General features: G+C 54.3%; 1 protein-coding gene and 1 pseudogene across 3 annotated transcripts; one reads left to right on the top strand and one right to left on the bottom strand.

The window, feature by feature from the left end:
- Positions 1–25060: 25060 nt before the first annotated feature.
- Positions 25061–37477, top strand: LOC135982089 (otoferlin-like; annotated as a pseudogene).
- Positions 37478–39808: 2331 nt separating this feature from the next.
- Positions 39809–63270, bottom strand: LOC135982613 (dynein regulatory complex protein 1-like). Of its 3 annotated transcripts, none has more exons than XR_010600020.1 (17): positions 63013–63269; positions 62173–62260; positions 61257–61369; positions 59672–59855; positions 58546–58683; positions 57541–57627; positions 55172–55294; positions 53729–53868; positions 48010–48144; positions 47401–47636; positions 46566–46711; positions 44654–44743; positions 43186–43272; positions 42607–42803; positions 41887–42102; positions 40972–41074; positions 39809–39996 (listed from the first exon to the last, which is right to left on the bottom strand). XR_010600020.1 is itself a non-coding variant. In XM_065590044.1 (17 exons), the coding sequence occupies exons 1-17, from the start codon at positions 63150–63152 to the stop codon at positions 39940–39942; spliced, it is 2208 nt and encodes a 735-aa protein (XP_065446116.1). In that variant the 5' UTR covers positions 63153–63270; the 3' UTR covers positions 39809–39939. The 3 variants fall into 3 exon arrangements, 2 of the variants coding, with proteins under 2 accessions (XP_065446116.1, XP_065446117.1); XM_065590044.1 differs by having other exon boundaries at positions 41887–42030; positions 63013–63270; XM_065590045.1 differs by having other exon boundaries at positions 41887–42030; positions 59672–60548; positions 63013–63136.
- Positions 63271–69866: the final 6596 nt, after the last annotated feature.

Raw genomic sequence — 69866 nt, 5'->3', positions numbered from 1 at the left:
AAACCTGCACAGCACCTTCAAAAGACGAGCCTGGAAGCTTAAACTGAAAACTTTGGTAGACAACCAAAATTGTGGACTCAACAGAGATACCGGTTTTATGTCTCCTTACAACAGTCTGTAACCCACTAGCTCTCCTTTGTCCTGGGATTGTAGGGTGTTAATTGCCCATCTAATTTGGAATGGTTTCTTGCAACTTAACTCCTTATGCTTAACAATCTGTTCTGAAGCAGCCTAGTTGCATTGTGAGCTCCCTGGAAGAAAACACCACCCATAGCCAAAAGTGATCAGCTCCTATTGTCTAGCCTAAAGAAAACCCTTGAGTCATCAGCGTACCTATAAACAAATCTAGTGTTCTCCCTTGAATAATTGTATTTTCTCTACAAAAATCCCTACTCACCCTCCAGTCAGGGTTCTGATGCTTAGATCCAAACTATGCATCAGTTCCACTGGAACTCCATCTTCTCCTGACTGATCGTGCTGGGGGCTCTGCCTGTCTCCAGCATTCAGGACCCTCAGCTACCACCATCATCTGGGAACCCCGACCAGTTCAAGCCTCATAGAGTGGGTGAGATTCCCCCTCTTTCTCTCTCTCGGTTTTCCTTTCTACCTTAGGTATTAACCTTTAATCATGTATTTTATGTTGGTTTAGCCCTCCTTGTGTAGTTATCACTATTATTCAAGAAATAACTTTTATGGTTAAGTTGGTTGCTTCTTTCTCTCTTGCTGAACTTTACTCTTTTGTGTTTTTAGCTTCCCCCATTCACTCTACAGCAACGCTTCTTTTACCTAAGCTAAAGATCCCTGTGTGAGGTTGTGCAGTCTATATGTGTCATAACTATAAAGGGAGGGGTAACAGCTGTCCTGTGTACAGTACTATAAAATCCCTCCTGGCCAGAGACTCCAAAATCCTTTTCCCTGTAAAGGGTTAAGAAGCTCAGGTAACCTCGCTGGCATCTGACCTAAAGGACCAATAAGGGGACAAGATACTTTCAAATCTTGGGGGGGGGGAGGCTTTTGTTTTGTGTTCTTTGTTTGGGAGTGTGTTCGTTCTCGGGACTGAGAGGGACCAGACATCAATCCAGGTTCTCCACATCTTTCTAAACAAGTCTCTCCTATTTCAAACTTGTAAGTAAATAGCCAGGCAAGGCGTGTTAGTTTTCCTTTGTTTTTATCAACTTGTAAATGTACCTTTTACTAAAGTGTTTATCTTTGTTTGCTGTACTTTGAACCTGAGACTAGAGGGGAGTCCTCTGAGCTCTTTAAGTTTGATTACCCTGTAAGGTTAATTTCCATACTGATTTTACAGAGATGATTTTTACTTTTTTTCTTTAATTAAAAGCCTTCTTTTTAAGAACCTGATTGATTTTTCCTTGTTTTTAAGATCCAAGGGGTTTGGATCTTGATTCACCAGGAGTTGGTGGGAGGAAGGAGGGGGGATGGTTAATTTCTCCTTGTTTTAAGATCCAAGGGGTTTGGATCTGTACTCACCAGGGAATTGGTGAAAGGTTTCTCAGGGCTTCCCAGGAAGGGAATCTAATTGGGAAATGGTGGCAGCGGAACCAGAGCTAAGCTGGTAGTTAAGCTTAGAAGTTTTCATGCAGGCCCCTACATTTGTACCCTAAAGTTCAAAGTGGGGATCCAGCCTTGAGAATATGGTTTTATAAAAACATGATAATAAGTGAATATAATGTAACTGGGATAGTTTTATAATGATTTGATAATAAGTGAATATAATGCAACTGGGATATACTTTGTGCAAAAGGTCTCTTGTAAGGTATCATTACAAAGCTCATAATCTACTGAGTGTGATCATCCTATTTGTAGAAATGTACCACTCTTGTATCTAAAACTAGAAATATAAAACATAACTCTGAGGGCCTATTGTAATTATGTAAAGTATGGGCCATTAATGATGGTTTGGAATCTTGACGACTCCCATTAACAAGGACCACTGTCTGCAGATGGCTGTGTTTACCTGTTAGTCTTCCTGTATATGTGTGTGCTGGCAAGTGGGCAATGAAGTCTTGCAGTGACATGTGATCATGTCACCTGAACTGGAATCCATCTTTAACCTGGTGCTTTTCCAGTGAGCGGGGGTGGAAACCCAGAGGGACAAAGGGTTCCCGCCTTATGCAAAAGATATATAAAGGGGTGGAAGAGAACAGAGGGGAGAGGAGCCATCATGAAGAATCCCCTAGCTATCACCTGAGCTGCAACAAGAGCTGTACCAGGGGAAAGAATTGTGCCCAGGCCTGGAAGAAGTCCAGTCTGAGAAAAAGCTTACTGAAGCATCTCTGAGGGTGAGATTATCTGTATTCAGTTTGATTAGACATAGATTTGCGCATTTTATTTTATTTTGCTTGGTGACTTACTTTGTTCTGTCTGTTACTACTTGGAACCACTTAAATCCTATTTTCTGTATTTAATAAAATCACTTTTTATTTAGTAATTCACTCAGAGTATGTATTAATACCTGGGGGAGCAAACAACTGTGCATATCTCTCTATCAGTGTTATAGAGGGCGAACAATTTATGAGTTTGCCCTGCATAAGCCTTATGCAGGGTAAAACGGATTTATCTGGGTTTGGACCCCATTGGGAGTTGGGCATCTGAGTGCTAAAGACAAATGACACAAACACTACACTGATAGAATTACAGAAACCCTTCCCCAGAAGAGTAACCCGAATAAATGAGCATACCCCAAAGTAATGAGCAAATCTTGTAACAAGACCCCACCCAGTCCTAATTGCAATCCATTCATAGTCAGCCATGTCAAGCTATGATCCCCAGCCCTACATCTGCAGGGGACTGTGTATGGACATGCACTGCTGTCCTCTGTTGAACAAAGCACATCAGACCAGATTAAGTATCTATTAGATTTTATTGTTTTCCTCTGAATAGCGGAGGAGCTGCTCCTTTCCCTCCTCAAGGGCTGCATTTCTGGAGCTCAGGGTCATGGGCCCCATTTCCAACTGCCACAGATAAGTGGGTGGCTAACGAGTGTGATGCCACCTGTGTATCCATCCATGGAGCATTATGAATGGATCTGCAGAGCAGTGGGTTTCAGAGGAACTTGATTAATGGCAGGAAAATGCCAAACAGTCTAAAACCAATAAAACTGATAAACCCTGGGAAGAAATGGAGCAAAAGCCATTCCTATCCGCTCCGGGTTTCTGTCGGGATATTCAGAGGACCAGAAAATGTAAGTGGGTGATTTAAATTATCTGCAGTTAATTTAACTCCATAGTTAATCCATGGACCACAAATCTTCAATTACAGGAACAAACTCTTCCACTCGAGGGAGAAAACTGAATGACGCGGGTGAAACTGAGACTGGATTGATTATAGCCTGATCAGGCGTATGTGTGACTTGGGTTTGAGGGCAACAGTCCTGAGGTACGTTCTCATCATAAAAAATACCAGGCAGTTTGGCAAGATGATCTGTCCCCTGCGCAGGTCTAGAGTCGCCAAGGGTGCTGCAGAGCAGAGCAGAGCAGAGCGGGATGCAGCAGAAGAGCTCCGTGGAGAGGGGCAGAGCAGAGGGCAGTTGCACGTCAGGACTGAGAGTTGTGTGTTCAAGACCATCACCCTCCAGGTGCATTGTTTGGACTGGACTAGCAGGGGTGTGGCAGGCCACGGAAGATGGGTGATGCCTTGACACGGAGCTGTGTTGATGGTGCCCACTGGATGCTAGGGAGATGGTGGAATTTGTGGGCCCCTTCTGTTAGTGGGCATGCTGGCAGGGTGGGATTCGATAGTATGGAAAATGGAAGTAGTATAAGGACCCTACTGTCAATCAAACCATAACACCTCCTCTTGGCCCCTTAAACTCCACCACTTGACCCCTTAAGCCCCGACCACCTGTCACTTGAAGTCCCACCCATGGGGGGTATTACTTCTGGGTTCAAGGCGGACACATGACCAGAAGCAAAGTGTGTCATGTGACCCCTCTAAGAACTCCTCCCACTTCCCTCTACCAATCAGGAGGGGTTTCAGCCACATAGGACTGCCCCGAGAGCAGATTTGACCAATCGGGGGTGTCCCGGGGCGGGGTGACCCATCCGGAAGTGGATAATGTGACCTCTCTAAGAACTCCTCCCACCGCCCTCTACCAATCGTGATGGGTGTCGGTCGCATAGGACCGCCCCGAGAGCAGATTTGACCAATCGGGGGTGTTCCAGGACGGGGTGACCCGCCCAGAAGAGGGTCGTGTGACCCCTTTAAAAACTCCTCCCAGCCCCCTTTGCCAATCAGAGTGCAGCACCATCACCCCATAAGTCCCAGCGCTGGGGCAGAAGAGGCCATCTTTTACCAAGAAGGCGTGCTTTAGAAATCGTGGAAACATGGAATCCTTCACCATCCGGGTGAGAACTTCAGACTTTGTTTTAGCCCCGAGGGCCTTTGACCATCCGTGCAGAAAGCGCTACATCAGCGACAGTTCCGAGGAGGAGGAGGGAGCGACCGAGGGGAGCCCTTTGGCCCAGCCGTTGATGGATACGCCGGAACCTGAAACCCAACTGCTTGTGAGACACTCCGATAAGCGTGGTGGCCTCTTGTCGTCCACCCCCGTGGAGGAGGAAGGCGAACACAGCTCGGGGGATTCACCGGAGAACAAGGTGAATGGAAAAGACGTTGCTCAGGTAAATGAATGATTAAGAAGTGACAGTTGATGATGGGGTGTAATGGGGTTAGGAACCAGCGGGTTGTGTAAATCTAAAAACAAGCAGTGGGGTGCTTACTTTCTTTTCTGAAAATCTCTCAACAGCTCGACGATGCCTTTCTAGAGGCCTTTGAGAACTTACACATCGGTAGCCCCGTGGGAGTAAATAGACATAAGCAAAAACAGCTGATGCATGATATGAGACACAGATATCAAGACGAAAATCTGGGAAAGGACAAAATGGAAGAATGAACCAGCTCAGACTTCCTTATGGAGTCCATTTTTACAGGCGGCTGTAAAAGGTCGTGTTAAACGTATAAAACGTATTTATTTAAATGTGTCAATATGAATGTGTCCCCTTTCATATTTGTGTTAGTAAAAGACGGTACCAGTAAAAGTCATGTCTAGGCAGCTCTGTTAAAGAAAATCTATTACACCCCCAGGGAAGTTGGGAGCTTGAGCGCTATTTCTGAGATGGCCGCTACTAAATCGTCAGAGGCCCAACATAGTCTAGCCCTCCTTTGCTGCAGGGACGATTTGCTAAGTAATTTTAAAAGGACCAGGTTTCTCTTTACACAGCTAGACATGTTTTCGGTCACCAACCCCAGCTGTTACAAAGGGGCCTGCCAATAGTTCATCTCTTTTTATACCCGCTGTTGTTCTTTTCAAAGTATAAACCACCAGCCAGTCTGGAGGGAAAACACCAGTTCTTAGTCTATAAGCTTCTGGTATGGAAGCATTGAAATCCACCACCAGGTAGCCATAAGGTCTTTTGGTAGCATCCTCAAAAGCTTCTAGAAAGAATTCAGCTTTGCCGGGGTACATTTGCCGAGCGAGCGTAGTGATTTGTAATTTATCCCTGGGGTTTTTGCGTTTAGGTTAATCATGTGACTCTTTTCCCCCTGACAAAATACGTTTTGAACTATAAACTTAATGCTCAGGTTTCTGTGATGCACATACTTGGTAAAAGCTTTCTCGATTTCACAAGCAGAGTTCATCAGATCGTCTGTGATGATCATATTTACTTGATTGGTAGGAAACAAACGGTCATCGTCAAAAGCATCAGGCAGCCCCTCCACAAAATTGATAAAGGGATATTTACAGAGCGGTTCTTTATACAGAGGTTGCCAACAACTGTAACACCACACAATATTCTCAAGCATAACAGACAGTGTTTGTTTGGCATTATCCAACACATTTTTTATAAAGTAACTTTTCCCGCAGTTGCTAGGCCCCGCGAGAATTGCAGAAAAGGGGTGTTTCCACCTCGTATCCATTTTTAAAAGCCGTAGGGCAGGGTTTTAAACCCTTCTCCTAGGACCCTCTTGTTGTAAACGACTTTCAAGTGAGTTTAGGACCCTGCAGTGGGTTTAGGACCCTGCAGCAGCTGGGCGGGGGGTTTGGGAATCCCAGTGGGGCCTGATTCTGGCAGTTAGGTGCCTAAACCATCAGTTAGGCACTTAAGCCCTTTGGTGAATCTGGCCCTTTGGAATTGTGAGCTAGGAACGTGTAGTCCCGGAACTCTTTTCCAATAAAGGTCTCAACAAACATAGAAAGACACTCGTCGCCCTTAAATTCCCAGGATTTTCCCAGCTTTAGGGACATAACAAAAATGTAATTGGACGTGTGCAACCCAGTCTCCTGCGTGCATTCAAAATCATAAAAAAAGATACTTTTCTGATGATTTGGGCTTTCTAAGGCTGTCCATAAAACACAGGTGACTCTACATCACCAGCGATCAAACCCTGACACTGCTTACACCGCCTCCCTTTACACCTGTGCCGCTTGTCCACATCAGACTGACACTTATCACACAAAGTTTTAGACAGGCGTTCGACTTGTTTTTTCGATGCACAGTCGACGTGTCCGTCTAAACACTCTTTGGCTCGACAATACAGTCTACAGCTAGGACACCTCAGCTGCACGCCCATGCTGTCCAAGCCCGTTACGCTCAAACAGAGGCGGCAACGATACCTGCAAGAGTGGTCGTGACTGTACACCATGTGGCAAAACTCATAATAATTTTTCACACCGAAGAACTTTTTCACATCCAGAACCCCATAGTAATGCTCATCGTGCAACGGGATGAAAAAAGTCTTGGGGTACACTGGGCCCTCCGTTTTAAAAAAGCCCCATCCGCCTTTCGCCGCATACAGCACCACCTGTATATTGACTCCTAAATGCTGTTCAAACCTTTTTTTGATCTGACCCCACAGTTTCTCCTGCAACTTTCTCGCCCCCGCTAACAATTCCGCGTCCGTAGGTTGACGGTCGGACATAACGGCCAAGAGCCCACCCACAAAACACAGATTGGTACCGGTGTAAATCAGGTCTACTAAGCATTGTCTCTTTTTATGGAGGATTTGACTACCGCGGATAGAATTTAAAACTCTACGAGCGCCCCCACCCCTGTTTCTTACAGCTGTCACAACGAGGCGCAACGTCCCATCGAGATGCAACTCTCTATTGCTCTGTAGCAGCTTTGAGGCCTGAGTTAAGAACTCCTCAGCAGACAGCTCATCCCTAGTTCTTCTGACTGAAAACAAAGGGTTAGTTAAATTTCGGCTCTAAACGTAACTGAACATAATCATCATCATCACCATTAACGTCATCCAGAACTAACTGTATTCCCGTGTATGGCTTCAACAACCTGCTGAGCTGAATTTATTCCCTCAGGATTGACAGAACGAAATTCCTCACAATACACCGACCCCCCAAATCTAGGTAATTCACGTTGCCAACTTCTCACTCTCTCCATATACACCTCTGCATTTTCAGGATTACTTGGGGGTTCCTCTATGGGACCGTCAGCGGCATCTTCTACATCAGATGCTATTTGAGAGTCAGACTCCGAGGGGCCTCCGTGAGGGTCATCAGGAGCAGACGGGGACCTTCTAGAGAGCCCTCTGGGGAATTGTCTAAACCAGACTCTGCGTGAGAGTCGGGTTCCACCTCCCCATTTTCAGACAAGCCAGTTTGAGAGCCTCCAGTAGGGGGCATCTCTTTTTGGTTTTTTTCCTCATTACCTCTTTAGCCTTTTTTAAATTTTTTACTGAGACCCTGGCCTGGAACTTTTTGGCCGCCATTTGTTTGTCCAGCAAGAGCTGTCCCCCCTTTTGTTTACACCTGAGCTGATGTGTACCCTTGAGTGTGCCTTTTTTACCCAGGCCCCTTTCCACGGCTAGTCACGCCTGCTCAGAGCCCCCTTTTGGAAAAATGGAAGTATTTTTCAAAAAGTCACCCGCCAGAGCTTTTGCATTTTTGACGTGGTTTCCAGCTCTCCTTTCTTTTAGACCCCTGAGGATATAGCAGCCACCAGTATTCTGAACAAAGCCTCATATTTTCCCCAAATCTTCATCAGTTTTCTGAATGAAGCATCATACTTTCCCCAAATACTAGAATATGGGGGAGCTGTGAGGAGCTTATGGTGTTGGGAGAATGGTTTGTCAGTCCTTGGTTTTTTATTCACAACCCCTAGAGCGCGAGCTCCGGGTTTGTGAATGTGTGTGTTTTTGCTCAGTTTTCTCAGGGCTTGGTGTGGTGGTGGCCGCTGAGGAACTGGAGTTGTGTTTGCGTGGTTGGTCTTTACCAGAGTCTTTTGTTTTGTCCTTGGGTTTGACGTATATGAGGTTTGGACTGCCCTGATGCTTCATCTGCACCCTTGTGCTCAGGGCCGGCGCAACCCATTAGGCGACCTAGGTGGTCGCCTAGGGCGCTACAATTTGGAGGGCGGCGACTGCGGCGGTATTTCAGCGGCAGGACCTTCCGCCGCCTCTGTGGGGGGGCGACATTTCGGGGCGGGACCTTCCGCCGTCTAGGGCTGCAGAAAAGCTGGCGGCGCTCCTGCTTGTGCTGTTTTGTGTTAGCGTTGTTAAAGGTCTCAAAGCAGATTCCTGGTTCTTTGGCGGTTCTGGTGGAGGTGTCCCTGTAGCTTCGACTACAGCATTGTCAGGAAAGCTGCCCGTGCCTATGAGGGGGGAGAAAAGACATTTTACGAAACTGAACTTTACCATCTTTCTCACCCACACTATGGATTTATTTAAAATACAAAACCTCATGAAACAACCAAACAAATAAGCAAAATATATTTACTGGGCTTCGTCCATCCATCAGTCATTGATGCTGGTGAATTTTCCTTTTCAGCTGTCTCTTTCCTTTTTCTTCTGAGCTTGTTTACCCTCTCATGTTTTGACCGTACTATGAAGCAAACAACATTATAAAACACATGAAACTGTCTTGTAAACTTAAAAAAATAAAATATTCGTTAGGGTGTTTTTCTATTTGAAAAGTCACAGCTTTAACACAAAATCATCCATTTCAGGCTGTACAACAAACACAGGTTTTGAGTTTATTTCTACCGCTTTAAAAAACAAACCCACAAACATATTTTAAAAAGACATCTCATTTTGCAAAATAAAAACCAAACTGCTTTTAAAATCCATAGAAAATACTTTTCAATAAACCCACATGCATTTAAAAGGCACATGGTTGTTCTGTCCACCACCACCCAGCCCCCACCCCTGCCATGTGTGGTTGGGGCTTCAGGTTAAAGAAAAAGCAAACATGTTAAGTTAGGATTACTCCCAAATCCCGATACAACCTGTGTAATACCTGAAGGTTTTTTTTTTTTTTTAATTTAACCGTATTAAGCACATCTATAGTTAAAATGGTTTTTACCTTGGCCTGGTGGTGAAATGCAGCTTAAAGTTCCTGGTTCCATACTAAACAGATCACACTGCAATAAAGCCAGGCACCATTATTTACTAAGACAGCATGGCCAAAGAATGGCATTATAAAATATCTATTTTCAGAGTTCAAAACAGGGCGCATACCTCCTCTTGCAGTCCAGCAGCGATTCAAGAGCGTTTCTGTTGGAAGAGACAGGCTCCAAGCTCCCTGAGGTTTTTATACCATCCTAACTCTTTGTTTCAAAATAGTCAGCAGGTTGATGGGCTCACCCCTCCCTAGCATTCAATTTTGTGGTCTGGGCTCGGGGAATAAGTTGTCTGCACAACTGGGCTGCTTTTCTTTTAATTTTTTTTCCCTTTTACTTCAAATACATTTTTCTGTAGGGCTTCTTATAGTGCCCGTTCCAAGTGGGGGCCCTTTGCAGATCTCAATGAATGTCTTGGGGCTTGTTTTTTATCAAGGTCCCCCCGGCGCTAAATGTTCTGGGGTTAGGCACAGACATTGCATAGCATAACCTATGGCAATAACAGTGTTTAATAGGATTTCCAAACACAGCTCAGCACACAGGCCCCGGAGCTTGCAGTTTATATCCACTGAAGTCCAAGTCACACAGTCATGGTGCCGTTGGGCTGGCGCAGCTATGACACAGTCGTCACAATCTTCAAAAAGCTTTTCCCTAAGGCAGTGATTAAGGACAGCATAAACAGCAACGCGTACAATAGTCCGCAGGACTTTTTTTACGTTCACAACGTGGCACTGGCTCAGTTAGTTCCATGCCAAGCCTCCTCCTAAACTCCTCATAGCCGTCATCCTCGGAGTCCTCTTCAACAATTTGTATCGACGTTGAGCAGAACCAAGGTGGGCCCAGTTCATCTTCGCTGCTTGATGCAACGCTGTCAGGGCCTCCTGCTCCTCTAGAAAGGCATCGTCGAGCTGTCGAGAGATTTACAGAAAAGAAACAGTGTAAATTCCCACTACGTGTTATTAAATTTACACAAACCCCCCACCCCCCGGTTCCTAACCCCATTACACCCCATCATCAACCATCACTTCTTAATCATTCATTTACCTGAGCGACGTCTTTTCCATTCACCTTGTCCTCCGGTGACTCCCCTGAGCTGTGTTCGCCTTCCTCCTCCAGGGGGTGGACGACAAGAGGCCACCACGCTCATCGGGGTGTCTCACAAACAGTTGAGTTTCGGGTTCTGGCGTATCCATCAACGGCTGGGCCAAAGGGCTCCCCTCAGTCGCTCCCTACTCCTCCTCGGAACTGTCGCTGATGTAGCGCTTTCTCCGCGGATGGTCAAAGGCCCTCAGGGCTAAAACAAAGTTCGAAGTTCTCACGGGGGTGGTGAAGGAGTCCATGTTTCCACGATTTCTAAAGCACGCATACCTGGTAAAAGATGGCTTCTTCTGCCCCGGCACTGGGACTTATGGGGTAATGGTGCTGCACTCTGATTGGCAGAGGGCGCTGGGAGGAGTTTCTAGAGGGGTCAGATGACCCTCTTCTGGGCGGGTCACCCCGCCCTAGAACACCCCCGATTGGTCAAATCTGCTCTCGGGGCAGTCCTTTATGACCGAAACCCATCACGATTGGTAGAGGGTGGTGGGAGGAGTTCTTAGAGAGGTCACATTATCCACTTCCGGACGGGTCACCCCGCCATGGAACATCCCCGATTGGTCAAATCTGCTCTTGGGGCGGTCCTATGCGACCGAAACCCATCGTGATTGGTAGAAGGCGGTGGGAGGAGTTCTTAGAGGGGTCACATGAACCTTTTCCGAATGGGTCACCCCGCCCTAGAACACCCCTGATTGGTCAAATCTGCTCTCGGGGCAGTCCTATATGACCGAAACCCATCACGATTGGTAGAGGGCAGTGGGAGGAGTTCTTAGAGGGGTCACATTATCCACTTTCGGACGGGTCACCCCGCCTTGGAACGTCCCCGATTGGTCAAATCTGCTCTTGGGGCGGTGCTATGCGACCGAAACCGATCGTGATTGGTAGAAGACGGTGGGAGGAGTTCTTAGAGGGGTCACATGAACCTTTTCTGGATGGGTCACCCAGCCCTAGAACACCCCCATTGGTCAAATCTGCTCTTGGGACAGTCCTATATGACCGAAACCCATCACGATTGGTAGAGGGCGGTGAGAGGAGTTCTTAGAGAGGTCACGTTATTCACTTCCAGACGGGTCACCCCGCCCTGGAACATCCCCAATTGGTCAAATCTGCTCTCGGGGCGGTCCTATGCAACCGAAACCCATCGTGATTCGTAGAAGGTGGTGGGAGGAGTTTTTAGAGGGGTCACATGAACCCTTTCCGGATTGGTCACCCCACCCTGGAACTCCCCCATATTGGTCAAATCTCCTCCGCAGTCCTATGCGGGCGAAACCATCCTGATTGGTAGAGGGCAGTGGGAGGAGTTTTTATAGGGGTCACATGACACACTTTGCTTCCGGTCATGTGTCCGCCTTGACCCCGGAAGTAATACCCCCATGGGTGGGACTTAAGGGGTCAAGTGGCAGGGTTGACAGTAGGGCTTTATACTACTACAAGACACCCTTGGAGGCCCCTGCCTTCCAAAAGGGTGGCTTTGTAAATTTAGTATCAGGTTTTCTTGAACGAGGGTCCTTGGACATTTGGGACTTCGCTTTGTTTTGAAGTTTGGCAAAGGCTTTCTTGAGACACATTAAGATCCGTTTGAGAACTGGATCTTTGCTCCTTGAAGGGGATGATGTCCTAGCTCTGGAAGCCTTTGCTGGCTTTGGAGGAGAACCGTCAGGACTCCCAGTTGCTTTCTCCCCAGCTTGCGAAAGCCCTGTTGTACTCGTAGCAATGGACACCATCTTTGGTTGCTTGGTGGGAGCCATTTTCCCCATTCCATCCTGCGTCTTGCTCCCGTCTGCTGGAAGCAGCCACACCACTGGCATCTTGTTGAGGTTGGATGATGCTGTAGAGTCTCCTGGAGTCCATTGCTGTGGAATTCTGGGCAAGTCAGCACCTGCAGAGCCAGCTGGTCTCTTCCGTTGAACCTTATGGCACTTCTTGCAAACTCTGATTGGTGGCTGGTCCCTGGAGAGCTTTGAATTCACAGTTCCATTGAACCCGTGTGGAGCCGTGATGTCTTGAAGACCATGCAGCTCAGCAGTGTGCCAGTCCAACTTCTCCCTGACCTCATCGAGCAGGAAATCGGTCTCCATCTCACTGAACTCCACCCCAGCTCCCCTGGCTGGGACTGCGTGAGGCAGCTTTGCCGGGGGCTCTGGGTCCAGGGTGAGCAGCCCCCGCTGCATGACGAGATGCTCACGCCTTATGTGGAGTTCGATGGGGTGGGCAGGCTGTTGTCCCATCACTGGCAATGCCGCTGTCCTGGGCTTGCCTGGCTCCCTAGGGAGGCAGAGTGGCCCAGGCAGGGCAGTCTCTCTCACGAGGGGAGCATTTCTGTGAGACTCTCTCACCATCTTAGGAAACGCCTGCATTTGGATCTCAGAGCATTTCTGAGCCACGTGCTCCTGCAGCTTGACCACTGCCGTGGGCACAAGCCTGGCCAGGATGACATCAGGGGATGCCATGATCCTGTGGGCCTTTTGAGGCAGGGATTCCAAGGGGCAGGATCCACATGGTTCCTGGATCTCCTGGGCACGCTGAGGGCTGGTGTCGGATCTCAGGGGTTTTGTTTGTGGAGCTGGAGGCAGAAGAGCCATGTGGGGTTTCTGGGGGGTGATCTGCTCTCGCCGGTCTTGTCTGCTGTGGGCAGGAGGCCTGGGGAGAGGCTGGGCTTGGATGGGATGAGTGGATCCTTCCCAGTCCGCGACAGGCATGATCTCCCTTGTGCGGCAGAGAGGCTCTGACCGAGTCACGGAGGCTTCTCCCAGGGAAAAGGAGCTGTGACTCCAGAGGGAAGAGGGGATGGATTCCATAGAGGAGAACTGGCTGGCCGCAGATGTCATCACACTCGGCCTGTGGGAGAGAGCAGACAGGGACAGATGGGACATGGCCCTGCTGAGCAAAGGCGGGGCTTGGGCACAGCCTTCCAACTGTAGTGCAATGGGGCAGTGCCTAGGCATGCATGGCACACCACACTCTGACACAAGGACATCAACTGGCTGACGAAGGACTGAGAGGGGGAGCTGGCACTCATTTGATCTATAATGATAACCCCTTCGTCACACGCACATGTGCAGCACCTAGCACAATGGGGCCTTGAGCATGACTGGGGACCTAGTGCTATTTTAATAGAAAGATTAGCTAACAAAAATTGGTTTGGGTGAGGAAGATGTGAGCGTGTGTGTAACCCTTGCCAGAGCATGTTGTGAAGGCCAAGACCATAAACAGGGGTCAAAAAAGAACTTTACAGCAGATTCCAGGCCAGGGACCCTCAACCCAGCAGTTCTGGGCTTTCCTCTCCCAGCCTTCCCTGCTACTTCCCTGGACTGCTTCCGGACACTCCTGGTTCCCCTCCTTGCTCTGGGTGCACCAGCTCCAAACACGTCCCCCTCTGCCCAGGGAGGGGCTGCCCTTTCCCAGCAGCAGCCCCTGTCTGTTGCCAGCTTCCTGGCTTTATGGGCCCCGCCTAGTCCTGCCCAGCTGAGCCTGCTTGCCATCAATTCCCTGCTCCCTGGCTCTTCCTCCAGGGGCACCTGTGGAGTTAATGGGTCTGCCTGGCCACCTTAGCCCCTTCCAGTCCTGTGTGGGGTGGACACCCCGTCCCAGGGGGTCATCTGATTGCTGTTTCTTTCAAACACCGCAGGGAGCAGGGGCAGGTTCTAGACAGTCGCCTGCTGGGAGATCTTGCCGGACAGAAGGATTTGATCCTACTCACAACCCAGCTTGTGGTCTCTGCATTTAATTTCTGAGAATCCCTCACCTCACTGTCACTGGTATCTCACCTTGGAAGCTAAAGCCTTTTAGGCTTGTCTTCACTACCCACCCGGATCGGCGGGTAGAAATCGATCTCTCGGGGATCGATTTATCACGTCTCGTCGGGCCGCGATAATCGATCCCCGAATCGACGCACGTACTCCACCAGCCCAGGTAGGAGTAAGCGCTGTCGACGGGGGAGCCGCGGTGGTCGATTTGCCGCTGTCATCACAACGGGGTAAGTCGGATCAGATACGTCGAATTCAGCTACGCTAGTCCCGTAGCTGAATTTGCATATCTGAAATAAATCCCCCCCCTGTAGTGTAGACGTAGCCTAAGTGACTTTTCCCTGGTTTTCCCTGCTCCCTCCTCTCTCCATGCACTAACCGCTCCCACCCAGCCCCCAGTCTGGTGCCCCCTGTGCAGTTGCCTTACGGTATCAGAACTTCATCCAGGTGTCTGGCCACGTACTCTAGCCTCCTCTCAGCGATCCTGAGGGTGTGAGCCAAGGGGAGCTGCTCCAGGAGCTTGCCGAGGCTGTGGAACAGCGAGAGCAGGTAGCTGAGTGCAGGCTCTAAGGGGTGCTTTATGCTGCAGAGCTGAATGTCCAGGGTTCAAATCCCACTGGGAACCCATGCTGGGGGACTGGAGGTGGGGGTGGGACCATTACACAGGTGCTGCCGGATCCTACTCACCGTATCAGAAAAGCCAGCCTTCCTCCTGAACTCTCCGCCTCACCTCCCTGGTGTGCACGGGGCTGCTCCCATCAAACATTTTCTCGCCCTCTTGGGAGGGGAGGATGGTCCAGTCCAGTTGCTTGTCTGGTCTATAGGTCGTGGCAGGGGAGGGATTACTAGGGCTACTGCCCCTGGGAGCGGGGGCGGAGGGGGTTGAGCTGCATGACACGAGAGGAGGGGACTGACCCACTGCAGATTTATGGAGGGGGGCATTGCTTACCATGCCTCTAGGGATGCACAAGCCTCCTCCAACTCGTCCTCACAGCGTCCAAAACCTGCCAGAAGTGAGACATAAAGGAGACGTTGAGCTGCTTGAGCACCCTCTGCTTCCTAGCGCCCCAGAGCCCCAGATTTCAGGGGCAGCCTGTGAACGGAGCCCCAGCCAGGGCCTCTGCACGACTGTGGGCATGACTGTGCCTTCACAGGAAGCGGGGAGGCAGGAGGGGGAATAGACCCTATTTCTCTGCTTTGCGTGGGGCCCGAGTCTGCCACCGCAGCTGTGCTGTCAGGGGCTGCTTACCTTTCGGTTTCTTCCTTTCATCGCTGTGCCTCGTCTTCCTCGGAGAAGCCTGCCACACACAGAGAAAGCAGCAGGGTTAGAGAACTCCAATAAAACGGGGATAACAATGAGCCAGAGGTGATTGCCATGTGGGGCCAGGGGGCAGTTTTTCCTTGTGGGAGAGTATTGCACTAGGAGGCATCATGGATAGGCATTGTGCTTTCCTATGATGCAGCCAATATAGGACACACAGCACAACCCATACCAGGGGTCACTGGGATAATCCAGGGGTTGGAGGAACAGGGATTTCTGGTACCAGGAGCCTGCAGAGTTTAGAAGCATTGCAGGAGAGAGCTTCTAAAACTCTGCAGGTTTAAGGACTGCAGGGTATGCAACTAACCACATATACCATGCACCGAATTCAGAGCTTGGGGGAGAAATCCGACATCTGGACAGCAGTGTTTCCTATATATACATATTTAGGGAATGCATGAGAGAGGGGTTTTATCTGCATGCATTTGGGATGGCCATGCTACTCCTGAGTGGTGGAGCCATGAATGGGTTATGCAAATCCTCCCAAACAAGTGCGGATAGAACCCCTATATCATCCTTAAACGGCAGCTGTTTTATATCCCAAAAAACCCAGTTTGGCATGAGTTCAGCCCACTGGCCTGGGAGCTGCTGAGCACTGATGGGCTCTTGATGGCGACCTTAGGATCATCCTCAGGCCCATTTGGGTGAGTGGTGCTGGTTCTGGTGGCCAGCACTAGGCTAGTCCTGCAGGGAGGGGTGGCATCTGACCCGGAGGCTGGAGAAAGCTGCTATCTAACACTTGAGGCTGCTGCTGCTGCTTCTTAGCGTCTGCACAACGTGCCGCAAGTGGCACATGACCAGGATTCATCAATGAATTTGGTCTGTTGGTTGGATCATTAGCTTCCCCAGCCAGCCTGGGTACTGATGGGCTCAGGGAGTCCAATGTGAACATTGATCCAGCCCCCCCCCCTCCGAGGCTGCCGAGATGCCATTTGACAAAGGAATAGAAGTGCTGTTGCTGGGTCTGGTTCTCTGCCCAGCCCAGCAGCAGTCATTGGGATATGGTGCCTTGTAGATCCTACTCTGCCACCACACCTGCCAGCCCCAATAGCCCTATACAACGTAAGCTCATGACATTCTCTCCCTCCCTCAATGTGGAGGAAGATATGCATGGCTCCCCCCCGCCAGTTATGAATTGCACAAACTGTTTTTTAGAATAAACCCAAACCAAGTTTATTAACTACAAAAGGTAAATGTCAAGAGATTATCAGGGATAGCAAACAGATCAAAGCAGATTCCTGAGCAAATCAAACAAAACACGCAACCTAAGCTCAATACGCTAAATTAACTGGTTAATAGTAGAAAGCAACAGAGGGTCCTGTAGCACCTTTAAGACTAACAGAAGTATTGGGAGCATAAGCTTTCGTGGGTAAGAACCTCACTTCTTCTGATACTTGGTTCATAGTAGCACATTCTCACCCTAAATGTTGTTTTGTGCAGGTTGCAAAGTTTCTTGAAGGTAAACTGCACTGATTGCAGCTTAAATATCCAGGTATTCCTTTCACAGGCTAAATCTTTCCCCTCTGGGCTCAGCCCCCACCCTCTTCCCCCACAATTTAGTTCCTTTGTTTCTCCCGGTGTTTTCAGCAGTCTTCCTTTTTGGGCAGGGAGGTGGTGGAGAAGAACCCAGATTAACTGACTTCCAAGCCTTCAATAGGATTTGTGGAGATGACAGGAATCCTTTGTCTCCCAGTTTGACCCCCACCCCCAACTCCCTCCTAGTAGAAAAATACCACCAGTCCAAAGTGATGTCCAGTACCAGGTCACATGATCACATGACCCTGCAGTGTCAAAGCAGCATCCCAGGAAACTTCTCAGGAAGGAGGAAGTTTAGTATCTTCAAAGTCCTAATGGCCCATCCAGGCTGATTGCCTACTGTTTGGTTGGCATTCCCCTGGTGCAAGCACTTTTGTAATTGATACAGAGCCCGTATTCCTAACTTCAGATACAGAAATGTTACATCCATACAAATAGGATAATGACATTCAGTAAATCAGAACCTTTCCAATGATATCTCACATGACCCAGCTTGCATAAAACATACCTTAGTTATGCCATATTCATAGAACAATATTTCTATGAAGAATATAGGGCGTAATGTCACAGCGGTGAAGAAGCATGTGGACAAGGGCGATCCAGTGGATATCGTGTACCTGAACTTTCAGAAAGCCTTTAAGAAGATCCCTCCCCAAAAGTTCTTAAGCAAAGTAAGTTGCCAGGGGATAAGAGGGAAGGTCTTCTCATGGACCAGTAACTGGTTTTAAAGATAGGAAACAAAAGGTAGGAATAAATGGTGAGTTTTTGGAAGAGAGATAAATAGCAACGTCCCCCAAGGATCTGTACCGGGACCAGAGTTGTTCAACATATTCATAAATGATCTAGAAAAGGGGGGAAACAGTGAAGTGGCCAGATTTGCAGATGATACAAAACTAAAGATCATTCAGTCCAAAGCTGAATATGCCCTCCTTGTTCCTAGATGTAGAACTCTGTGTTGGGCTGTATGAAATCACATTTTGTTTGAATGGGCCCCATTTGCCAAACAAACTCTCCAGAACTCTCTGTATGACTGCCCTGTCCTCATTGTTATTTCCCATTCTGCCAATCTTTGTGTCCTCAGCACATTTTTATCAGCAGCAATTTTATATTTACGTCCAGGCTACACCTGAGGGCAGGTTGCTGCTCTGGCATCTGGCAGGCGCTGATGTCTTCTCTAGGTCAGAATGGGGCTGCCCTCCTGCAATCTCCCGCTAGCCTGTGAGCTGTCAATGCTGTGCTTACATCAGGAGATAGGATGTGGCAACAGCCCAAGGGGGCTGAGCTGCTGAGCTCAGAACTAGGCAGGAGAGAGGGCATCAGATTTCCCAGGAAAACCCTGGGTCTTTTCAAAGCTTTATGACTCTCAAGCCCCTAAGCAAGGGACGTTTCCTCCCTACTTGTGAAGCAGAATCTCCCAGCCTGAAGTGATAATCTAGTGTTACAAGTGCAGAAAAACGTTCCTGGTATCGCCTGCCCAAGCATTCCAAAACCATGCGCTGGGCCCCACCAAAATCATGAGATTGACTTCAAAATAACGACATCTTAAAAAAAATTCATCTGGGGAGCTCTTCATTTGCCTTCTGGTGTCTGAGCCGCTAGGGTGACCTCAATTTACATTTTCCAGCTTCTCTTTGCAACCATGAGGGCTTAAAATGTGCTAACAAATCAAATGAAATGAAATCAAATCAAATAAAAAGCCGAGATTCTCAGATAAATCACTTGACTCCAGCAGTGGGAGCTTTAAGAAAACCACCCTATATCATGAGATAATAAAGAGCCCTACCTCTTATCTAACGCTTTCAGTCAGTGGATCTCAAAGCACTTTACAAAGGAGGTCTGTAGCATTAGCCCCCTTTTAGAGATGGGAAACTGAGGCACAGAGAAGAACAGTGACTTACCCAAGGTCACCCAGCAAGACAGTAGCAGAGACAGGACTAGCACTTAAGTCTCCTGAGTTCCGTCTAGTGCTCTAGCCACTAGGTCACAGTGCATTTGAAGTAAGGGGTCATAGTCAGTACATTCCTGTGGTGTGTGGTGGTTATTTTGGCTCTCCCAATGCCATAGTTGTTGAAGTGACACATTTTGACCTGTGACCTGTGCTGGCACAGGGGCATCATTGTTAAAACGAGTTTCTCACAGCAGGTTCTTGTTAGGCCTGAACACAAGTTAACTGGACCATGTCTCCGATGTCCCATTGGGAAAGTTTAAAAGCCACTGAAGGCCTTGCAGTGCACTGACATACTGGGATTTTCAGAAAGCTTTTGACAAGGTCCCTCCTCAAAGGCTCTTAAGCAAAGTAAGCTGTCCTGGGATAAGAGGGAGGGTCCTCTCATGGATCAGTAACTGGTTAAAAGGGTAGGAATAAATAATCCGTTTCTCAGAATGGAGAGAGGTAAATAGTGGTGTCCCCCAGTGGTCTGTACTGGGACTTTTGAAGTGATAATCAAGATAGCCCAGTTTTTTCTCTTACTTAATTGGCCTCTCAGAGTTGGTAAGACAACTCCCACCTGTCTCTGTATGCGTATATATATCTCCTCAATATTATGTTCCATTCTATGCATCCGAAGAAGTGGGCTGTAGCCCACGAAAGCTTATGCTCAAATAAATTTGTTAGTCTCTAAGGTGCCACAAGTACTCCTGGTTTTTCTATCCTACTTGTTGCTTGGAGGTAATGAATTATTCATTTGATCTTATAATAAATATTTTAACCTGTAATATACCTGTAAATGCCAATTAGAGGCTGCTCTGCATTTTAATCTGAGCAGAACAAGCCTGTATTTGCATGCTCTTTTCAGACATTTTGTTCTTTGTGATTTTTCTGAATTTAAAGTGTTAATGAAAACTGGAGGATTCAAGAACAGAGCCTCTTCTTACTGGATCTCCATATATGGAGTGATCCCAGCAGGGACAAAATGACACAGGTATGTTTTATATTAGGTAGCAGCAAATGTTCTATCATCACTAGCTGGGGTGGTCGGGGCAGTAAGGAACAACCAATGAATGGAGCCACGAGCTCGGTCTGTGGCCCTGTCTCTCTCTGTGGATGTGTCCTGCCAGCCCAATCGGGCCTGGTCAGAACAGGGGGCCTCTGGCCACCCTCCCTCCCTTCCTTCCATGGGGCTGTGTCCAGGCAAGCTCTCCTGAGAGTGTAGGATGGCTGCAGAGGGGTTGGGGGGGGGTGTCCTCCTACCATCCTGCTACTCCTGGAGAAACTGTGCTGGGTCGCCATGGCCATCCAGGTGACCAGGACCAGAAGGACGCAGGTGTACAGCACCCAGGGGCTGTCCCAGCAGGCACAGAACCAGCTCTGCGTGATCCCCATCCTCGTGCTGGGGAGGACGGTCTGGACACTGGGCTCCCTGCTGGTGCTGCCACTGGATCTCTCCCGAGAGGCTGTTTGTTCCAGTGACGCATCATAAAGGGCCAGGACCAGGCGGGTCCTGACATCACAAAGGGACTGCACGCATCAGAGGTGAGCAAGATCCTCAGCTCCCTCCAGCCCCTCCCCCGTGTTAGGGGGCTTATGTTTTTACCCTTTTACTTTCCTGGTTCTTCTCGCATGAACAGAGCAACAATACCCGAAGTTCAAAGGCGCAAACAATGTGATGTTTATTGGGGTAAACTTTTAGCAAGCATCATTTTAGTTGCCGTTCGATTTTCAGGTACCATGGTAGCTGTTACACAGGTGCTGGCCTCCTCGTTGAGCATTTTGCCTTTTCGTACACATTTTCCACCCCTGTCAGCCTTTTGAAGCCATCCCCCACCCACGTCATGCTAGCAACAAGACACACACCACAGACAAACAACGCAAAACATAGATTCATAGTATTCTGGGTTATTCTTTCGCTGGCGCCAGCATGCTTGTAGAGTGTCTGAAAAACAAAAGAAACAATTTTTACCCCCTTTGGTGGGGACAGATTATTGCTTAATAATAATACCAATTTCTTTTACAAATTTCCTTGCTAATTGCAGGAAAAACAGAAGAATTACCTTTAGGCTGTTCTTATTTTGTTTTATAGTCAGGCTAGTGAATTACCCCACTCACTGGTCATTTATGAAATTTATGAGGTGGCGTGCCTCAGTTTCCCCTCTTGTACAACAGACCAGGTTTGCAATGGTTTTTTTGCTGTACCAAGCTTTACGTTTATGTTCAGGTAATAGCTGAGAGACAGCTTTAGATTTTGGCTTTGTACACCCCCCCACCCCCCCGTTAGGGTTAACCTGTCCCCCTTATTTTCAGGCTTGACTTGTTTTTTCACCTCCCTCTTCTGGAGGGCCATAATCTGAGTCTTCTAGTAGCTTGTTTGCTGACCAGATGGATTTATTATTTCCAGATTTTTTGTGCTGCTACTTATGGGTAGTTTTCTTCTTCCCCCATCAGTTAGGTAATTTGCATTTACACAGAGGCTTTCTTGGCTTGCCTCTGGATCCAAAGCGATCAGCAGCTCAGAGACTGTCTTAAAAGGGGCACATTTCACTTCCACCAGAGTTCTCATTACTTTTCAGTTTCATCTCCTGCTTTAAAACACACAGAGATTGGAAAAAGAAAGCACAATTTATTGTGGCTTCTTTTGGAGCCCTAATAGGATTTTAATTAAGTACCACGTTTTGTTTGCATTTCTTTTACCTCTTTTCCAATATACACTGCACATGTCCTGGGAAATAGTTTAACCTCCATAACAGTATATTAGCCCTTTTCATTTTACACAAGGTGTAACTGCCTTCCCGTGCTCGCAGAGTTTTCATGGACCCCCACCAAAGCGACAGTCCAATCCCCCAGAGCCCCCCGAAGGCTCAGTGTTCCCATCATTGCTCCCCTTTTCCTTTTCCTATGCATGCACAAAACTATTTTTGCCTAACATTTTTTGCACTGATTACTTTTTTTTTTTTTTTTTTTTACACAACTTTACCCCGATTACACTCCCATCTTGTACAACCAGAGACAGCCAGGGGCAGTCAAGTTAAGTTCCAATAGAAACCCCTGACATTCCTTTAGTGATTTTGATCACATTACCCAATAGTTAAATAATTTGATTAGATTATTTCTCCGCCTGCTGCCTGCAGCAGTCCCCTATAGACCATTTCTGTGGGAAAAGGGCCCCCTTTTTCTCAGAACAGCTGTAAAGGCTTCTGGGGACAGAAGCATCGTGGTGGTAGTAGCCACTCTTCCTGACCCCCAGTATAATTGAATTACCAAGCTTCCATCCAATGTGATTGCACAGAGTTGCACATACAGTTACATTTATAGAACTGGGTTTTATTATTAAACCAAAAACTTGCTTCTTGTAACACCACAACTGTTACCTGTACCATTTTCACAACTCCCAAATGTTTCCTTTCCTCCAAACCCTGTATTATTAATTTTTGTAAAAGGTATTTGTAACTTTTTACTTACTTTTTTAAATCACTTACTCCTACAGTTAGTTTTTGAAGGTAGTGCACTTTGTTTTTAACAGCTCAGCCACCAAGTACAATTATTGCCACACAGCCGCCTTAACCTGTGCTGTCTTTACCCTGAGACTGTTCAAAGGGCAGTAAAACATTTGTCTCCATGGTTGCCCCTGGATCTGTTCCTCCAAAAATTCCAGTGGACTACAGCAGACCTCCGTCGTACTTTGTCCCAAACAAAACAAACCACCAAAAACATTTCACATAAGTATCCAAAGTCCCCTCCACTAAAACTTCAGAAAAACAAAAGTGTGGACAGGCCGGGGGAGAGGAGGGGGAGAGGTGGAAAGAAACCAATGGAGCCGGTCAGGTCAGTTTAAAGTACAGGCTCCCAGCAGCAAATTAAGTAAATTGAGAGAAAGAAGAAGGAAAAGAAGAAAAGGATATAGTTAGCGCTGAACCAAGAGTAGACTCCCCAGGTTGGAACAGTTGGGAACCCTTCCCCCCAGGTTCTCAGCCTGGCTCTGGGAGAGGAGTGGGGGTCGTTACCTGCTCCTGCAAACCCGGCCATTTTTCACATTGAAACCTTTTCTTTTTTCCTCCACTTCCCCAGGACCAAGTCCCAGCTCCTGTTTCTAAAGCTGGTCTGTTAACTCTGCTTCTGACTCTAAACCCTGATGGGCCAAATCATCTTTAACCACCCGAACTACTCTACACCCCTTCAGCAGCCCTTGCTGAAACAGCACCAACCTTGAAAGTTTACTGGCAGCTTCCCATAATGCTGCCCTTCAAACCTCTCACAAGTGGGCTGAAGTGCCTCCTTTCCCTGGAGGGCGTCCAGTCCCCATGGGCAGGGACCTTCTTCCACTACCCATATACCAAAGGAGGGGGGGCTCCTCAGCCACCCCCCATCCCTCTGGGTCCCCTAACACTGCATCCATTTCCTTTTTAATCTCATCCCAGGCTGACCGCTGCTCCTGGTATGGGCCCTGGTTCTTCCTTATCCATTTATCCAAAAACTCCTTTTCCCTGGCTTGCCAGAACCCGCAACTACCATCACGAGAGTTCGCTATACCCCCTCCAAGCAGAGCTGCGTGGACTGCATCCGAGTCACGGCACCAAGATGTTAGGGGGCTTATTCCTTCACCCTCTCACTTCCCTGGTCCTTCTCGCATGAAGTCCAAAGGTGCAAACAATTCGATGTTTATTGGGGTGAACTTCCAGCAAGCATGATTCCAGTTTCCTTCCTCAGTGTCCCCCTTCCCAGCTCTGACACCACAGAGCCATCCCTGTTCCCATTCACTGTTCCTATTCCCTCCTTAGCAAAACATGATTCCAATTCCCCCACCCCCATTCCCTGTTCCCATTCGCCCCCCCCCTTACTTCCTGATTGACTGCAGACTATATAGTAAAACTTGAGTTGTGCTTAGCTATACCTTAACCAATCATGTTACTGAAATGTAACTAACCAATTCTAACATACTGTAACATGGTTCTTTAACCAATTATATCCCACCACCTTAACAAACCCAACAAAATTAATTATACAGCAGACAGAAACAATTACAGAACCAAACAGACCATGCAAATAAACATACAAAACAATACAGAAGCAAGAATTTTACACCCCAGCTATTGAGAAGTGAGTTCTTGCCAGACAGGATGCTATTAAACTAAGTTTCCTTTTACATCTTCTAGGCTCTTCCCTTTCTCTGGAGGTGACAGGAATATCAGGACAGGATTGGATTCCTAACAGCCAATAGCACCTTATTTCCACGGGACTAGTCTGGGATGTGAGGATGGGACCGGTCACTTCTCAGCGTAGGGCTGCCTCTGCTGCTTAGCCGAAGGCCTTAGCCTAAGAGCAGAGCCTCAGACTGTCCCTTACACAGAAAAAAAAAGAATTAAAATCACTTTTTTTCTACCTCGATAACAGCTAAGTGATAAGAATACACCTAAATTCTTAAAGTATAGGCCTTTGCAGACAGGCCTGAATATCTCTATCCTAGCACCCAGCACCCCATGTAGGAACTTAGAGACTGTGACCGAGTCACCCCGTAACCTTCTCTTCATTAAGCGAAAGAGATTGAGCTCGGGGAGTCTCTCACTAAGAGGCAGGTTTCTAACCTTTGAATCAGTCTTGAGGCTTTTTTCTGACTTCTCTTTCATTGAGAACATCCTTCTGGAATAACAAGGAGTCTGGTGGCACCTTAAAGACTAACAGATTTATTTGGGCATAAGCTTTCGTGGGTAAAAACCTCACTTCTTCAGATGCAAAGAGTGAAAGTTACAGCTGCAGGCATTATATACTGACACATGGAGAGCAGGGAGTTACTTCGCAAGTGGAGAACCAGTGTTGGCAGGGCCAATTCAATCAGGGTGGATGTAGTCCACTCCCAATAATAGATGAGGAGGTGTCAATTCCAGGAGAGGAAAAGCTGCTTCTGTAATGAGCCAGCCACTCCCAGTCCCTATTCAAGCCCAGATTAATGGTGTTAAATTTGCAAATGAATTTTAGTTCTGCTGTTTCTCTTTGAAGTCTGTTTCTGAAGTTATTTTGTTCAATGATAGTGACTTTTAAATCTTTCACTTACTGGCTTATGTATGTCACCATTCCTGATGTCCGCCAGGATTTGCGGGTGCGGCATTTTGCTGCCCTTGGCGGCAATTCGGCAGTGGTGGGGTCCTTCCGCGCTCTGGGTCTTCGGCGGCAATTCTGCGGCGGGTCCTTCACTCGCTCCGGGACCCGCCGCCGAAGTGCCCCGAAGTGTTGTACTTAAAGTACTGCACAGGATCTTTTCAGGGGGAATAAGGCAAAATGCCACATTTATTAGTAATACATGTATTTATTAACACTGTATCATATGCATATAATATATTACACTTACACTCACACACACACACAAACACACTCCGTCTTGTTGTTACCAATTAGTTGCTCCCCTTAACTGCACTGGCCAGGTGAGTTAGATGGGAGAGGGGGTGGAGCCGGGCTTCTGCCGATCCGGATCGATGCTCCCATGTTGACAAGACGAGACCCGGGGTCCTGTGCAAGACACCTCACTTTTATAGCAGCTTTCCTCTTATGCAAATCTAGACCAGATTCAAACTCTGTGTCTGTGTCCATTGGTCCTTTGTGCTGCTTTCTTTTGAGTGTTGTTCCAATGCTGCAAAGAGGGTGTTTCCAAAAAGAAGGTGCTTGCTTCTAACCCCCGAGGCCCTCGGTATGTCTGCTTGTTTTTAATGAGCCCACTTGACACGTTTTATTGTTCTTGGGTCTGGCTCCCAGCCCCTCTCCAACAGTTGAGGCTGTCTGGAGGTGCTGCCTTTCATGCCTTGCTCATCCACACCTCATTCATTCAACAGGGCAATTGATTAAAAGTGGGGGGGGGGAGAGCTCTTGTTCTACTGCTAGCAAAAAGAAATTTTTCTTCTATCTTATTCTATCCTTAGGGCCTATAATATTATACCAAGGGCAATGCAAAGTTTCTAAATGAGGCTTTGATACAAAGTTCCATGAAAACAGAGTTCACACGTGGGTAGACCCACCACATGGTTATATGAAGAGGCACAATGTAAAGTCATATGAAAATTATCAGAGATTTATCTACATTGTCCCCCTTTTGACCTCTCAAGAACAATTCTTGAGTGGTCACCATATAAATCTTTTGTATTTGTTGCAAACAAACCAAACAATTATAACCAGGTGAATATAACTAAAACCATTACAACTGACTAAACACCAGATATACCATAAACACAAATGCAAACAATTATAATAATTGGAAATACAACAAAACCGTTACCATTACAATAATTGGGTACATTGACAAACAAAATGAAGCCCAAGTTTGATGCTGCAATAGCCATCAAACAATAAAAGTCACTGAGGTCAGGACCTACTTAAGCACACACAACAAATAAGATTTTGTAGGAGTACCACAGTTGTTATGCAAGGTTAAGCTGATTTGGACTTAAACTAACATTCAGTTGCTAAAATGTTGTAGAATTCCCTATTTTTAACAGTAGCAGCCGTGTTAGTCTGTATCCGCAAAAAGAAGAACAGGAGTACTTGTGGCACCTTAGAGACTAACAAATTTTTAACAGTTGTTCTCAGAGGTTTCTGGGGACCTGAAAGATGGGGCCATACAATTATGGGCCAAGGTCTTACAGGTTATGGGGGCCCAAGAACTACCCTTCAGGGCTTGGGGAAATAGAATCAGAGTGCATAGAGGAAAGTGTGGAATTAATAATAATACAAGCAAATGTAACTAACAATACAAATGTATCAAGAACAAAAATCAGCAACAAAATGATTATTAGAGAACCTGACAAAACAAAACAAAATAACCCTGATGCACTGGGGACCAAAGTCTTTTGGACACAAGGGGTGATTGATAAGTTGGATGGAGATGGGGGAAGTAGAGAGAGGAAAAGACATTTGCCCTGTCTAGTGTAGTATCCCCTCTCTCTCTGGACCCAATGCTAGCACAGGACACCACCAGAGACAGACACAGAACTTGCAACACAGAACACTGAACACAGACTTTGTCATGACACTATAACCATGGTATTTTATAACTCTTCAGCTGGTACCAGCTCTCCTGATGTTCTGGTTCAGAGCCTGAAAGATAGAAGCTTGGAAACAAATTAGCACAGTGCTTTCACCCTGGCAGAACCTGCTTGGTCTCTGCCACAGTGTGTTTGGTACTTGGGGCTGCACAAATGCTAATTAAGTGGTGCATTTCTTGTGAGTGTAAATCCTCCCTTTCTCTCAGTAAAAGGGCGTTAACTCTTCATTTAGAAAAAAAATTCTGTTTTAAAATCTCCAGCCATTTTGCCATGGCCTGGAGATCTGAGGCAGAAGCAGGCACTGTTGTTAACTGTTTCAATGGCATTTTGGCCCTGGGAGGAGGAATTTACCCAAATATTCCAAATGTCCCCCTTCCCAATCTCCAGAGGGGTCCCAAAGGTCTGCCCCCTTCTGGGGTGTCAAATGTTTCTTCTCCTGATGTTACTGCTGCTGTAAGATTTGAGAGTGCTGTTTTAACTCTCTGTACCCAACCTGTTTTTCAGTTTCTCTATCTGTTGCTTGCCTGGGCCCGATCCTGCTTTTTCCAATAAACAGTTCCTTTCCATGGGCACAAGCCCTGTTCCACTACCAATTTAGCAAGGAGGGTGGGCTTTCCAACTAGCCCCCACCCTTCCTGGTCCCATTCCTTAAACATTTTCTGCAAAATTGTGAAATTACCACAATATTACTTACAAAAAACAAAACAAAACAAAACAAAACAAAAAAACATAAACCACACTACACTGCCCAAACTCCTATATCCTTCAGAGTTTGGCTTAACAGAACAAGATCTGAATCTTATGTTTTTAACCCACTCTGGGCCAGAGGGAGAGACGCTAAGCTTCCCTCTGTATTACTCGGTCTGCTACCACCGAGGGTTCATACACCAATTATACAAATCCTTCCCCGGATCAGAGTGAGAAACACTAAGTTCTCCTCTTTATCTCAGTCTTGCTACGGCTGAGGGTGTATGTACCTCTATAACACAATTTAAACTAAACTCCTATATCCTTCAGAGTTTGGTTAATTAACTGAAAGTTTACGCTCTTTTTCCTATAGTGCCAGGCTTGCTAAAGCTGGCGGTGTGCACACCAGTTTTATAATAACTGTGGATTTTATGCTTGCTCCCCCTTTCGCATTCTCCACCAAAATGTTGTACTTAAAGTACTGCACAGGATCTTTTCAGGGGGAATAAGGCAAAACGCCACATTTATTAGTAATACATGTATTCATTAACACTGTATTATATGCATATAATATATTACACTTACACTCACACACACACACAAACACACTCCGTCTTGTTGTTACCAATTAGTTGCTCCCCTTAACTTCACTGGCCAGGTGAGTTAGATGGGGGAGGGGGTGGAGCCGGGCTTCTGCCGATCCGGATCGATGCTCCCATGTTGACAAGACGAGACCTGGGGTCCTCTGCAAGACACCTCACTTTTATAGCAGCTTCCCTCTCATGCAAATCTATACCAGATTCAAACTCTGTGTCTGTGTCCATTGGTCCTTTGTGCTGCTTTCTTTTGAGTGTTGTCCCAATGCTGCAAAGAGGGTGTTTCCAAAAGAAGGTGCTTGCTTCTAACCCCCGAGGCCATCGGTATGTCTCCTTGTCTTTAATGAGCCCACTTGACACGTTTTATTGTCCTTGGGTCTGGCTCCCAGCCCCTCTCCAACAGTTGAGGCTGTCTGGAGGTGCTGCCTTCCATGCCTTGCTCATTCACACCTCATTCATTCAACAGGGCAATTGATTAAGAGTGGGGGGGGGGGAGAGCTCTTGTTCTACTGCTAGCAAAAAGAAATTTTTCTTCTATCTTATTCTATCCTTAGGGGCTATAATATTATACCAAGGGCAATGCAAAGTTTCTAAATGAGGCTTTGATACAAAGTCCCATGAAAACAGAGGTCACACGTGGGTAGACCCACCACAAGGTTATATGAAGAGGCACAATGTAAAGTCATATGAAAATTATCAGAGATTTATCTACACAGGGACCGCAAGGGGCGCAGTTCGGGATTGAGGGGCACCGGCAGATCCATGTGTGGGGAGCTCAGGGCTGGGAGAGCAGGGGACATTGGTCTGCACAGTCCCTTCCCATATGATTCCCGGCTCCAGCCGCTGTGATTCCACCTTCTTCCCAGCCCCGGGGGAGCGGGGCCGGCCCCTTCTCCCTGGGCGAGTTGGAATCAGTGGGATCCGCAGCGGCTCTCCCTGACCCCAGCCCTTTCTTCACAGCCACGGCTACAACCTGTGGCGGGACCCCGGGAAGCCCACGCAGATCCTCGCCAAGCTGTGCAGAGAGGGCAAGGTGGACGGGCCCCACTACGGCCCCGGAGGGCGGGTGAAAGTCGCCAACCGGGTCTTCACCGGCCCCAGGGAGATGGAGGATGAAAACGGTAATGGGGCCGAGGGCGCGGCACTCCCCCTGCTGCCCGTCAGCCGGCTGGAACTGGCGATGTGGAAAGTAGCCGCAGTGTCTGAGCTGGGGCAGCAGCGCGGCTGGTCCTGTGCCGGGGGGTTTCTCTGCAGCTACCCCCTGGCCGGTCCTTGCAGACACCTGCGCACACCTCCCCCGCTATGGGCACCCCCCCACACACACCAGGCCAGGCAAGGAGCGTGCCAGCAAATCGAGCGCCTGCTTTGCAATGGGGAGACGGAGGGTGTGGGTCGGCCTGCTCTGGCCGGGCAGGGGGCACTGGGAGGGGCCTGACCCAAAGCCCCCGGAAGTCAATGGAGGTGAGACAGCCCATGCTCCTTGGCCCTGCCCAGCGGGCGGTGGGTGTTCTCCTGCCTCGGGCTGGCAGTGGGGAGCGAGGCCCGGCTCAGTGCTCGCTCTGCGCACACAGGTCAGAAGAAGCAGACGGACGAGCACCTGGCCCTGGCAGTGCTGCACCACTGGGAGGAGATCCCCCGCGTGGGCTGCAAACTCGTCCCGGAGCACGTGGAGACGCGGCCGCTGCTGAATCCCGACAAGCCTGGCATCGAACAGGTACCGTCCGCCCGCCTGGCATCGGGGTAACCGGCTCGGTGCTGGGGGGGACGGCGAGGTGAACGCAGCACCCCCGTCTGGCCCTCGGGAACGCCAGCTCTGCTGAGCCTCATGGGTTCCCACGTGCAAGGCAGATCCAAGGCCATATGGACCGGCCCCATCCCATCCCCCCAGGTGGAGAATCCTGCAGGGGAAGCCCCTTCCCACAAAAAATCACCCCTGGGGAGCAATAATAGCAATGATCTCTGCCTCCCAGGCCCCAGCCCTGTCTGATTAGGTCCCTCCCCCTTTTCATACCTCCCCACGCCCCCGTTCCCTTGGGCTCCCCAAGCCCACAGCTGTAGGTCTGTGGCTGCCTTTGTCATGCCTGGACCCTGTTCTCTACCCTCATGCGCTTGTTTCCCCTCCAGCTCCACCCTGCATCCCCGCCCCATGGCAACGCCTCTCCCCGCCCTTCCCACCGTACCCCACGTCCCCTCGGTACCCCATCTATTGCCTCCCATCTACTCCCCGGGCAGGCGACACTCTGTGGGGGGCTGGGGGTGCAGCTGAGCCCCCGAGCTGGCAACGTTCTCTGCCAACACGGCCTGCCACAGCCTTGTCGCCGTGCGACTGTCACCTTCAGGCTGGTGCTGCCAGGCGGGAGGGGAAGGACCCCAGGAAAGGGAGGGGAGGACACAGCAGGGGTGCTAACTCTGTCTCCCCAACGTTGCAGGGCCGGCTGGAGATGTGGGTGGACATGTTCCCCATGGATATGCCGGCACCTGGCCCTGCCATCGACATCTCTCCCAGGAAGCCGAAGAGGTAACGAACCGAGTGGTCGCCTGGGACCAGCCCACACCCCACATCGGTCGCCCCTCATGCTGCCCCTAACGGGAGGTTTCCGGGCCTGCCTTAGCGCTCCTAAGCAGCCTTCTGGTTTGGGCTGAGATCTGTAGGAAACCCTCGGCTGGATGGAGCCCTCCCCTGCCCCGCGAGGAGCGATCCCTCCAGCCCATGCTCCTGGCCCCTTGATTTGGGCGGTGGCTGGGAGTCGGGGTGTGACGTCCTCCGTCTCCTGCTCCTGCCAGCTGCCCACAGGGAGGCAGCGCACAGGGCCCCAGCCAGGCACCGAGGGGGAGTTAGCGCCTGCAGGGCCTTGAGCTTCCGTGGCCGCAGAGATAAGGGCCTGATCTGAAGCCCAGTGAAATCAATGAGGCGCCTTCCACTGGCACTGAGCCGGGTCTACCAGGGCGCAGGAGAGCTCAGGACCAGGGCGTGATCCGGCCGTGGGAGGGGACAGAGAGGCTGGGCAGGGAGGGCGATGGAGGAACCGGCGCTCAGCAGCACGCCGGGAACCGGTGCTGGGCCCTTCTCGCCGTGGCCGGGGCAGGGAAGGTGTTCAACAGCTTCCAGCACCAAAGCGCCTTCTGCCCGCCCGATGCCGGGGCCCTGCCGTCTGTTCCCGATCGCGACTAGTGGCCAGGCCCAGACCGGAGTGATGGGAAACACCCGGCAAAGCCCCCGCCCTCTCTGTGCACGCATGTGGGGGTGAATGTGCCCGGCCTGCCCGTGAGCCAGAGATTGCGGCTCGAGCCAGGCCAGCGTTTTAACAACCCCGCGAACCCCCGTCCATCAGCGACGAGGCTGCAGCCCCGGGGGCGTCGCAGCCCAGGGCGTGATGCGTATTATCATCAGCTGGGGTGGGTCAGCATCCCTGGCAGGGAACCATGGCAAGGAGCCACCCCAGGTCACACCTGCTGGAGCCCTAAACTATTCGTTATGAATCTGTTACTCAGCAGCGTGCTGGGGCCTCGGCTGGGCCCTGCCCGAATGCGCCTACAGGAGAGGGGGCTCCCTAGGTAGGAAACCCACAGCCCGACCTAGGGGACATGGGCGCTGGCTGCTCCCAGCTCCCCGGACCCCAGCTGGGCCCGGGGCAGGGCAGTGCTGGAACATCTGGGCTGCCGGGACGCTGGTTTGAGCAGGGAGGGGAAATTCTGCTCCCATTGGCCCCGGGGCAGCCCCAGGGACTTCACCTGAATTCTGCACCAGTGAATTTTGTGGGCCCAGGTGCCAGCAGCTATTCCAGCAACCGGCTGCCCTGCTCCAGCCCCCGAGCTGGGAGCAAGCTGACCAAGGCCAGGAGCGGGCTGCCTGCCCAGGTCCCCCGGCCGGCGGGACGTCAGATTAGCTGATCCTAACGGCTCCTTCTGGTCTGAAACAGCCGAGGGGCCCAGGACTGGGCTGCCACGAAGCTCACGGCTGAGCCCTCCTCTTGGGCCAGCACTGTGGCTCCCCCCAGGAGAGGGGTTCTGTCCCGGGGAGCCGATCCCAGCGCCCCACCGGCTCTGTGCCGTTCTGCCCCGGCTTTCCCCGCCGGCCTCGCCTCACCGCCTTGTGTCCCTTCCAGACATGAGCTTCGAGTGATAGTGTGGAACACGGATGAGGTAATCCTGGAGGACGATGATTTCTTCACTGGGGAGAAATCCAGTGACATTTTTGTCCGGGGATAGGTACAGCACGGCGCCGGCGCCTCGCTCCGGGATCCCGCTGGCGCTTGGTGTGGGGGCCGTGGGGCTGAATAACAGACATTCTGCTTCTTTGTTTTGCCTCTGTGTGTGTCTCCCCCCGACCCCCTTTGCCGTGTCTGCTCCACGCCCGGTGTGGCTGTCCCTGTGTTCCCGCCCTGCCGGCCGCCGAGCTATGAGCTGCGGGTGGTGATCTGGGACACCGACGAGGTGCTGCTGGAGGATGATGCGTTCATGAGAGGAGAGAAGATGTCTGACATCTATGTCAGGGGGTAACGGACGAGGCCCCCCTCCCCTGCGGGCCGTGCAGAGGGACACACGCGCCCGCTCAACCTGTCCCGAGTGTCGCTGGCGTTCCTCGCTGCCCCTAGGAGCACCCCACCCAAACCCAGAGCGTGGGGATCTGGGGGGGATCAGCCTGGCCCGTGGCGTGCACGTGGAGCTCAGGCTATGGGGCTGTTTAATTGGGGTGTAGCTGATCCACCAGGCTCTGGGACCCCCCGAGCGGGCAGCATGTGTCACCGCAGATCAGGGCAGTGCAAGCTTAGAATTGCCTTGGGATGGGGCTTCCCAGGGCGTTCTCCATCCTTCTCCATCGCACTCACACAGGCCCGGGGGCGAGGGGTTGCTGCTGTTAGCTTCAAGCCAGGCAAATAGTTAGTGTGTAGATTTCTTTTCCCATCTCTGAACGGGGAATGCCCCCCATCCCGGCCACCGCTCTGCATGGACCCCTCCCCGCTGAGCCCTCTGCACGGGGCTGGGCTTTCACGCCACTAGTCTGCAGGGAGGGGTCCCCGGGATAATGGGGACACGTGGCATTGGGCAGGGGCGTGGGGGCTGGGTACAGATTTTGCAAGGACTGTTGATGGGTGCAGGGCAGAAGGGGCTGCTTGGGTCGCTGAGAAAGTTTTGGGGGGTCGTGGTGGCTAATCAGCTGAGATGCTGATCGTAACAGACTCAAGGAGCTCGATCTCTTTAGCTTAACCAAGCGAAGGTTACGGGGTGACGTGAGCCCAGCCGCTACCCGGGAGCACAGATTTAATCGTGGGCTCTTCAGTCCAGCCGAGAAAGGGCTAACAGGAGCCCATGGCTGCAAGCTACAGCTAGGCAAAGTCAGACAGGAACTCAGGCGTCGGTTTTAGTCATGAGGGTAATTACCCATGGGAACAATTGCCCGAGGCGCGTGGTGGATTCTCCAGCGCTGGCGATTTTTAAGTCACGGTTGGATGTTTCTAAAGGAGCCGCTGCAGAGAGGCTTCTCGGGCAGTGCCCTGGCCTGTGTTCGTCAAATGAGATGATCACACTGGGCCCCTGGGCCCTATGACTCTGCAAACCCGCCCTTCCCCCTAGCCCCCTGGTGCCCCTCTGCGCCAAGCAGGCAGTACACACACACACACACACACACACACACACACACACACACTCCTTTCCTCAATCCCATCCCCCTCCTCCTCGTCATGTCCCATTGGATCACCCAGGTTCTCCCATCCCTCCTGGGTGTGTGGACCCTGCTGGCCCTTCCAGAGAGGCATTGGGGCCCTGCCCTTATTGGTCGCCTGGTGAGCTCCACGCAATCTGCCCCATTAGTCGAGTCCCCCAGCCCACTGCTGCGGTCGTTGCTCCCCTGTTTTGTGTGTGTCTCGCTGGGCCACATGCTGCAGCTGAGGGTCTGTCTCGGCACGGGGGGGGGGGGGACGTGTCTGGTTGTCCCGTTGCTCCCCGTGACCAGCCCCGTCCCCCTGCCCGACTGTCTGGTCCCTGCAGATGGCTGAAGGGCCAGCAAGAGGACAAGCAGGACACGGACGTGCACTACCACTCGCTCACGGGCGAGGACAACTTCAACTGGCGCTACGTCTTCCCCTTCGACTACCTGATGGCGGAGGAGAAGATCGTCATCTCCAAGAAGGAGTCCATGTTCTCCTGGGACGAGACCGAGTACAAGATCCCGGCTCGCCTCACCCTGCAAGTCTGGGACGCTGACCACTTCTCTGCTGACGACTTCCTTGGTGCATAGGTGAAGGGGGCAAGGGGGTGATGCACTGCCAGGCCTGGGCACGAGGCTGCGGTGGGGCAGGGAGAGCCACCCAGCCGTGCAGCACCAGGCTGGCATCTGGGGATCCACTCTGGGCGGTGTCCACGGCCGGGGAGGCAAGGCTGGCGGGAGAGGGCGAGAGGATAGAGAGAAGCGGGGGCGGCCCCAGGTAAGAACCTGGTGGTCAGGGAGGGAGAAGAAGCCACCAGAGGAGATGCTGATCTATCAAGGCAGGGGAGACCCCCAGGAGCTCAGAGGGGAGGGAGAGCAGGGGATGAGAGGTCCAAGGGACCGGCTGGCTCAAGCTCCTCTGGCACTTTCCATGAGGCTCAGGGTGTTGGCCCTGGAGCGGCAGCTCCGTGCACCCGGCGGCAGTGCCAGCGCGCTGGGACGGCTGCTGTTGTTTCTCCCTGGCAGGGGCGATCGAGCTGGACCTGAACCGCTTCCCGCGCGGCGCCAAGCCGGCGAAGCAGTGCAGCATGGACATGGTGACCAACGAGGGCGACCTGCCCCTGGTCTCCATCTTCAAGCAGAAGAGGGTGAAGGGCTGGTGGCCCTTCGTGGCCCGGAATGAGAACGACGAGCCGGAGCTCACGGTGAGGATGCCGGGGACAGGGGCACTGCTGAATGCAGCACCGCAGTGTGGGCCCGGCCTCAGTCACCACCAGGAAGGGCACTGGCAGAGCTGGGCGTGGGGGGCCCAGGACCAGGCCAGCAGGGGGGCTGCAGGACAGAAGTGATGGGTGACTCATTCCCATCAGAGGTTGGGCTCCACAAGGCTGGAGACTTTGGGCTCCTTCTCTGACCATGCGGCTCTCGGGGCTGGGTGCTCTGCCCAGCCGGGTGGCAGGTGCAGGCGGAGCAGCCGCTCAGACGCTGCTGGTCCCATCTGTAGCCAGGAAGCGCAGAGCCAGGTGGAGCTGAGTGAGATTGGAGAGAACCAGAGGGAGCCCGACCCGCACTGCCTGGCCCTGGGCACACCCCTGGCTCTGTTCTCTGGCGCTGGTAGATCCTGGGAGCGGTGAGACCGTTCCTCAGGGTGGGGGGGTTACGGTCACCCCCGCCAGCTCAGGTGATGTGCGCTGGGAGGATTCGGCACCTTTCCAGCCATAGGCCCCAGGACGCCATCCCAGGCTGCGGGATGATCCCCCGCCCTGGGGCAGTTCTCAGCCAGGGCAGTCCCGGGCCCCAGAGCGACTCTCTGCTCCCCACAGGGCAAGGTGGAGGCCGAGCTGCACCTGCTGACAGCGGAGGAGGCGGAGAAATCCCCCGCGGGGCTGGCCCGCAACGAGCCCGACCCGCTGGAGAAACCCAAGTGAGTGACGGGGCGGCGAGGGGACCGACAAACGTCACGTCTGAGCCTGCGGGGGCCTGGGGGGAGGCTGAGGATGTGGGGTAGGCAGTGGGGATGAAGGTTGGGTAGAGGGGGGGGTTAGGTGTGTGGACCTGTTGCTACAGAGCAGGGAGGGGGCTGGGCAGCTGGTGGGGGCACCCCATGATATGGGCTGTTTCCCCCCCCAATACACGTCCAGTTCTCTGTGTCTGTGTCAACCTTTCTTTCCTGCCTTTCTTCACCTCCTCCCCGTCACTCCGGCCGCCCCCCTGCACCCCCCCAGCCGCCCCGACACGAGCTTCACCTGGTTCCTGAACCCCCTGAAGTCCATCCGTTACTTCATGTGGCACACGTACCGCTGGTTCTTCCTGAAACTCCTCCTCCTCCTCTTTGTGCTCCTCCTGGTCGGCCTCTTCCTCTACTCCATGCCGGGCTACCTGGTCAAGAAGCTGCTGGGAGCCTGAGGGCTGTCACGGAGCATTGGGGAACTCAGGGCCCTGCACCCCCGGCTTCCTGCGATTCACCATGACTCTCAGCCAGCCAGTAAAGCAGAAGGTTTATTTGGATGACAGGAATACAGTCCAAGACAGGTCTTGCAGGCACAGACAACAGGGCCCCCCTCAGTTAGGTCCAGCTTGGGGTCCCAGGGCATCCCAGCCCCCCCGCTTTGGGAGGTCAGAGCCATCTCACCTCCCAGCCATCTCTCCAGCCCGCTTCCAGCACTCTGCCTTCAGCGACCCCTCCCACAGCCTTTGTTCAGTTTCCCGGGCTAAGGTGTCACCTGGCCTTCAACCCCTTCCTGGGTTCTCATGTTACACGCTCAGGTATGCGCCCTCGGGCAGTCTCCCATCCTCCAATGCAGACTATCCCGGCCACACACCCCAGTCAGCATTCACAGACCACACTAAGAACAGTCCCAGTTCGTCACAAGGGCACCACCCTCTTTGTTCATGGTACTTCCCGCCCCGAACACCTGGGCCCATTTGCTGGCTGAGATCACTGGAGGGGCCCGTGAAGGCGTTGGGTGCGCGGAAGGGGACTAAGGTGGGGTACAGTCAGGCTGCCAGGGGCCCTGGCCAGTCCCATGGGAGGCAGGGAGCAGCCGTGACTCATTGGAGACTGGCCAGCGGGAGGCCGGCTGGGTCTCCCGGGGCTGATGAGCGGCTGGGCTAAGGCACGGAGGGAGCAGTCGGGAATTTGGGGCATAGCCGAGGGAGAAGGGAACTGGCTCAGCCCAAGGCCGGGGGGCGGCGGGTGGAGGCACGAAGACCTGATGGTGGGGTGGGGAGAAGGCTCTTCCCCTACACAGGGGCCTGTCTAACGCTGCTCACCCGGGCCGTGCGTCTCTTCCCCCCCCCCCCCCGCCTCCTGCTGCCGCTGCCCGTTGGATAGTCGCCCCGACACCTCCTTCATCTGGTTCCTCAACCCGCTCAAGTCCATCAAGTACCTGATCTGCACCCGCTACAAGTGGCTCATCATTAAGATCGGGCTGGCGCTGCTGCTCCTCATCATGGTGGGACTTTTCCTCTACTCCATGCCGGGCTACCTGGTCAAGAAGCTGCTGGGAGCGTGAGGCGGCCCGGGGCCACGCACCCGCTCGCCGTGCTGCAGCGGCGCCGGGACTGGGTTTGGGGAACGGCCTGCGGCTTCTCCTTGTTTGCGTTTTCTTCTTGGCGGCTCCCTGTGGTGTGTTTCTCTCCTGAGGCCGGAGGGAAGGAAGAGTTGGGCCTGGGGCGCCGGGCTCCCGTAGCGCTTTCCGTGGGTGAATGCAGCTGACCAGGTCGGCGAATACAGGGCGTCCGAGCTGGCTCTAAGATTACACCCCCCACAGCTAAGAGCCTCTTAGCCGTGCCCCGGTTCTGGCTTCCAGAGCCCCAGGAGGCCAGTCGCCCACGCTCACGGCCGGCCTGGCAGGGAGGGGGAACGTGAGGCTCTGGTTTGTTCCACACCCTCCTTCCTCCACGGCCAGCGCCGCCCTGGGGAGCAGGTGCCAGGGAGAACGGGGGCGTTGCACACCGAGAGGTCACCTCAGAGAGTCTGAGGAGAGGAGCCATGGGGCTCTCCAGAAAAGCAGCCCCCTCTGCTTGAGTCCCCCGCCCCACGGGCCCACGCTGGCTCGGAGGCTGCCCATGACCAAGGCACTGGCTCTCCTGCCCCCAGGCGGGGGGCGACAGTCACCCCGGAGGCTGTGGAGAAAGCAGCAGCCCAGCAGAGCCGGGGAAACATGCCCAGGCTGTGAGGAGAGGCAGTTCTCCAGGCTACCCGCCGTCATTGTGTGGGGTGGGCCGAGACCCAGCCTGGGCCCGTTTTCCAGCCCCCCCGGCACCTCAGCTGCTCGGTTTAGGCCGGTGCATGGGTTGCGCGGGAATCCCTTCGGTGCTGGCTGGGGGGGAGAGGAGCCCTGCACAATGGTGCGGGTGGGTCTGACCCCCCGCCCCCCCCCGATCATTGCAGCAGCTCCATGTTTACATGGCGGGGGATCAGTGAGCAGCACATGACCCTGCCCTGAACCGTGGCCCCTGCAGCAGGCATCGGGCCCTGGCCTGTTGGCGAATGGGAACGGTTTCGGAGCAGGGCCCTGGGCAGGCCCTGCCCCAGCTGGACTGCGGGCGGAGAGCTGGCTCCGCACCGGGCGCTGCTGGAGCAGCCTACGGCCTGGGCACCAGTAACCCGTCCGGGTGCCGTAGCCACCTCGCTCAGGGGCGTGGGGAAAACGCCAGCCCAGACGGACGTTTGTGCCAAGCTAACCCCCCTGGAGCCAGCCCTAGGGTGAGAGACGGAGGCTGCCACCCAGGGCAGTGGGTTACCTGTGGGGACCGGAGACCTCCTGTCAGCGTAGGGAGAGTCTGTGCTGAAGCGCCACAGCCGTCAGGGTGAATCCAAAGTGCCCCCCAGCCCCCAGCCGCCTCAGATCGCAGAGAGCCAACGGCTGTTTAGCCAGGAATTCACGTCACGGGGCTCACGCAGTTAATGGCCAAACTCGGCCATGTGCCTGGGCCCCAGGCTGAGGCCTGCACGTCCCCCCACCCCACTTTGTACCAGTGTAACTGTAGCATATGGGGCGGACGCCCCCGGCGGGGACACAGCTTTATACATGAAGGTGCCTCGCAGCGGTAGAGGTTAGGCCCAGCGATACCAGTCGGCTCGAACGACCTGCACCCCCCGGGTAGGCAGCGGGGGTGGAGGGGTGTACCAGTCTCACTGGAGCAGCCCCCGTTAACCAGCGCAGCGCCGGGTGGCTTAGCAAAGCGGGCAGGCCCGGGCTTTGGGAAGAGGGGCAGCCAGCAGGTGTTTGGTTAAAGGGCGGGGCGAGTTTAGCACTTACACCCAGCCAGGGCTCTGCTGCTGCCCTGGCGCGTGAGCTTGGACCGGTCACAAACACTCAGTGCCTCAGTTTCCCCAGCATAGGCCCACCCACACACACTGCCCTGCCCTCCACCCATTGCTGTAGGTGGCCCTTTCAGCTCGTGTGGGGGAAGGGGCCCCCGCGGGACTGAGCCTTGTCAGTTAGTGAAGCAGGGACGTGCTCCCCCAGCCGTGCAATGCACGTGCGTCATGTCCTGCCTGCAGAGCTGGGCCTCGCTTTGCACAGCACATGCCCAGGCCATGCCGGGCCCCATGTGTGTCTCCAGGTTGCGGCTGTTACTTCATGCGGGGGGGTGAGGGGTGCTGTCTGCACACTGTTCCTACGTGCCCTTTGGACTCCACTGCACAGCCACCACTCAGGCTAACGGTCTCTAATTAACCCGCCCCCAGAACATGGCCACCTCCCAGCCCCACTGAGGGAGACCAGGGCTGACCCCAGGGTGGGCGGGAGGGGGGAGGCTCACGGTGCATGGGGGGTAGGGCTGATTAAGAGGCGGAGCAGTGTGTCTCCTCAGCAGTCACACGCCCGCAGCCCGGCTGTTTTAAAGGGGGGTTTATTCCAGTCGCTGCCCTCCAGGGAATGCCCCGGATCCAGCACCGAGGGCTCGTGGGTAGGGACATACGGCAACGGCCTCCCGCTGCCTGCCGGGGCTCCCGGCCCCCTGCCGGTCACGGCGGCGTCAACTCGATCACGTGGGTGGGTGGAATCAGCAGCTCCTCGGTCACCTGTGCAGGACAAGCCGAGGCCACAGTGAGGGTGAGGAGGCTCTCAGGGGGCACACCACACCCACTGGCTTGGAAGAGTCCCCGGGGCCCTCACTCTGGGCGGGGACGAGGTGCCACTACTCTCTGCCGGCTGGCGTTATACTCCGGTTCCCAGCCGCGGGGGGGAGAAGAGCTGCTCTATTCCCCTGCCGGGTCCAGGCGGACTCTAGTACTGGGGCTCCCCGTTCCCATGGGAGGTGACTGCCGCTCAGCAGGGCTCAGGGACAGTGAGCGCCCCCTGCTCATCCCCACCTGTCCTCTCCGTGTACAGCGCGTGCTGCGTCTGGGAAGGCGCCGGATTCCCAGCCCTGAATACTCACGTCGTGGAACAATAAGGCACGTACTGCATGTGCCCCCCGTCCCCCAACCTGGCACCTTCGCTAACCCTGCACGCCGGGGACCTAGGACCCTTTGCCCATCTCAGTCCAAACACTGCGGGGTTGGTTTCTCTCTCCTGCTCTGCTCATCTGTCCCAACGGCATCCTCTCTCTGCACACACACGATCACTTCACCCCCTGGAGAGGTGTCTGCTGGGCCCACCCCACTACGCAACCCTCTGCTGGCCTTCAGAGCCCCTCCTGGCCCTCTGCCCATCCCCCTGGCATCTCTCCACCCCTCCACTTGCCCACCTTGGCTGGCAGAGGATGCACGGGTAGGCCCTGGCTGCAGCCCCAAGGACCAGCCTGTTCCACCTCCCACCGCTCAGAAACCACCTCTTCTGCTTGCCTGCAGCCCGCGAGGTGTCAGCCGGGCCGGCTATACGCTGCATCACCTCCCCTCACCCTTGCTCACTGCCACAGGGCCATGGGGGCAGCTGCCATGCAGGGCCTCTGGCACCCTTAGCAATGAGCCCTCCCGTAGCGCTCCAACGGCCAGTGAGGGAAGCTCCCAGAGCCCGGGCCCTTGTCCCAGCGAGGTACCGGCTCTCCCACTCACCTTGGAGGTGACGTACTGATGCAGCAGCATGTGCAGCTCCGTGTTCTGCTGCTGGAGCCCGTCAAGATCGGTGAGCAGCTTCGCCCGCTGGCTCAGCACGGAGCTTCACAAAGAAGGGACATGGGTGAAACCTCCCGACGGCAAAGCCTCTTCCTCAGGGGCCTGGGGGCTTTTAATGCCCCCTTTGCATTTCACACGTACAGCTGTGGCCCCGCTTTTCTCAAGAGCAGGGGGTGAGCGGTGCCCCCGCCTGGCTAAACCGATTGTGGCGCCCACAAATTGCCCCTGGCGTTTCAGTTGGATCCTGTGTTCTTCCCAGCTCGCCCTCCATGGCTGAGTGTACCCCGGAGAACGCCACTGACATAGCACGGTCCCCACTGACTGCAGGGGGCCCAGGGACTGGGAAGCTCAGCTGGGGGGAGGGTTCTGTCTGCTCGAGCGACTGATGCTGTGAATGTCACTGGTGGAAAACCTCCATCAAAGGAGACGCGCTGCAGAGTCACACTCTGGTCATTTACAGAGCACTCGAAGATGGGAAAGAGACAGACATGAATCATCCACATACAGGAAACTGATCTTCTACTATCCCACCACCATGGGGCACCCTACCTCCGGCCACCGCCCAGCAAGGGGTCTTGGGCCAGGCACCAGCGCTTCCCCACTGGGAGCTGGACTGCACCGGAGTTAATGAATGGCCAGTGAACCCTTTGTACAGACAGTGTCTGCAGGTTCCCCCAAGCTGAGCCCACGTGAAGACAAGCCCCCCAGGTGTGCACTGGCAGCTTGGGGGCCAAGCAGCCCAGAGGGCTGGTGTCTGCAGCACGTCTCTAACGACAAGCCCCGTCAGCACTGCCAGGCCTGGTGCCCTCACACCCGAGGGTGGGGTGGTTGGGGGCCCCTGGCTGGGGCACTTACTAGTATTTCTCCAACGCCACCTCCAGCGCATCCCAAACCTTCAGCTTTGGCTCTGGGATGACGTAAGCCAGGGCCTCCCAATACTCAGAGTCCTTGGAGTTGTCCCGTTCCTCCATCACCTTCTTCACCTGCGGCCGCTTGTCCCTACGGGGGCAGAGAGAGGAGCCCTGGGCTCAGGGCACCGCTCTGCCCATCCTTTCAGTCACCCCGCCAGGTCTGAAAGGAGGGGCCATTGCTTGGGGCAGCGCCGGCATAAGCCTCACAGCTCCCTGCGGGCAGTGACTGGTTCCTCTCCTCCACAACTGTTCATTCACGTCTGCCTGCCCCACCACGTTCACCCCACCCAATCCAACCTGCTCCCCACCGCACAGCTCTCCCGTGCCGAGTGAACCCCACTCGCTGTGGGGAACCCACCCTGCCCCACCTCTTGTCAATGTCGCCTACAGAAACCAGTTGTGCCTGGGGGAGACGGTGGGGACCTTTCCACTGCTGAGCAGACCAGCCCAACCTCTATACCCCAGCACACCAGCAGCCAATCCCCAGCCTAGATGCCCCTCTTCCACTCTCCCCAGCTCACTCCCACGGCCTTGCCCCTCCTCCAGCTCACACGCTCAGATCAAGGGGCTACTCCTGCAGCCCGTTCTCTCCTACTCCTCATATTCCCAACCAGCTCCCCACCCCATTCCCAGCTAACGAGCTCCGCTCACAGCCCAACCTCACCTCGGCTTCTGGAAGTCCCGGACAAATGCTTTGAGAGCCTTGAGGATGTCATCGGGATGGAAGAGCAAAGAGGACGGTGACGTCGCCGAGCTCTGATGGGCTGTGCCTTCCTCCTTCAGGGCGGCCGATCCCTCGTCGTTGTCTGCTGAATCCACAGCGAGTTCTTCAGGGCCCTGCTCCTCTGCCCACTCCTTACTCTGCCCGACAGCCACACGCACCGGGAGTGAATTCCAGCCACACAAGGCTCCAACTACAGCTAACCCGTTAATGCTCCCCCCAGCCCACAGCACCTCTACCCTAAACTGCAAACCCGGGAGGCTTCCAGCCATCCGGAGCCCTGCTTTAGTGACATCTGTATTTAGTGGGCACAAAACATAGGGGCATGGGAGCCAAATTCAGCACTGGTGGAAACAGCTTAGACTTCGCCCATTTCAATGGCGGCATGGCTGCAGCCGCTGGACCACGCCGGTTCTCTTGATAAGAGCGACACCAACTCCCTCCCCCAGTGCGGGACTTTACAAGCCCCATCTCCTCCCAGGGCTGCTGGGTCTCATCCCACGATGCCCACGTTCATCGTACCTGGCTGGAGACGACCTGCTGGGCTTTGAACTTCAAGAAGAAATCCACCAGCGTATACACGTCGTCTTCATTGTCAATTTTGAGGGCCTGGAGAAAGGCAGAGAAACGGCAGGTCAGGTGGCAGCTGGGACTCCGAGATGTTGCTCTGTGTCACGGAGTATGGGGGACTCAGGGCCCTGTAGCCCCGGCTTCCTGCGATTCACCATGACTCTCAGCCAGCCAGTAAAGCAGAAGGTTTATTTAGACAACAGGAACACAGTCCAAGACAGGTCTTGCAGGCACAGACAACAGAATCCCCCTCAGTTAGGTCCACCTTGGGGTCCCCGGGCACCCCAGTCCCCTTGGGAGGTCAGAGCCCCATCTGCCTCCCGAGTCCCAGCCATATCACCAGCCAGCTCCTGAAAAACTCTCTCTTCAGCGACCCCTCCCACAGCCTTTGTTCAGTTTCCCTGGCAAAGGTGTCACCTGGCCTCTAACCCCTTCCTGGGTTCTCATGTTACAGGCTCAGGTATTCTCCGTCCATCAGTCTCCCATCCCCCAAGGCAGACCATCCTAGCCACACTCCCCTGTCAGCATTCACAGACCACAGTAAGAACAGTCCCCATTCGTCACACTCTGGTCCCTTCCCAGGGGCCTAAGCTAAATTCACAGCCCTTCCCTTCCCAATGCAAAGGGGGCTGGCGCGGGACCAGCAGGAGTGCTCAGCAGGGGCAAGTCAAAGACCAGGTTCAGGTCAAGCTCTTGGTCTCTCTCAGTGAGATGTCAGACACCGGGAGCCCTGCAGCAGCACATGCTTCCCCAGGGAAAGAGTACGTCACACAGCTCCAAACCCATCCCTCTTCCCAAAGAAGGGGAGAGGAGCCCAGCTCTCTTCGGGCAAAAGGGTGGTGGCCACAAAGGACCTCAAGAGGGTAGGCCCGGTGGGAAGGGGATGTGAGAAGTGGAGTCTTAGGGGGAGTGGCAGGGATATCTGCATGGGGGGAAGGGAGGGCAGGGTGGGAGCCGGAAGGCCCAGGAGTGTATTAGGGATGGGGGATCAGTGGGAGCGAGGCAGGAGTGCCAGGGGAGTGGGAGCTGATGGCACTAGGGGTGGCAAAGGGAGGAACTGGCTTCAGGTACATCCCCTCTCTCTTATTCCTTCTGCCTTTCAATCCCCCCTTGGGAAGGGAGCCTCCCCCCCGCCCCTTCCCCAGCTAAACTCCTGGACCAGAGCACACGAAATCGCCCCGCTGAGTCCTATGGGAAGTTACATGTGCACAGGACTTGCCCCTCCTCCCTTCCCCCCCCTTGCAGGTGACAAGCTTCCAACGGCAGCATCTCAGCAGCTCCGCCCCTGTGGAGCTGCATCATCCACCAGCAGCTCTCAGCCCGCAGGCGCCGTACTCCTTCCCCAGCACACCCTGCTGGTTCTGGGGTGTGTTCCTGCAGCGCCCCTACCCATGTGCTTTGTGCGAGACGCCCAACTAACCGCAAAGATTGCATCCAGCCTCATCAGGGAGCGCTCGTGCCTCTCCAGGGGCTGCAGGAGTCCCAGCAGTTTGGTCTCTATCAGGAAGCCCTTGGAAGGAAATCACAGGAAGACGTCGAGTTCAGAGGAGCGAGTGTTTCAATTCACACTAGGATCCCAAAGCCGCTAACTCACCCAGAGCCAGCCACAGCCCAGTTACTCTGTGCTAACCTCCATGCTCAAATAACAGGGACTCAAGTGATCCAGAGGGATGGGAACATTTCTCCTCCAGGTCTATAATGTAGCACAGCTCACAGCTCTGAACCTCCTGCCCTGGGCGTACTAAGAGAGGTTTTTAAATAACATTTGCAATGGGGATTCGAATCCCACTGCACATGCCCTAACCTGCCGCAGACTGGGGTGTGGAAAAGCCCAATCTCCTGGGGGGTTAGCATTCACACAACAGCAGGATAAGGGTGGGGCAGGGCCTGGTTACCTCGGAAATCACATCCCCCTGTGCACTTGGAGATCACTTTCTAGTGCGTCTGATGGGCATCAGCTGGGACAGGATGTATGGGAATGCCAAACTGAATTATACTGTTCAGCCAGTAGGTGGCACCAGGTATAACCCTCTTCACCTGAGCTGGTGACAGCCACAGCGGGCAGTGTATTAAAAACCCGTCTATCCCTCTGGGGTGGACCCTCTACGCAGGCCACATCTGGTACGTGACAGCTGTGACACCCCGTCCAGCAGCTGTTTGATGTGGAAGGTGTCACTGAGTCAGAGGCCCGAGCCGTCTCCAGCAGGGCTCGCGCTCACTGAGTCGCTGTTGGACAACTGGCAGAGCGGAGGGCGCTGGGCTGCGAGTTCCTGCAGGGCTGTGTTTACCCTGGCAGGGGGATCTCCCGGGGCTCGTGCCATGGCGCGACAGCTGTCTGACCCTGCCGATCCATAGGACACTCCCCGGAAGGACGGTTTTAGATCCCTACAAGCTGTTGCGAATGCAGCTTAGCTAATTGCTATTTCGATGTATCCTCTATTGCACCAGCCCCGTTCTACCCCCTCCCCCAAGGTGTGGCAGGCAGGTGGCACCAAACACGTCAGCATCTCCCCTCACACACACATTCTGCAGCAAGAGATGCTGCCCGGGCAGTGGAAGCTCACAGCCGCACTGTGCCGGGTGCTGCTGTAGAAAGCACGGGGACCTGACCCTGGAACGGATGACAGCAGATCGAGGAACGTGATCGTTCCCCTTTATTCGACATTGGTGAGGCCTCATCTGGAATACTGTGTCCAGTTTTGGGCCCCACACTACAAGAAGGATGTGGAAAAATTGGAAAGAGTCCAGCGGAGGGCAACAAAAATGATTAGGGGTCTGGAGCATGTGACTTATGAGGAGAGGCTGAGAGAACTGGGATTGTTTAGTCTCCAGAAGAGAAGAATGAGGGGGGATTTGATAGCAGCCTTCAACTACCTGAAGGGGGGTTCCAAAGAGGATGGAGCTCGGCTGTTCTCAGTGGTGGCAGATGACAGAACAAGGAGCAATGGTCTCAAGTTGCCTTGGGGGAAGTCCAGGTTGGATATCAGGAAAAACTATTTCACTAGGAGGGTGGTGAAACACTGGAATGCGTTACCTAGGGAGGTGGTGGAGTCTCCTTCCTTGGAGGTTTTTAAGGCCCGGCTTGACAAAGCCCTGGCTGGGATGATTTAGCTGGGAATTGGTCCTGCTTTGAGCAGGGGGTTGGACTAGATGACCTCTTGAGGTCCCTTCCAACTCTGATATTCTATGACATTTGAACCCATTGGAAGCAGAGTGGGGGATCAGGAAGAGAAGACAATCCTCAGATCCAAGAAGCTGTTCTGAGGAGGACCGGCCCGGCGAAGGGCCGACACAGAGCCTTCTGCGGTCGGAGCTGGCAAGGACGGACTCACCGAGTCGTCGCACAGGAGCTCCAGGATGTGTTTGACAGACTTCACCGAGATGTGCCGGGGAGGTTTAACTTCCTCTCCAGCCTCCGCTGCTGCCTCTTTTCTTCCTCCCTCCACACCCTCCTCCTCCTCTTCCTGCTGGCTGCTTTCTGAAGCACAAGGGAAGAGGGAAGCTCAGAAGACCCGTCACCTGCTGCGCTCCTCACCTGGCACAGGTAACCACCCCCGGGGAATCAGCACAGGAGTCTATTCAGAGGGCTGTCGGATGGAGAGCCATGAAAGGGGAGATGCTGGGAGGCCTGTCTGGAAGCAGTGCCAGCCATCTCGTGTGGTTACCACTTCAGCAGCTGATGCAAACCTCAGCAAGCAGTTCACAGCAGCAGGGGCAGCTGTCATTACACTGGCCTCTAGGAGCTGGAGACAATGAGGAGCAGGGGGGGGCGGGGTGGTTGGGAGCGGAGGAGTTTCCCTTTTAAAACGGGATTTGCAGAAAAGGTGCAGGGCTGGCTGTGATGCCACCCCAGCCTCGGCCAGCGGGCAGAGGTGCATGTCATTAGAAAGAGATCTGGTCTGGCTGTCCCAGGGGATTTACAATGACGACAGGTCCCTTCGCTTTCCTTCCACACCCCGGAGAGGCAAAGCAGAGCAGGGCACTGAGATTTGGGGTCAGGGGGTTTATCCCCGCCTCGTAAGGACTCACTGAGCCCTCCTGGAAAGTCGCTGAACCCCTCTGGGCCTCAGCCTCCTCCTCCGGGATGGGGTGCAGGGAGGTGTCAGCAATCAGCACATGGGAAGGGCTTTGAGATCCTGGGGGAATTACAGACGCCACGTGTCCCACCTGTTAACGCCATCACCTCCTGGGCCAGCTTGCTGGCAGATCTGATTGCCTTGCGGTGCACGATGGGGCCCACGTTGTCCAGGAACCAGGAGTCAGGCTCCACCCAGGGGAGCCCCAGCTGCTGGGTGTGAATGACGCGATCGGCCTCGAGAGCTTTCCACACCAGCCCTTTGGCTTCCTCCTCGTTCATCAGCCAGAGCTCCAGGAACTTCTGGGCATCGATGACGGCAAAGTGTCTGCAGGGAGGGAAAGGCCCTGCCGGTGACTGGCTTGTCCCATGCAGCATTCCATGCCCTGGACACTGGGGTCCCCCCGTGGGTCAGACGCCCCTGACATGCTCAGTCCCAGGCTTCGGAGATTAACCTCTCCCCACAGCTGCCCGTCGAGTGCCACAACAGGGCTGCAGCTGCCTTTAACTTGAAGACAGTGGAGCAGATCACAGAGACTACAGGCCACCCAGCAATGCTCTACTTTGAGCCAAGCAGCCAGGGAAGGGTGTCTGCTCTCTGCTCTCTGATGAGGCCCTGGGGGTCCTGGCAAGCTGCTCTCAAGTGCCCACGCGAATTCTCCCTGCGCAAAGAGAGGACGCATCTCTGGGGCACACCGTACCTCATCGTTCTCTGCAGATCCTTGTACTGCTCCACGATGCGCTTGTAGTCGGCCGTCAGGGTCTGGTTCTCCTCCTGGAATTGCTTTATCTGTTTGGCCAGTTTCATTCTCAAGGCATTGAGCACGTCATGCAGCCTGAGGAGGAGGGCAGGCTGTTAACAACAACAAATTACTCCCCAGCGCATTCGGTGCCAAAACATTACAAATTCTGCGCCAAAAAGTTAAAATTCTGCACCCAATATTTTCAAATTCTGCAAATTTTATTTGTCAAATAAATGTGGGGGCTCCAGCCTGGCAGTGGGGAGCACAGGCCACTGGCTGCACAGAGGTGGGAGATCACCCTGCAGCTCCATCCCGCATCCCGGGGCACAGACTCAGCGGTGAATCTGCCCCAACCCTGACACAGCACAAGGACTGGGCCTGCCCCAGAAACAGCCCAGAGCCCTGCCCCGCTGTGCCAGGTGCACCAGGTGTGGGCAGGCAGGCTCCGCAAGGCAAGATCCAAGTCTGGAGGGGCTTAGTGTGGGGGGACCCAGGTGTGGGTTGAGAGGGTTCTGTGTGGGGCAATCCGGGTGTGAGCAGCTCAGTGGAGGATCTGTGGGGTGGGATCTGGATGCATTGGGGCTTGTTGGGGGGTTCTGGGTGCAACGGTAATGGGACTCTGCAGGGTGGTCCAGGTAAAGGTGGGTGGGGCTGTTACGGAGTATTGGGGAACTCAGGGCCCTGCACCCCCGGCTCCCTGCGATTTACCATGACTCTCAGCCAGCCAGTAAAGCAGAAGGTTTATTTGGATGACAGGAATACAGTTCAAGACAGGTCTTGCAGGCACTGACAACAGGGACCCCCTCAGTTAGGTCCATCTTGGGGTCCCCGGGCATTCCAGCCCAGCCCCCCTTGGGAGGTCAGAGCCATCTCTGCCTCCCAGCCATCTCTCCAGCCTGCTTCCAGCACACTGCCTTCAGCGACCCCTCCCACAGCCTTTGTTCAGTTTCCCGGGCCCCGGAGTCATCTGACCTCCAACCCCCTCCTGGGTTCTTATGTTACAAGCTCAGGTATGTTCCCTTGGGCCGGCTCCCATCCCCCGATGCAGACCATCCTAGTCACACTCCCCTGTCAGCATTCACACACCCCAGCAAGAACAGTCCCAGTTCGTCACATCTCTCCCCCCTTCGAGACCGAACTGAGCAGGGTCACTTTAGCCAGTGACCCGGGGAAGTTCGAACCTACCCCCGTTCCCATGGATGCCCCCGCATCCCTCCAGTTCCTTGGTGAGACTTACACCAGGCCCCTTCCGTTTTACGCCCCCCCTTAGGTCGGGGGTGCTTGATGGCACTCGCAGTTCGCATGTGGGAAGGTTTATGCGGCCTGTGCCCTTTTCCCACCCCCATACCTCTGGGGTTTCAACTGGGCTGTGGTCTTCTTCCAGCGCTCCAGTTTGGAGGTCTGTGCTTTGGGCTTTCTTGGTTTAGAGCCGCCCTTTTAACCTTGGCCACCCTCTGGAAAGGATCCTTTATGCTGGGCAAGGGTCCTAAAGCTCTTTTTCCCTTGTCCCAGGCCTTCCTCCCCCTCTGACAGGGGTCACAGGATCCGCAGTACTGTCGGACAGTAACAAAGACCCCAGGCCAGTAAAAGCTCCGTAGCAGCCTCTGCTGGGTACGCCAGGTTCCCTGGTGCCCTGAGAGGGGAATGTCATGGGCCCGGCACAGCAGCTGGCGGCGATACTTTTGGGGTACCACCAGCTGCCTCCTGATCCCCCCTGACTCCATTTTCCCTGGGGGAGCCCATTCTCGGTACAGGAACCCCTTTTCCCACAGGAACCTTTTTCGGCCACCTTGTTCCATGGTCTGTACCGCATTGAGGTCGGCCAGGTTCCTTATCTTCCGCAAGGAGGGGTCTTTCTGTAACTCGGCCTGGAACTTAGCAGCTGGGACAGGGATGGCCACCTGCTCTTTCTTGCCCGCTGGGTCCGAAGCTGCAGCCTCCCTGAGCCGCGTCCCTGGGCGTTCCCTCCCCACCAGGTTAGGGTCCTGCGCCTCAGGCAAGGCACCCCCCCCAAGGCCAGGGCGCAGGGCCCCTCGCCGGCTCTGACTGCGGGTCACAACCAGTGCCTTTTGGGGGTTGCTTGGCCAGTTCTTCAGGTCCCCCCCCATCAATACCTCAGTGGGCAGATACGGGTGTACCCCCACATCCTTGGGGCCCTTCTTGGCCCCCCACTTCAGGTGTACCCTTGCCACGGGCACTTTGACTGGTGTTCCGCCCACCCCCGTCAGGGTCAGGTAGGAGTTGGGCACCACCTGATTTGGGGCCACCACCTCGGGCCGGGCCAGCGTCACCTCTGCGCCCGTATCCCAGTATCCATTGACCTTCCTCCCATCCACCTCCAGGGGAACAAGGTACTCTCTCCGGAGGGACAGCCCCGCGCCCACCGTATAAACCAAAAACCCTGAGTCTGGGGCATCCAGCCCCCTAGAGGAGCTGGCCTGGGGCCCTTCTCTCTTTTGAGCAGTTGATAAGCTGCCAGCCCCTTTTGCGTGAGAAGCCTGCCCCTCGTTCGTCTGGGCCTTTACCAAGTTAACCCGGTGCGGGTTCGGTCTGCTCAGTCTGTCCTTGAGCTTGGGGCACTGGGCCCGAACGTGGCCTTTTTGGCCGCAGTAATAGCAGCTTATGTCCTGTGGGTCCCCTTGAGCCGGTTGGTTGTCCCTGACGCTGGGCATTCCCCGTGGGAGGGGATTCCCCATATTCCCTCTTTGGGAGGTTCCAGGGTGACTCTTTTTCTGCATCACGGCGGGCCTGTTCCTTTGGGGCTCCTCCCTGCCACCCCCTGACCGGCTTTTTACAAACTCATCAGCCAGCTGCCCGGCGTGTCGCGGGTTTTCTGGCTTTCTGTCCACCAACCACAGCCTTAGGTCGGATGGGCACCGCTCATACAGTTGCTTCAGTACCAGCAGTTTAATCAGGTCCTTCTTTGTCTGGGCCCCACCCGCCCACTTGCTGGCGTATCTTTCCATGCGGACGGCTAGTTGCAGATATGAGATCTCAGGGGTTTTATCTTGACTCCGGAACCTTCCCCGGTACATCTCAGGAGTCAGCCCAAACTTACGTAGCAGGGCCTTTTTGAATAGTTCGTAGTTCCCTTTTTCTGCCTCTCCCAGTTGGCGGTACAATGCCACGGATTTGGGGTCCAGTAAGGGGGTAAGGACCCGGAGTTTGTCCGCGGGATCAACCCGGTGCAGCTCGCAGGCCGTCTTAAAGGCCTCCAGGAAGTTATCCATGTCCTCCCCCTCCTTGTATGGGGCCATGATGCACTTATTAAAGCTTCGTGCAGTCCTGGGTCCCCCCTCACTCACCGCAGCCGGGGGTTCGCTGCCCCTTAGTTTTGCCAGTTCCAGTTCATGCTGACGCTGTCTCTCATTCTTCTGTCTCTGTCTTTCTTCATGCTGATGCTGTTTCTCTTTCTCCTCCCGTTCATGCTGACGCTGTCTCTTTTTATGCTGTTTCTGTTGTTTACGATCCTCCAGCTCCCTCAGTTTTAGCTCTTTTTTCCATTCCAGCCAATTCCGCTCCCCGGATGCCGAACGCCGCCGGGAGGATCCTCTGCTGGCCGGCGGGCTTCGCCGGGGGGACCCCCTGCTGGCCGGGGGGATCACGGCGCCTTCGGTATTTGCTGGGCTCCTCCCCACCCTTCCCCTAGGCATAGGAAGGAGGGGTCTCGGGAAGCCCTCAGCAGCCGGCTGACCACTCCCAGCTGGGACAGACACTGGTGCCTGCGCTGCATTTGCCAGGCTGCTTCCCTGAGACACAGGGATCAGTTCATTCGCGCGATCTTCCGCCTCCAGCTGGGCGATGAGCTGTTCTTTGGTGAGCCTCCCAATGCGCAGCCGCCTCTGCTTGCACAGCTCCACCAGGTCGCTCTTAAGCCGCTTGGCATACATCTTCCTGCTGGCCACTCACCGGCCTGTGTGCTCACAGCTCCCCACAGTTCGCAGGGGGCCCCCTAGTGTGCCAGCCCTTCTTGAGGTCACCACCTCTTTGCCAGGGTCGAGCTGCAGACTCCTCCGCCCCTGGGACCACTCGCTGTGATCCCACGGGGGACCCTGTTACTGCAAAAGTTCTTCTTGCTGGTTACACACTCCCAGGGGTAATAACCGTCTCTTTCCCACTCTTTAGCAGGCCTGGTCCTTGTCAATCCCCCTTCGTTTTACTGCTCCCCAGTCACTTACTGCAGGAAGCGCCGTCCACGGGGTGCAGTAGATCCCACCGCTGCCACCAGTTGTTACGGAGTATTGGGGAACTCAGGGCCCTGCACCCCCGGCTCCCTGCGATTTACCATGACTCTCAGCCAGCCAGTAAAGCAGAAGGTTTATTTGGATGACAGGAATACAGTTCAAGACAGGTCTTGCAGGCACTGACAACAGGGACCCCCTCAGTTAGGTCCATCTTGGGGTCCCCGGGCATTCCAGCCCAGCCCCCCTTGGGAGGTCAGAGCCATCTCTGCCTCCCAGCCATCTCTCCAGCCTGCTTCCAGCACACTGCCTTCAGCGACCCCTCCCACAGCCTTTGTTCAGTTTCCCGGGCCCCGGAGTCATCTGACCTCCAACCCCCTCCTGGGTTCTTATGTTACAAGCTCAGGTATGTTCCCTTGGGCCGGCTCCCATCCCCCGATGCAGACCATCCTAGTCACACTCCCCTGTCAGCATTCACACACCCCAGCAAGAACAGTCCCAGTTCGTCACAGGGGCTCAGCAGGGGGGGGTCTGAATGTGGGGGGCTCTGTGGGGGGTCCAGATACTGGGGGAGTGGGACTCAGTGGAGTGGAGATCCAGGACCAGCTGGTTGGGGCTTGGTGGGGTGGGGATCCAGGTGCAGATGACTTGGGGTGGTCCAGGTGCAGGGGGTGTGGGGCTCATCGGAGGGGTTCTGAGTGCAGGGGGGAGGTGAGGCTTGGCAGGAGGGTCTGGGGATGAGGGGGTCTGGATGCACGAGAGTTGGGCAGATGGGGGAGCAGCTCCCTGTACAGGGGTCCCTCCCCCCGCAGCTGAGGAGTGATGGGTGCAGGAAGTGGGGTGGGAGGGGAGTTTGCAGAGCTACCTGCAGCCGGGGGAGAAATCTGGGGGTGGGTCTGACCCAGCCCTGGATGCCGTGCAGGGGAAGAGGAAACCCCGTCCTCCCCAGCCCAGCCGGGACTAGCAGCTAAGCCCAGGGCAGGGTAGGAGCCACCAGCCAGGTCTTCCCCATTCCTGCCCCCGCCCCACAGTGATTTACCTCTCTGCTGGCTGCCCTGGGCACCTGAAACATACTGCTGGGGAGGGGCGCATGACCGCTCTTGTGGCTTCCTTTTGCTTCCCCATCAGAAAGTCATTTTTCTGTGGGGAAGCAAAGATATCCGTGCGGGATGTACATTCTGTACCCGTGCAGAATTCCCCCAGGAGTAAATAAATCCATACTCACAGCCAGAGCCGGACATACAAGGGCAAGCATGTCCTTAGCGCCTGAACATGGGCCACTCCTCACCCCTGTCCCAGCCCAGTGGCTGCAGCACCCCCAGAGGGGGAAGGACTCTGCTCACAGAGTCCCTGTGCAAAAACCAATTATATTCAATCTTTGTGGGGGGAGGGAGAGGGCTGTGGGCTGCAGTGAGAACATGGCCAGTAACCCAGAGAGTGCTGAATATGGCTGCAGGCGTTGCCCCAGCCCCACACGAACTGGGCTGATCTTTTACCGGTTGAGTTTCCTTTTCTGCTGGGATTTTATGATGGTGTTTTCCTCATCCCGTTTCTTTAGCACCTGGAAGTTGTATTCCAGCTTCTCCTGGTTCAGCTGGTAAATGGCTTTCATTTGCTGCAGCTGCTGCTCCAGGATCTGAGATTCCAAACAAAATAAAAAGCCATCCTCTGTTGTTGACAGGGGAAGGTTTGCAACTCCAGAGCCCCTCCCTGCCATCGCATGGCTGGCCTTGGGGCTCTAGAAAGAGGGTGCCTAGAACGGACTCCCCAGGTTCTAGTGGACAGTGCAGAAGTCTTACAATGAAGCTCCTTCTCTAAAGGACGAGCCCTGTATGAAGCCCTCCTTGATACAAAGGTGCTACAGACATTCCCTGTACTGCCATGCTATCGAACCCCTCATTTAGCCTGTCACCCACCAACTCAGTGCCATGGACAGAGAGTGCATCAGCTTCCTCGCCCCCATGCCAACCCCTCAGGCAGCAGCATGGGCAGCCGTGCACCAGGTCCTGTTCCATTGGCTGGCAAGGGGAGTCACCGGCTCAGAACTCCCTGCCAGCAGCCCCCAGCCAAGCGACGTCAGCGCGAGTGTTAAGGGGCCCTCAGCTCTCATGGCAGCACACGGGGGAGAGGCAGCATCTACTGTCCGAGCTAAAGCCGCACAATCCAGGTGCAGGTGTGAGAAACTCTCTGCCTCCCTCCTGTTGGACAGGTTGTCATTCAAGCACTTGAAGACGCATCGGTAGGAAGAGGGTTATTTTACTTCTCAGCCACAAGGTCTGCAATATGAATGGTGGTTACTTAGGAAGACAGAAATTGCCGTGCCGGGCAGACCAGGGATCCGGCTAGTTCAGTCTCTCGGCTGAGTGGTCAGTACAAGTGGCTACACAGGAAGCCACAATCACGGATGATTCTGGAATAGTCTATCCAGAGGGAAGTGCCTTCTGAGCCTAGTCCGATAAAAGTAACATGCATGAAGGTTTCTATCCTTGTAACAGGCGGGCAGTGTTTGCCTGAAACCTCCCCCCCGCCCCCCCAAGAGCAGGTGCTGATCGCAAGTAAGCATGGCTAACTCACGAATACATGAGGCTCACTACTCCCTCTGGATAGAAGAGAGCTGGAAGTGACTGTCTGAGAGGATCTAGGGGGCATGTTGAGCAATCACGAGGGAGGAACCCTAGGGGTACCCCAGCTGGGGGGGGGGGGTTGCTACTGTTAACTTTTTGTACACGGAAGCCAAGCCCAGAAAGGCTGAGAGTTTGATTCTGCTGCCCTTCTCTCCCGTCTCAGTACAAGCGGTGCAGTTTGCGGAAATGTAGCCATTTAGCTTAGCCCTGCTAAAAAGAAAGAGTCCCTTCCCCATGACAGCCACCGAGCAGTTGCTGTGTTCTCCTTGTGGGCCCTATGCACTCAGTGGGGTCCTGTGTCTCTGCTCCCCACACCTGTACGTCGTTCTCCAGCTGGATTTTGATGGTAGTGTACTCCTCGGCATCCTGCACCCGCAGCTGGTTCAGCTGCTTCTCGTACTCCTCCACTTTCTGCATGCGGGTGATCAGGTTCTCCAGCTGAGGGCAGGAGACCAGAGGAGAGTCAAACGACTGCAGAGAATCGCCACGGTTCTGATCGGCTGCTCAGCCTTCCCAATCCCAGCTGCCCCGGCAAGTCCAAAGCAAGGAGGGATATGGATCATTCCCAGGCAGCAGCCCAGTGGGGACAAGGGACCCTGGGCTATCACCGAACCAGGCAGGAGTGTCACTCCCTGTGTCCAACACCGGACAGTCTTTACTTCAGACACTAACACTATGTCTTTCCCTTACACACAGTGCACACGGGGTGTAGTGAGAGTGTGACTGGAATAGGCGGTACAGAGCCAGCCATCTGCTCTAGTCCCTGAACGCCTGCCCACCCGGTATGTGCTGCTAGCCAGGCTAATCGGGTGCCCATTCCGTCCCTTTCCTTTCAGACCCCTGAAGTGACGCCGGCTGTTCCTGCTCCAGGCACATCACAGCCACCAAGGAGCCGCAGTGCAGCAAGGAGTCCGGGTACAAAACCGGGGCCAGAGCTCAGCTGGTGTGAATTTGCATTGCTCCGCTGAAGTCCGGGGGAGCTCGGCAGATCTACGCCAGCTGCGGATGTGGCCCAACAGTCAATCAAACAAAAAATGAGTAAAAAAAAAAAAAAAAGACCAACCATCTACGGGATCCCCTGTCTATTCATTCAATTCCAGTCTGCCCGTCACTGAGGTATCTCGGGGCCCTCTGCACGGACTCCACGCTCCAAGGTGCTGGCCTCCGTCATAAGAGCAAAGCAACCAGCCCTGGCTGAAGGGGCAGTAGTGACTGGGGCAGGGCAGAAGGAAGTGGGAATCCTGTGTGTCCTAGCACAACGGAGTCCAGTACTCCCCCCACACTGAGGTATATTTCATCCTACCTCAGCGTGAGCGGCTGGACTAGAAGCCCTCTTGATCTCCCTTCCAGCCCTACCTTTCTGAGGTTATAGAATCACAAAGTCATAGCAACGTAGGCCTGGAAAGGACCTCGAGAGGTCGTCTAGTCCAGCCCCCTGCACTGAGGCAGGACCAAGTGAACCTAGAGCACCCAGCGGCGTATTATCGCCTAGGCCGACAAGGCCTAGGCCTAGGGTGGCAAATTTATAATAGCAGCATTTTTGTAATCGGGACATCAGTGACGCCGCGACTCTACCAATCATAGCGCGTATTGAACCCACCAATGACGGTGCAATGCCATTTAATAAACATACTAGCGAGACTCCTAAATGTTAATAATATGACTGGAAGGAAGAAATGAAGCGGTTCTCAGTTTTGGATCCATGCGCGGTCCCGCGCTATAAGCGAAATCGCGCTATATAGACGTGTGTTCAAGCGAGGGTCCGCTGTACTTGTAATTTTATTTATAATAAAACTTGTAAATGTTCAATTATTTTAATGATATTTAGATTCATTTTAGTTCAAACGAGTTTGTAAAAAAACTAAAACAAGTTCATATGGGACCGGGAGCGGCAATTATTTCAGGGCCTGGGGGCGGCAAAATCATTAATCCGCCACTGAGACAACCCCTGACAGGGGTTTGTCCAGCCTGTTCCTACAAACCTCAGGTAATGGGGACTGCACAACCTCCCTGGGAAGCCTGTTCCAGAGCTTCACTCCCCTGAGAGTTGGAGAGTTTTCCCAATAACTAACATGAATCTCCTGCAGATAAAGCCCATCACTTCTGTCCTTCCCTCAGCAGACATGGAGAACAATCGATCCCCGTCCTCTTTAGAACAGCCCTTCACAGATTTGAGGACTGTTATCAGGTCCCCCCCCTCAGTCTTCTTTTCTTAAGACTAAACAGGCCCGGTTTTATTAACCTTTCCCTATAGGTCAGGGTTTCTAACCCTTTTATCAGTTCTGTCTCTCTCCCTGGACTCTCTCCAGTTTGCCCACAGCTTTCCAAACGTGTGGCGCCCAGTGGACACAGTGCTCCAGCTGACGTCTCCCCAGCCTCCCGTGTCTTCTTCAAGGTACCGAGCGCTAAGGACAGGGAGCGCAGGGCAGCCTGATCCTGCATTGCTGGGCTGCCGAGTTACGCCTGCCCTGTAGCAGGCATCAGCCCTACAAGAGGAGGGCAGAGTGAAGCATTCATTACCCTGCCACGGGCTGGGCTTCGGCCCACCTGCTCTCTGCCCACACCTGGCCCCTTCTGACCCCAGGCTCTTCAATGTCAAGAGTGGGCCCAGGGCCTGAGACATGGTGCTGCTCAGTGCCTAGGAGCCTTCCTTCGCTGATCACAATTCCCCTTAGGGCCCTTACCTCCTGCGCGTTGTGGGCTTGCATGGCTTGCTCCCATTTCTTCTTGTTGCTGCTCAGCAGCTCTCGCCGTTCCAGCTCGAAGGCTTTCTGAGGAGGAGACAGTGCTGTGAGCGGGTCGCCGTGCACACCGCAAGGCCTGCTCCCGGCTTGCTGCCAGCGCTGGACAAGCCTTGTGTACCGGGCCAAGCTCCGGGAGCAGTGGCAAGAGGCTTCCACGACAGAAGCCAGCTCCAGATCGCCGCCAGGTGCCACCCAGACACAAGCACGGCATCCTCTCCCTGTGCCCGAGGTCACAGCAGGGTTCAGCGGCAGGGCTGGAAAGAGAACCAGTCCTCGGGATTCCAAGTGCGCTGCTCTAACCGTGAGACAACACGCTCTCCCTATTGCCCCCACAGCACCCCAGACCCAGCAGCTGCCAGGTACAAAAGCTGGTGTTACTGGGTCTGGGGTTAAGCGGGCTGTTGGCTCTCTCGGTTTGTAGGAAGATGTCTGTGAACAGTGTAGCGTGGGTGCGAGGATGAAATCCAGTTCACACAACAAGCCACTACATTAAACTGAAAGATACGGTCTAGCTCAACCAAAACGTATGGGCCATTGGGTGAAATTCTCTGGCCTGCATTCTGCAGGAGGTCAGACTAGATAATCAGAATGGTCCCTTCTGGCCTTACACATCTGGGAATGAACAGTCATCACATAGAAGCAACTTTCAGTCTCTACTGGCCTGGGCTCCACTGGATCCCCAGTAACTTAGAGAGGGAAAGACCCAGAATCACATAACCAGAACCGCAGCGCTCCGTTCATCTCCAGTTTTACTTCTACCTGGCAAAGTGAGAGCTCTGGTCCACAGAAACATCTGAAGCCAGAACCCAGCGTTGCTGAAATGCCAGTGTAATGAGCAAGAGACCCCTTTGCCGGAGATAATTCCATTAAGGAGAACTCCCTGGTGGATTTATCGTGAGAATAATTCACTGCTTGCTCCCATCCTGCTATGAAGCCAGTTGCTACCTCAATCTGCGTGAGTTCCCGACGGTAAGTTTTCATTAGGTTTCTGATCTGCTCCTCCATTCTCTCCACCAGCAGGTTAATGTCGTCTGACTGCTTCTTGAGATCCTTCACATACTGGTCATCTTTGCTTTTCAGCTCCTGCAGGAGAAGAGCAGACACGGAACTGAGAAACACTGCTCTGCAGAGCTTCAGCACAAGCCAGAGAACCTAACAATCAATATCCTGCATCTGCCCCTTCAGCCATTATGGAAAGTGACGAGGGAAGAGAACTGAGGAACAGAACAGTGGTTAGGAGAGAGAAGAGATGATGGGAAGATCTACTACACTTGCTAGCAAGGAGGAGGAAGCCCCAATTCCTGGGCTATTTAACCCTTGTCTGGACTAAGGGGGGCAGGACTAGAAAGCCCAAGAGTAAATTACAGGAACAATCAAGCATTGGCAGGGAGATTACTCCTGGGGGAATTCTGTAAAAAAAAAAAAAAAAAAAAAAAAATCACAATTCTGCAACAAAAAATTTAAAATTCTGCACACATTTTAAAATTCTGCATATTTTATTTGTCAAAAATCACACCAATTTCAATTATTTTTGGTCAGTTATTTCAAAATACCTGTCAGCAAGTATGTCTAGCAAGACAGACAACAAAAAAGATTCAGGAAATGTTTTTTGACAAACAGATTCCTTACTAGGCATATCAATACAGAGCGCTGAGTAGTAATTCATTTAAACTACAATACAGAACCGGATTTCCCACACCCCTCAGCAGCAGCACAAAAGCTTGGAGAAATCAGGGGTAACGGAAGAGCTGAGGGAGAGGAAAGTAAATTGCTGGGAAGAACCCTGGGTGTGAACTTGGAGGGTTGTTGGGTATGGGTGGGAAAAGTATGGAACAGGTTTCTTGGGTCCTGGTCTGTTACTGCCAGGACATGAGTGTATGCTGAGTCTGTGTATATGGATTTGTTATTGTAGGGGAGCACAGTACCCTGGCCTAAGAGAAGAGACAGGCAGTTCTGGGTCACTTACTCTTGGACAGTGTCCCTCTAACATTAACATGCTCCAGCAAGACCCTCCGTGCCCCACAGCCGTCTCCACACACACACACCCGCACTCCTGGCTCCGGCAATCTACCTGCTGCAGTTCGCTGATGAGCTTGTTCTTCTCTTCGATGAGCAGAGCACACTGCTGCTGCTGCAGGTTGAGCACGTCCCACAGGTCCTGCGGGATGGTTTTCTCTTTGGCCGAGCCCCATTTCGAGGTGATCTCTTCAAACTTGTCCTGATTAGTCTTGGATTCATTCTCCAGTTTCTCGAGCCTGCAGAGAGCAGCCAGCACAAGGCAGATAACGCAACTGGGGCTGGTGGAGGGTTCGGCGGCTGCCCTTGGCCCCGTCCACATTGAGATTTCCAGCCGTGTTAGTGTCTTCCTGGACACCAGCTTTAGGGACTAAATCAGTTTCAAACCAAAGGGTAGACGAGATCTTAGTGGGGCAACAAGCTTTTCTGTAGCCCTAACGATAGGCTCCATCTCCCGATCTGAAAAGGCTCCATGCACGAAGAGAGACGACCCTGCAGCCAGTATGTAGAGGACACGACAAACATGGCTGCAGGACTGGTCTCTGGCCCAGAGCCCTGGGAATGCACTGGATTCAAAGGGAGCACATTACACAAGCAGAAATTGGTCAGAACAAACTGGCTGTGGAAACGCTCGTCTGGCTAGCTGGGTCTGTCGGGAGGCCAGCGTCGCAGCCCCCCTGCACCATTCCCACTGCTGCCAGTGGGCTTGGCCAAGGAAGCCCAGCTCCAGCAGCAGGCACCGAGCCAGTGAGGTTCGCATTAGCAGAAGGTGCTGGATCTGCAGCACGAGGGACCCAAGGCCTCCATTCATCCATGGAGCAGGTCCAGTGCCCGCAGCAGCAGCACACGCTTCCCTCACACACACGCCCTGCCAGTGGGCCATCGCCAGGGACTGAGGGGTTTTGTCTTTCCTAGGGAGACTTCCAGCGAGGCTGCCAGCCGAGAGATGGACACAGGTCACCTAAGAACTAGCCCAGAACAAAACCATTGCACACCGCCCCCTCCCAAAGTGACCCACAAGTGAAAGGCTCACGATTTCCTATCAGTCCCCTGGCTCTCCAGTCCCAGCAGGTTCCTGGGGAGTGCCATGAAAATGACTGGGGGCTCTTAGGAGGCACAGGTCCATTCAGCAACGTTGGACTGGTTTGCCCATGATAACGGGGAAATCCCGCAGCAGGGAGATGGGGCTGAACAACCAGGCTTCTCTCCTGCAATCCCAAAGAGGAGAGGCCAGTGCTGGCTCCTCTAAACCAGGGGTGGTGGCTAAATGAGAACCTGCAGGCCACACCGTTCTCACCAGTAATCACCATCACCTTCCGTGCCCGAGTGCGGGCTGGGGAAGCCATACACACCAGCATGAAATGCTCTATCCAGATCCAATCAGGCAGGCCGCATTGCATGCTGGGACCTGCAGCTTCTCCCTGCCACCTCTGCATATTACAGATGAGGGGGGCTGCCATTTGCCCCTTGATGTAAATTAAACCCAGTTCTCGCCTGCCAGTGAGTTGCCAAAGCGGCCCCAGTTGATTGGCATGTGGGTGGCCCTGCTCCGAGCTGGCGCTGTCAGGGGATGCGTAGGGCCTAGCAGGGGAGCAAAGATCTTCCTGCCAGTGACACAGCGGAGCTGCGGGATCTCTTACCTCTGTCGCTTGAGTTCGTCCTCCTCAGCCCTCCTCTGGGTCTCCCTGGCGTCTGCAGCCACCTGGATATTGGTCACTAGCTGCGTGCCGTCATTGAGCAGCTTAGCTAGCCTCTGTGAACACAGCAAAACGACAGAGCAACCCACGTAGGCAAAGGGGCCCAATCGCCTTGCAATGGAGAACGACTTGGCTAGCATTTTTCAAGCCAGGGTGTCTAAAGTCTGGCTCCTACATCCATATTTAGGTACCGAAATACAAGTAGTCTGTGCACCTGCTGCTTCCACTGAAGAAGAAAAAAAGTTTCATTTCCCCTGGTGACTGTGGGTCTTCGAGAGGACTCCCAGCATGGACCCACATGCCCCACCCTCCTCCCTCACTAGGTCAGAGCCTCACAACAGATTCTCGATCTACAGGAAGGAAGCGAATGCGCCCGAGGCATGTGTGTCACCTGCAGGGCAGCTCTACGCAGGCAATCATCTCGAAGAATCATTGTTCCCACCATGAGGCCCAGTTCTTCCCAGTGGGTTCTAGCTTCGCTACACCCTTAGTGCGATGAGCGAGTACCACACACCATGGTTGGTACTTGGAAGCTCAGTATAGTGGGAGTTTGCCTGGCTTTAGCTGCAGAGTTGGAAGTAGGAGGCTGTTTCCAGGAACTCCTAAAGGTGAATAGGTAGAAGAAGCTGGTGCTTCAGAAGCAACATTTTTCAGGAGCTTATGGTTGTAGATCTGCCTGGCACATGGACATGTTTTTCAAACATTAGTTCTCGCTATGGCAAAACACACAGGTCCATTGGTTTACTCTGGGCTGTGACATCACTGGCTGCCCGACTAGGAGTCCAGAGCCAGACGTGGGATTCAGGGGCCCTAAGCAACTTGCCCGTGTTGATCTCTATTGCCATAGCTGAGTTCTAACCTGTCTGCTTTCTTCTATCTGCTGGTGGCTCCGGCTCAGCTCTTCTGCCTCAGCCTTCTTCGCATCTGGATCTTCTCCGAGGGCCTCCCTGTGTGGGGACACAGGGAAGAGAAACACTTTAGTAACACGTCATCTTCCATAGCTTAAAGAGCTCCCTGGAGCCATAGCACCTGGTTCTGTGATCCTGTCAGATCCCACAAGGGCGAATCAGCGCAGCGCTCGATGGAAGAGGGACCCAGACGCTCTCAGACTCTGACGGGAGATCACGGGGTCCCCCCATCGTGGCGTGAGAGCTTAGCACTGACTACAGGGTTACTGCCATGGTGGAGCACGTCAGCGTCCGGTGGGGAGGCTCCTGCCTAGTCAGTTCCAGCGGATTGCTCTGTGTTTGGTTCCACATCTCGTTGGCAAGGCGGTTGGCAGGGATGGCAGAGGCGCACCGGCCCGTTGGGCCCAATGCAGAGAAGGCGGCTGGTCTTCTATTGGCCCCGTCCCCTAATTCTAAGGCTGCTGCTCCCACAGCCCGTGTCCCACGGACCGAGCAGTAACTTGGCTACAGGAGACACTAGCCCAGGGAGGGGGAAGCATCAGTCCCTCGGACAGGCCGGTCGGGCATCCAAGACCCACAGTTGGGCCCCCAGGCTGCCCCCGTCCAACCCACTGAATTTCACACTGTCGGGGGGCCCGGCTCGGGGTCCGGGGGGGCGGTTCGGGGGGGCCCGGTTCGGGGTCCGGGGGGCGGTCGGGGGGGCCCGGTTCGGGGTTGGGGGGGCGGTCCGGGGGGGCGGTCGAGGGGGCCCGGTTCGGGGTCCGGGGGGGCCCGGCCCCCCCCGCTCTCACCGGCGCTTGGCCTCCAGCCGGGCCGCGATGCGGAGGCGCCGGGCCGCGATCCGCTCCTCCGGCTCCTCCGAGCTCAGCGACGGGCGCCGCAGCTCCCGCGGCCCCTCGGGCTCCGCCTCGCCCAGCGCCGCCCGGCTCATGCCGCCCCCAGCCCGGCCCCGCCCGGCCCCGGCGTCGCTAAGCAACGCGGCGCGCGGCGTCGGGGGCGGAGCGCGAGCTCCGGCGGGGAGTGCGCTCGGGCCCCGCCCCCTGCGAACCCCCGCTCCGGCCCCGCCCCCTGCGAACCCTCCCGCTCCGGCCCCGCCCCCCGCAAACCCTCGCGCTCCGGCCCCGCCCCCTGCGAACCCCCGCTCCGGCCCCGCCCCCCGCGAACCCTCCCGCTCCGGCCCCGCCCCCCGCGAACCCTCGCGCTCCGGCCCCGCCCCCTGCAAACCGTCGCGCTCCGGCCCCGCCCCCCGCAAACCCTCGCGCTCCGGCCCCGCCCCCTGCACACCTGTGCTTGGGCCCCGCCCCCCGCAAACCCTCGCGCTCCGGCCCCGATCCCTGAAAACGCGCGCTCGGTCCCGCCCCCCACAAACACTCGCGCTCCGGCCTCGCCCCCTGAAAAACCCCGTTCGGCCCCGCCCCCTGAAAACCCGCGCTCGGCCCCGCCCCCTGCAAACCTGCGCTTAGGCCCCGCCCCTTAGAAACCTGCGTTTGGGCCCCGCCCCCTGCAAACCCCCGCTTGGGTCCCGCCCCCCACAAACCCTCGCGCTCCGTCCCCGCCCCCTGCGAACCCGCGCGCTCCGGCCCCTCCCCCCGCAAACCCTCGCGCTCCGGCCCCGCCCCCTGCAAACCCGCTCGGCCCCGGCCCCCTCCCCTGGAAACCTGCGTTTCGGCCCCGCCCCCTTCGAACTCGCGCGCTCCGGCCCCGCCCCCTGCAAACGCCCGCTTCGGCCCCGCCCTCCGCAAACCCTCGCGCTCCGGCCCCGCCCCCTGCGAACCCGCCCCCAGCCTCCCTGCAGCCGCCGGGGTCCCGGCTCCGTCCGCCCCGCAAACCCCTCCCGGGAGATGCCCCCCCCCGCACTCCTTGCACCCCCCCGCCCCCACCCCCCTCTGGGCACCAGCCTCCTGCGTCTCCCTGCACCTGCCCTGGGGGTCCTCCCCTGCCCTGCCCCCCACCCGCCCATAGGCTCCCTGCACAGCCCCAGGCTCCCTGTCCTACCCTCCCCCGCTGCAGCTCCCTGCCCTTCCCTCTACCCCCCTCTGGGCACCAGCCGCCCTGCACCTGCCCTGGGGGTCCAGGGTCCTGCCCTGCCCCCCACCCGCCCATAGGCTCCCTGCACAGCCCCAGGGTCCCTGTCCCACCCTCCCCCGCTGCAGCTCCCTGCCCTTCCCTCTACCCCCCTCTGGGCACCAGCCGCCCTGCACCTGCCCTAGGGGTCCAGGGTCCTGCCCTGCCCCCCACCCGCCCATAGGCTCCCTGCACAGCCCCAGGGTCCCTGTCCCACCCTCCCCCGCTGCAGCTCCCTGCCCTTCCCTCTACCCCCCTCTGGGCACCAGCCGCCCTGCACCTGCCCTGGGGGTCCTCCCCTGCCCCCCACCCGCCCATAGGCTCCCTGCACAGCCCCAGGCTCCCTGTCCTACCCTCCCCCGCTGCAGCTCCCTGCCCTTCCCTCTACCCCCCTCTGGGCACCAGCCGCCCTGCACCTGCCCTAGGGGTCCAGGGTCTTGCCCTGCCCCCCACCCGCCCATAGGCTCCCTGCACAGCCCCAGGCTCCCTGTCCTACCCACCCCGCTGCAGCTCCCTGCCCTTCCCTCTACCCCTGCTCTGGGCACCAGCCGCCCTGCACCTGCCCTAGGGGTCCTGCCCTGCCCCCCACCCGCCCATAGGCTCCCTGCACAGCCCCAGGCTCCCTGTCCTACCCACCCCGCTGCAGCTCCCTGCCCTTCCCTCTACCCCTGCTCTGGGCACCAGCCGCCCTGCACCTGCCCTAGGGGTCCAGGGTCCTGCCCTGCCCCCCACCCGCCCATAGGCTCCCTGCACAGCCCCAGGCTCCCTGTCCCACCCTCCCCCGCTGCAGCTCCCTGCCCTTCCCTCTACCCCCCTCTGGGCACCAGCCGCCCTGCACCTGCCCTAGGGGTCCAGGTTCCACGTCGCTGCCCTGCCCAGTGCCCGCCCAGCATCGCTGCTCAATCAACCCCTCTCCATCCTGCTTCCAGCCTCAGCGTTTTTCTGGTGTCTACCGGGACCACCTGCTATTTTACGTCTACCCAGAAGCCCTGTGGGGTGTCCTTACACTGGCCCCTACCTGGTTTGTCGTGAGGGTCAGGCTGTATTCAGAGTCCCCAGGCGAGGTTCACGTCTGTTCTCTCCAGCAGGCTCCAGCCCCCTCCGTCTGGCCTCCCCAGAACCGCACGTCAGCCAGTGGACCAACCGAGTCCCAGTTAACTCTCGCCCCCTCCCCACCCAGTCCCTGGTCCCTCCTCCCCACATCACCCAGCCCCTCCTCTTGCTCCGCTCCCTCCTATCTGACATCCCCCTGCTCCTCAATGCACCCCTTCTCTCGGCCTCTCCATCAACATCCCGCTTTCTCGTCAGGATCCCAACTCTCCCTCTAAGGCACCGCGTCCCAGCATGGCCTGTGTGCGCGCATGTGCAAAGTGAAGCGGAGCAGTGGGAGAAGAGAGAGCTGCTTGGCTCCTGTTCCCTCTTCACTTCCTGCCCCTTCAGACTTGCTAGGGTCCATGGCAAAGGGCGCTTGGCCTCCAGCCAGGCTGTGATGCAGAGGCTCCAGGCCCTGATCCCCTCCTCCTGCTCCTCCGAGCTCCTGGACAGGCCCTTCTGCAGCCCCTCTGTCTGCGAGTCCAGCAGGAGGGGGAGTCACAGATTCCAAGGCGTCGGGGCACTGGTCCATGCTGCCCTGAGTGACTCTCCGCACCCTGGTGAGCTGGCACTCAGCTTCCTCTCTGTCCCGCTCGCCACAACTGGTGCTCACCAGGGTACGGGGGAACTGCGTTCACATGAGTGCAGAGCACCTGAGCGCTGCAGCACAAGCCTTCAAAGGCACAGCCAATGCTCCAGTCCTAGACTGATACCAGACACCTCTGTGTTCTTGGGGAACCAGGGTGCATTATCCAGCCTGACTCATGAAAGACACCCCCCACCTCCCGCCCCCATCCGCTGCATAAACCAAAACCCATCAGAGGACAAAACTTGCAGAGAGCAGTGAAGGGTGTTGGGAGACACACCTAGACCCCTCCTGACAAGGGTGACAAGATGAAGACATCTCCATTAGCATACAGAATGGAGAGCAGAGACAACTCCCCTCGCCTCATCTGCATGGAAGATGGGACGGGAAGACATCTCAGTTTACGTACAGAATGGAGAACAGAGAACCACACTGAATTCTGGGACCAGAAAAAGCAGGGACGCACTGCATCCTGGGAATCTCTGCTCCAGATGCTAATGAACCTATGTCTGCACACACCCAGCTCAGCAATTATCAGACCAATTCTAGTAATGAATCCTTAATTGAGATCCAAATACTGAAGCAGCCGAGTTGCATTGTGAGCTCCCTGGAAGAAAACACCCCCCATAGCCAAGAGGGATCAGCTCCTATTGTCTAGTCTAAAGAAAACCCTTGAGTCATCAGCTTACCTAGAAACAAATCTAGTGTTCTCCCTTCAACCATTGTCATTTCTCTACAAAAATCCCTACTCACCCTCCAGTCAGGGTTCTGATGCTTAGATCCAAACTATGCATCAGTTCCACTGGAACTCCATCTTCTCCTGACTGATCGTGCTGGGGGCTCTGCCTGTCTCCAGCATTCGGGACCCGCAGCTACCACCATCATCTGGGAACCCCGACCAGTTCAAGCCTCATGGAGTGGGTGAGATCCCCCCTCTTTCTCTCTGTTTTCCTTTCTACCTTAGGTATTAACCTTTAATCATGTATGGTTATGTTGGTTTAGCCCTCCTAGTGTAGTTATCACTATTATTCAATAAATAACTTTTATGGTTAAGTTGATTGCTTCTTTTTCTCTTGCTGAACTTTACTCGTTTGTGTTTTTAGCTTCCCCCATTCACTCTACAGCAATGCTTCTTTTACCTATGCTAAAGATCCCTGTGTGACGTTGTGCAGTCTATATGGTTTTATAAAAACATGATAAGTGAATATACTGTAACTGGGATATGCTTCGTGCAAAAGGTCTCTTGTAAGGTATCATTACAAAGCTCATAATCTACTGAGTGTGATCATCCTATTTGTAGAAATGTACCACTCTTGTATCTAAAACTAGAAATATAAAACATAACTCTGAGGGCCTATTGTAATCATGTAAAGTATGGGCCATTAATGATGGTTTGGAATCTTGACGACTCCCATTAACAAGGACCATTGTCTGTAGATGGCTGTGTTTACCTGTTAGTCTTCCTGTATATGTGTGTGCTGGCAAGTGGGCAATGAAGTCTTGCAGTGACATGTGATCATGTCACCTGAATTGGAATCCATCTTTAACCTGGTGCTTTTCCAGTGAGGGGGGGGGTGGAAACCCGATATATAAAGGGGTGGAAGAGAACAGAGGGGAGAGGAGCCATCATGAAGAATCCCCTAGCTACCACCTGAGCTGCAACAAGAGCTGTACCAGGAGAAAGAAATGTGCCCAGGCCTGGAAGGTGTCCAGTCTGAGAAAAAGCTTACTGAAGCATCTCTGAGGGTGAGATTATCTGTATTCAGTTTGATTAGACATAGATTTGCGCATTTTATTTTATTTTGCTTGGTGACTTACTTTGTTCTGTCTGTTACTACTTGGAACCACTTCAATCCTATTTTCTGTATTTAATAAAATCACTTTTTATTTAGTAATTTACTCAGAGTATGTATTAATACCTGGGGGAGCAAACAACTGTGCATATCTCTCTATCAGTGTTATAGAGGGCGAACAATTTATGAGTTTGCCCTGCATAAGCCTTATGCAGGGTAAAGTGGATTTATTTGGGTTTAGACCCCATTGGGAGTTGGGCATCTGAGTGCTAAAGACAAGCACACTTCTGTGAGCTGTTTTCAGGTAAACTTGCAGCTCTGGGACAAGTGATTCAGACCCTGGGTCTGTGTTGGAGCAGACGGGAGTTTCTGGCTCAGCAAGACAGGGTGCTGGAGTCCTGAGCTGTCAGGGAAAACAGGAGCAGGGGTAGTCTTGGTATATTAGGTGGCAGCTCCCAAGGGGGTTTCTGTGATCCCACCCGTCACACCCTGCAACGCCCAAAATACTGTGGGGTTTGCTCATCAAGTAGGTTACTGCCAGTGCAATTGTGTTGTGAGATTGGGGATAGGGACGTGCTGAATCTGGGACACATAAGGGTAACCGCTTGAAAGTGCTGCTTGACCCAGTCCATGGAGCCCAGGGGCATATAAGGGGGGACAGCTTGAAAGTGCTGCTTCCTCCAGCCCAGTGAGTCCAGAGACATATAAGGGGTCAGCTTGACAGTGCTGATTGACCCGTCGGCTCAGACTTGCTCTGTTAATGTATGTGGGGTGTGGGTGTGTTCATCCGGTTCTGGGGCTGGAGAAACCCAGCCCTGGGGAACCTAGGTCCTGCAGGATAGCTCCACTGGGAGGGGACTTGCAGAAGGGAGAAGTAGAGCTCCATATAAAAACACAAATGACACAAACAGTACACTGATAGAATTACAGAATCCCCTTCCCCAGAAGAGTAACCTGAATAAATGAGCATACCCCAAAGTAATGGGCACATCTGCTAACAAGACCCAATCCACCCAGTCCTAATTGCAATCCATTCATAGTCAGCCATGTCAAGCAATGATCCCCAGCCCTACATCTCCAGGGGACTGTGTATGGACATGCACTGCTGTCCTCTGTTGCACAAAGCACATCAGACCAGATTAAGTATCTATTAGATTCTATTGTTTTCCTCTGAATAGCGGAGGAGCTGCTCCTTTCCCTCCTCAAGGGCTGCATTTCCGGAGCTCAGGGTCATGGGCCCCATTTCCAACTGCCACAGGTAAGTGGGTGGCTAACGAGTGTGATGCCGCCTGTGTATCCATCCATGGAGCATTATGAATGGATCTGCAGAGCAGTGGGTTCGAGAGGAACTTGATTAATGGCAGGAAAATGCCAAACAATCTAAAACCAATAAAACTGATAAACCCTGGGATGAAATGTAGCAAAAGCCATTCCTATCCGCTCCGGGTTTCTGTCGGGATATTCAGAGGACCAGAAAATGTAAGTGGGTGATTTAAATTATCTGTAGTTAATTTAACTCCATAGTTAATCCATGGACCACAAATCTTCAATTACTGGAAGAAACTCTTCCACTCAAGAGAGAAAGGCGAATGACGCGGGTGGAACTGAGACTGGATTGATTATAGGCTGATAAGGCGTATGTGTGACTTGGGTTTGAGGGCAACAGTCCTGAGGTTCGTTCTCATCATAAAAAATACCAGGCAGTTCGGCAAGATGATCTGTCCCCTGCGCAGGTCTAGAGTCGCCAAGGGTGCTGCAGAGCAGAGCAGAGCGGGATGCAGCAGCAGAGCTCAGCGGAGAGGGGCAGAACAGAGGGCAGTTGCACGTCAGGACTGAGAGTTGTGTGTTCAAGCCCATCACCCTCCAGGTGCATTGTTTGGACTGGACTAGCAGGGGTGTGGCAGGCCACGGAGGATGGCTGATGCCTTGACACAGAGCTGTGTTGATGGTGCCCGTTGGATGCTAGGGAGATGGTGGGCCCCTTCTGTTAGTGGGCATGCTGGCAGGGTGGGATTCGATAGTATGGAAAACGGAAGTAGTATAAGGACCCTACCGTCAATCAAACCGTAACACCTCCCCTTGGCCCCTTAAACTCCACCTCTTGACCCCT

Source organism: Chrysemys picta, chromosome 3 (genome assembly GCF_011386835.1).
Source record: "Chrysemys picta bellii isolate R12L10 chromosome 3, ASM1138683v2, whole genome shotgun sequence".
In the NCBI taxonomy this organism is placed as follows: Eukaryota; Metazoa; Chordata; order Testudines; family Emydidae; genus Chrysemys; species Chrysemys picta.
This window is presented reverse-complemented; position numbering and strand designations above follow the sequence as displayed.

Coding starts and splice junctions, on each gene's coding strand:
- LOC135982613 (XM_065590044.1), bottom strand. CDS start 63,152: ATGAGCCGGGCGGCGCTGGGCGAGGCGGAGCCCGAGGGGCCGCGGGAG. Junction 58,684..59,671: donor TCATCAGCGAACTGCAGCAG/GTAGATTGCCGG, acceptor CTTCTCCTGCAG/GAGCTGAAAAGCAAAGATGA. Junction 42,031..42,606: donor CGGGACTTCCAGAAGCCGAG/GTGAGGTTGGGC, acceptor CTGCCCCCGTAG/GGACAAGCGGCCGCAGGTGA.